The sequence below is a fragment of the Phyllobates terribilis genome, unplaced genomic scaffold, assembly GCF_046119375.1.
Source record: "Phyllobates terribilis strain yellow unplaced genomic scaffold, ASM4611937v1 Scaffold_5__5_contigs__length_657084704, whole genome shotgun sequence".
Classification (NCBI taxonomy): Eukaryota; Metazoa; Chordata; class Amphibia; order Anura; family Dendrobatidae; genus Phyllobates; species Phyllobates terribilis.
The window spans coordinates 3411186-3483274 of NW_027362765.1; the positions used below are offsets into that span (position 1 = coordinate 3411186).

At 45.4% G+C, this 72089-nt stretch overlaps 1 protein-coding gene across 4 annotated transcripts; it reads left to right on the forward strand.

The window, feature by feature from the left end:
• Positions 1 to 28970: 28970 nt before the first annotated feature.
• On the forward strand, positions 28971 to 45089 carry LOC141271707 (uncharacterized). Of its 4 annotated transcripts, none has more exons than XM_073681787.1 (7): positions 28971 to 29055; positions 37475 to 37614; positions 37744 to 37848; positions 37931 to 38054; positions 38138 to 38235; positions 38432 to 38522; positions 41685 to 45089. In XM_073681787.1, the coding sequence occupies exons 2-7, from the start codon at positions 37546 to 37548 to the stop codon at positions 43400 to 43402; spliced, it is 2205 nt and encodes a 734-aa protein (XP_073537888.1). In that variant the 5' UTR covers positions 28971 to 29055; positions 37475 to 37545; the 3' UTR covers positions 43403 to 45089. The 4 variants fall into 4 exon arrangements, with proteins under 4 accessions (XP_073537888.1, XP_073537891.1, XP_073537889.1 ...); XM_073681790.1 differs by having other exon boundaries at positions 41688 to 45089; XM_073681788.1 differs by lacking the exon at positions 28971 to 29055 and adding an exon at positions 29874 to 30351.
• The last annotated feature ends 27000 nt before the right edge of the window (positions 45090 to 72089 follow it).

Sequence of the window (72089 nt, forward strand, 5' to 3'; positions counted from 1 at the left end):
AGAGGGCGAGCGGCCATATGACTGCAAGTGTGTGATTACAATACTTCCAATGGTGTCGGCACTGTGTCTCCCAGTGATTGCGTCACAGTGTAACGTTATGTGAACCCTGTGGCCGGTCATTGGCCCCTTCACTGTCTTCACCTTAGTAAAAATCGCTTACATCTGGAGGAAGAGGAAACGCAGGAGCTCTCACATCCTACAGATATAAGTGGTTGGTCAGAAGGTGGGAGAGTGAAGCGGCCACTGATTGGCCACAGAGTGACTGCTGACTTGTACTTGATGACCACTCAACCCTTTTAATGCATGGTCTGGTTCAGCACGTTTTGTATAAAAACTTTTCTAAAGCAAGTTATTTTTGTTTTTGTACTAAATATATTATGTTTAATTAAAAATATTGTTAATTAATAAAAAATTTTTTACACTTAACACTACTTCTACGGTGAATATTTTCATAACCTTGTATAATTAAAATGTCCAGTCATGTACAAAAACATATTTTGTATTTATTTTAACATAAGTTACAATAAAAACTGGAACATATAGTTTAAATAGTAGAAACATTAATTCAATTTTTAAATTATTAATCATTAAACACGAATAAAAAAAAGTTACAGAAAGTACACATGCTACATAACTGCTAATAAATTTGGGACACTCAACTATCCAATACATATGAAACAGCCTCGTTCAGACGAATGTAAAATACTTGCAGTCACAGACCTAAACTATTGTCAGTCACCGACCTCGTACAATATGCAGTCTGTGAATTAAAGCTTAATCGAAGCAAAAAATTAATATTATTAAAATTTTATATGTGTGGGTAGGGGACCTGTGGATGTTGGGGACGCCACGCAACACCAGTGTCCTCCCCTTCAGGGTCAGGATATTTATCTCTTATTGTATTAACTGCACATGAAGGAATGGGCACACGATGGGGTTCTCCCAAAAAACCATATCTCATGCTGGTGAGACTTCTGTACGCCGATAGTCACAGATACCTGGGTGTTAGAAAAATAAAATATAGTTTATTTACACTTTATTTGACCTTGTATAGCGTATAGATGTAAAGAAGGTTGTAATTATTTTGATTCGAGGGAACAAGTCTATAAACACTATTTTCCTGCAGATATAGTGGTGATCTGCAGATAATTAGCATTAGGGCTCTCACCACCTTATAAATCACAAGCGCTATCGGATGGTTTATTGGATAACACTGACATTTTCTCTGTGAAAAAAAATTGCAGCCTGCTGTGATCTGACTCTGAAATGACATGCCACTCACACATTCAAGTCTATGGATGCAGAAAAAAAATCGGATGACTTACAGAGCCACAGGTTGGCATGTGATTTTTACAAATACAGGGCATCAGCCACTAAGTAGTGGACAACTCCTTTAAGGTAACAAGTTATATATCCTATCAAAAATCAATTTATTTGGCCCTTTGTTTATCATGGAAAAATATATTGATGACCTAGCCTATTGGTCGTTTGATTAAGATCATTGGCGGTTGAACACAATGACCCACGCTGTGATTCACAACCTGAACTTGCTTATGCAAATTTGGATTAGGCAGATAAATCCGGTCAGGATGTATAGCGGCCAAGGCAGGATGTATAGCGGCCGAGGCAGGATGTATAGCGGCCGAGGCAGGATGTATAATGTCCAGGGCAGGATGTATAGCGGTCAGGGCAGGATGTATAGCGGTCGGGGTGGGATGTATAGCGGCCAGGGCAGGATGTATAGCGGTCGGGGCAGGATATATAATGTCCGGGGCAGGATGTATAGTTGTTAGTCCACGCCGGATTCCTGCTCTGACTGGAAGAGTCTCCGGCGTGTCACTTCACTCACCAGCACTGCAGTTGAGGCTTCCCTCCCTTGTGCTGTGTCTGCTTCCAGCAAGGCTTCCAGTCATGTGCTTAGGGCATGCGCGCTTGCTCCCATCCTCTTACAGGGCCAGAGCGTGCACTTGCTATTCCGTCCCCAGCCAATGACTGTGGGACATTACATATATATTGCTTCCTCCCCACTAGGGCGGTGCCTGAGCAACCTTCCTGTTTCACAGTCGAAGTTGTTAAGGTTGCATACCAGTCCTGTCTACTGCACTCTGGTGCGAATCCTGTCTGCTGCACTCTGGTGCGAATCCTGCCTGCTGCACTCTGGTGCGAATCCTGTCTGCTGCTCCATCCAGCCTGTCCTACTGGGTCCAGCTGCTGTGCGTCCGTTGGTCTGTACTGGAGTGGCACCTGGCGTTCATTGGGAGCCAAGACCATGTAACAAGACCTCTGCTGACAAAGCGTGCAGGAAAAGTTGTCAATGCAGTTGCAGTCCCTGACTACCAAGTTGGAGACCTTAAACATCTCTCCAGTGTCCCCTCATGTTCAAGCAGCCATGTCTTCTCCGGAAACTTCTCAGACTGTTTGCTTAGCTCGAGGTCCAGGCCCCTGACTCGCAGCTCCACCACACTTTGACGGCAATCCAAAGCTCTACCGCAGGTTCATCAATCAGTGCCAGCTACACTTTGAACTTCTTCCTCACCACTTCCTGTTGGACCGAGCAAAGGTAGCATTCCTTATGTTGCACCTTGGAGACGAGGCCCTGGCGTGGTTGAACCCATTATGGGAGAGAGAGGATCTGATCATCTCCAATTTGCCAGTATTCTTGAAGGCTTTACGCAAAGTATTGAATGAACACAGGCGAACCACCTCTTCAGCTTCCGCTCTTCTCCGCTTAGGTCAGTCCAATTCATCTGTGGGACAATATGCGGTACGCTTCCGCACTCTGGCGTCTGAACTCAGATGGAATAACAGAGCTTTGGTGACGACATTCTGGGAGGGGCTTTCTGGAAACAATAAGGATGAGCTAGCTGGTCGAGACCTACCAACTACCTTCGACGACCTGATTCCCCCCCCATCCATATAGACCTTCGTTTCCGAGAGCGTGCCCGTGAGGTGGCAGGTGAAAGAGGATCATGGTGCCTGGCTTTGTCCTTTCAAAGGCCGCTTTTTCCTTCGCCCTCCCCTGTCGAGGCTTCACCTGAACCCATGCAGATCGACTGCTTTGCCGTTGCCAGTCAGCGACAGAAGGAACGCCGCACTAAAAGCCAGTGCCTGTATTGTGGAGACATGGGCTACTCCATTCGAGCCTGTCCGGTGAAGCCGGAGAAACTCCAGTGGCTAGGGTCGGTAGGAGAGGCCTCCCTAGACGGAAAAGACACCTCTCTACCCCTGACTATTACTGTGGCTGTGACAACCGGTGTATCCCAGTTTATTGAGACGGCGTATTTGGATTCTGGGGCAGGAGGCAATGTTATCCTCCAGGCAGTAGTGGATCACTTCCAAATACCAGTTCGTCCACACCTAAACCCTCTGGCTATAACATCTGTCGATGGGAGAACTCTTCGGGAGACTGTTCTTCTGGCTACTGAGCCGCTTGAGGTCCGTATTGGAATGCTTCATACTGAGAAGATAGTGTTCTATGTCCTTTCCCACATGACTCACGCCTTTCTCTTAGGCCTACCATGGCTACGACAGCATGAACCTGTGTTGGACTGGAGGACTAGAGAGGTGCTCCGCTGGGGACATTCCTGTCATGAGAATTGTCTGGCCTGTGTGTCCGGCTAAGGCCCCGTCTTCTCCAGCATTGCTCACCGGTTCGCCATCTGCCTATTGGCTCTTTGCCGATGTATTCGACAAAAAGGTAGCAGAGAATTTGCCGCCTCACAGGCTGTATGAGTGCCCTATCAACTTGATTCCTGGATCTACACCCCCTAGAGGCCGAATTTACCCCCTGTCTCCAGCTGAGACAGAAGCTATGTCGGACTACTTTCAGGAGAATCTGGCCAGGTGGTTCATTCAGAAGTCCTCTTCTCTCCTGCTGGGGCCGGATTTTTCTTCATGAAAAAGAAGGACGGATCACTCCGACCCTGTATAGACTATCGGGGTCTCAACCAGATCATGGTGAAAAATAAATACCCTATCCCACTGATCCCTGAGTTGTTTGACCGATTAAGGGGTGCCAGGATCTTCACCAAATTAGATTTAAGAGGCGCCTACAATCTAATCCGCATTCGCCAGGGAGACGAGTGGAAGACGGCCTTCAACACCAGGGACGGACATTATGAATACCGAGTGATGCCCTTTGGTCTCAGTAATGCACCGGCAGTTTTTCAAGAGTTTGTCAATGATATCTTCCTGGATCTGCTTTATTCCTGCGTTGTTGTGTATCTGGACGATATTTTGGTATTTTCCCCTGATCTGGCATCCCACAGACGAGCAGTTCGGCAAGTTCTTCAGCGTCTTAGGGAGAATCGACTCTACGCCAAGTATGAGAAATGCGTTTTTGAACAGTCCGCCATTCCCTTCTTGGGTTACATTATCTCAGATACCAGATTCAGGATGGATCCTGAAAAAGCCTCTTCCATCCTTAAATGGCCGCTGCCCATTGGAGTCAAGGCAATACAGAGATTTCTTGGCTTTGCTATTATTGACTATTCATTCCTCACTTCTCCACTCTGATCGCTCCCATCTCTGCCTTGACCAGAAAAGGAGCCGATCCAAAGAACTGGTCCTCTGAGGCTAAAGAAGCCTTCCGCTCTCTTAAATGGTCCTTCTCCACCTCTCCCATTCTGCATCGTCCGGATTTGAACAAACAGTTCTTCCTAGAGGTGGATGCATCCTCGTTAGGGGCTGTGCTCACTCAGAAATATTCCTCGAGTCGCCGAGTGTCCTGCGGTTTCTTCTCCAAGGCCTTCTCTGCTCCACAGCGTAACTACTCCATTGGTGACTTGGAGTTACTCGCCAATAATATGGCTTTGGAGGAGTGGCAATACCTGCTGGAGGGCGCAGTCTATCCAGTGGTCATCTACACAGACCATAAGAACCTGGCGTATCTCCAGTCCGGCCAGAGACTTAATCCACACCAGGCCAGGTGGTCTTTGTTTTGTTACATTTCAGGTCTGGAGACAAGAATGTCAGAGCTGAAGCCCTCTCTTGCTCATTTCTGTCCGAGGACCAAGAGAAGGATCCTCAATTTATCATCGAACCATCCAAGATGGCTACTGTCACTCCAGTCAGCCTGTCACGAATTCCCCCAGGAAAAACCCTTGTGGCTGAATCCGAGAAAGAGCGAGTTTTGTCATGGGGCCACTAGTCCAATGTGGCTCGCCACGCGGGACAAAGGAAGACGCTACAATTGATTTCTCGCCACTACTGGTGGCCATCTATGAGGAGGGAGATCTATGCTTACGTGGCTGCCTGTCCGATTTATGCCCACAATAAAGTCCCTAGACGACTTCCTACCGGTTCTCTCCTGCCATTACCCATGCCATCTGGTCCATGGCAGCACATAGCAATGGACTTCATTACAGATTAGCCAGTATCCGAGGGTTTCACTGTCATCTGGGTAGTTGTGGACCGCTTCTCCAAAATGGTGCATTTTACCCCATTGTCTGCTCTTCTGTCTGCTCCTGAACTGGCCGACAGTTTCATCAAACATATTTTCCGCCTGCATGGATTTCCTCGTCACATTGTGTCCAATCAAGGTTCGCAGTTCACTTCCAGATTCTGGCGAGCTCTCTGTAAACATCTGGATATCGTCTTGGACTTCTCCTCGGCCTATCACCCTCAGTCCAGTGGGCAGTTGGAGCATGTGTTAGAACCTTGCTGTTAGTTTTTTTTTCCTTTGCTGGTCACATGACCTTGTTGGCCTATTTAATCCTGCTCCGCCCTTCTGGCTTTGCTGGACTTCATTGTATATCTACTTTCTAGCTAGCCTGTGCTCTGTATCTAACTCTGTTAGTTTGCTTGGTCTACGGACCTCTATGTTCTATCTATTTTGTTTGTTCGTCTGTCTGCTACTATTTCTGTTAGGAGGTGTCCCATATTCCTCCCAGTCCTTAGTACTTGTAGGGATTCCCTCCCCACATCTATAGGTCTTCGTACAGACTAGATTAGGACTTTAGCAGGTCTGATCGCAGGATCAGGTTCCCTGTTACATCGTAGGGATTCAGCTGAGTTCTATCGTAGGGACAGATCTCCTCTCTTTCCTTAGCTCTGGTAGCAGAACATAACAGTAAGTCCAGCCAGCAAATTCTCTAAGGAAAGATTTTTCTGTTCCATCATGGTGTCGGTTCAGGATTTGGCTCATCGCCTGCAGGGACTCTCTCTGGAGGTGGCCGAGCTCCGTCAGCACGTGAGTAACTGTCCTGGAGCACATTTCTTGGAGCCTAAGGTATGTTTGCCGGATTTGTTTTTTGGTGAACACCGAGAATTTTTTTCATTTAAAAATGCTTGCTTATTGTATTTTCGTTTGAGACCTAAGTCCTCTGGGGATGAATCCCAGCGCGTAGGGTTCATAATGTCACTTTTGCGCAAAGAGCCTCAGGAGTGGGCCTTTTCTTTGCAACCTAGTGATACATGCTTTAGATCAGTGGATAGTTTTTTTTCTGCTTTGGGACTATTATATGATGATCCTGACCGTGTCGCATCAGCTGAGACTGAGTTGAGACGTCTAAAACAAGGATCGGGTAATGTGGAAAAATATTGTACACATTTTCGTCGTTGGTCCACTCAAACAGGGTGGAACGATTCTGCTCTGAAAAGTCTATTTCTTGCTGGGCTCAGTGAAAGGGTTAAAGACCTGCTAATTGCTTATCCTACACCTGAAGATTTGCAACAGGCTATGCAATTAGCTATACGGGTGGATAGGAGACTGCGTGCAAGGGTTAATGAGAGCAAATCCTCTGCTATGTCAGTTTCTGGTTATGATAATGTGTGTACTAACAGTGGTGAACCGATGGAGATTGGATCGGTGGCACCTCGCTCTCAAGAAAAAGACCGTCGTTTTTCGCAGGGCTTGTGTTTCTATTGCGGAAAATCTGGTCATTTGATTAAAGGCTGTGAGCTTCGTATGAAGAAAGAAAAAAAAATGGTCAGTCACGCCCGTATTGCCTGTTTAAATTCCAAGGGTATATTTTTAGCTGCTTCCACGATTGCTCAGGAAAAATTAATGGAATTTCGGGTGTTTGTTGATTGCGGGTCTACACTGAATGTAATTGATGGGGGATTCGTGGAAAAACTCAATTTAAAACCTGAACCTTTGTCATCCCCCATTGCTGTGGTTTCTGTGGATGGTTCCCCTTTGAAGAATATTACTCTCAAGGTCAGTGAATTTCCTCTCACTATTAATGGTGTTCACCATGAGAAATTGGATTTGGTGGTGTTGAATAACTTGCCTTCTCCAGTAATATTGGGTTTGCCCTGGTTAAAATTTCACAATCCTGTACTGGATTGGTCTACCAGTGAAATTAAATCCTGGAGCCATAAATGTTATGACAAGTGTTGTAACGGGTGTATTGCAGCTTTGGATAGGGGAGAATTGCCTGTTCCTATTCAGGATTTTTGGAGAGTTTTTTCTGAGAAGGAATCGCAGGTTTTGCCTCCCCATAGAGACTATGATTGTTCTATTGAATTAGTCCCTGGAGCGACTCTTTCTAAGAGTCGTTTATTTAACCTTACTATTCCTGAGAGGAAGGCTTTGGAGGAATACATACAGACAAGCTTGGCCGCCGGTCACATTAGGCCCTCTAAGTCTCCTGTGGCGGTTGGATTTTTTTTTGTAAAAAAAAAGGACGGCGGTTTACGTCCTTGTCTGGATTTTCGTGAGATTAACAAAATTACGGTACGCAATCCTTACCCACTGCCATTGATTCCTGATCTGTTTAACCAGTTATTGGGGGCCAAGTGGTTCTCTAAAATTGACCTTAAGGGGGCATACAATCTGTTGCGCATGAAGGAGGGTGATGAATGGAAGACTGCTTTTAACACTCCTGTGGGTCATTTTGAGAATCTGGTTATGCCTTTTGGTCTTACCAATGCTCCTGCATTTTTTCAGAATCTGATTAATGACATCCTTAGACCTTTGATCGGTAAAAATGTGGTTGTGTATTTGGATGACATTTTGATTTATTCGCCAGATCTGGAGTCTCATTGGCGGAGCGTGCGTGAGGTATTACAGTTATTAATGGACAATTCGCTTTTTGCTAAGCTGGAGAAATGTGAGTTCGCTGTACAGAGAATTAGTTTTTTGGGCTACATTATCTCCAGCAAAGGTTTTGAGATGGATCCGGTTAAGGTTCAGGCTGTGCAGGAATGGCCTAGGCCTATTGGTTTGAAATCGATACAGAGGTTTTTGGGTTTCGCCAATTACTATAGAAAGTTCATAAAAAATTTTTCTAGTATTGTCAAACCTCTGACTGATCTCACCAGGAAAGGTGCTGATGCGGTTCAGTGGTCTTCTGAGGCCATTGAAGCTTTTGTGTATCTCAAGGAGAGGTTCACCTCTGCTCCCATCCTTATGCAGCCTGATGTTACTAGGCCGTTTTTGGTTGAGGTTGATGCTTCCTCTGTGGGGGTTGGCGCAGTATTGTCTCAGGATAACGGGGATGGATTACATCCCTGTGCCTTTTTTTCAAAAAAATTTTCGGAGACTGAACTGAATTACGATATTGGTAATCGGGAATTATTGGCTATTAAACTCGCATTTGAACACTGGCGCCACTTCTTGGAAGGTGCGGAATTTCCCGTTCAGGTTCTTACGGATCATAAAAATCTGATATATCTTGATGCTGCCAAGCGCCTGAATGCCCGTCAGGCTAGGTGGGCACTGTTTTTCTCGCGGTTTAATTTCTCCGTTACTTACATCCCTGGTACTAAGAATGTTAAGGCGGATGCCTTGTCTCGCAGTTTTTCTCCCATAGTCGGTGCTGAGAAAGAGGAAAACATTTTACAAGAAGGTGTTGTGATAGCTGCTTTAGACTCCGTTTTGGAAGATGAGATTCTTAAAGCTCAGGAGAATGCCCCATCTAACACTCCTCATGGGAGGTTGTTTGTGCCTGAGACCTTTAGGAGAGATTTGTTTGTTGAGTGTCACGAATCTCGGTTGGCAGGTCATCCCGGAATCTCTGAGACCAAGAGACTGGTGGGTCGCAGTTTTTGGTGGCCTGGATGGCAGAAGGAAGTCATTAAGTGGGTGCGCCAATGTACTATATGTGCTAGATCTAAATCCTCACATACTCCTGCTGCGGGGTTGCTTTGTCCTTTGGAGGTCCCCAGTGCTCCTTGGACACATTTGGCTATGGACTTTATAACTGACCTTCCCCCCTCTGAGGGTTTTACTGTCATCTGGGTGGTCGTGGACCGTTTTAGCAAGATGTGTCACTTGGTTCCCTTCGTCAAACTGCCCTGCGCTAAAACTCTCGCTAAGGCCTTTGTCAAGGAAATTGTCAGACTTCATGGCGTTCCTACTGACATTGTTTCTGATAGGGGTCCTCAGTTCGTGGCTCGTTTTTGGCGTGCCTTTTGTGACAGGTTGGGAATTCATTTGTCGTTTTCGTCCGGATATCATCCTGAATCTAATGGCCAGACAGAAAGGAAAAACCAGGATGTTGAGCAGTTCTTGCGTTGTTTTGTGGCAGACAATCAAGAGGGGTGGTCTGAGTTTCTGCCACTTGCCGAATTTGCTCTGAACAATCATACATCTTCTTCTGCTGGTTGTTCGCCTTTTTTTTGTTGTTCTGGGAGACATCCGTCGTTTGGGTCGTTCTCCAAGTTGGGATCTGCCGTGCCTGAGGAGGAGAATTTTTCCGGTGATTTGGAAAGAGTTTGGACGGATGTGCGTGGTAATCTTCAGGAGGCCAACAGAAAATCTAAAGACTACTTTGATAGGAAACGACAGGAGGTTTTGTTCGCTGTTGGTGACATGGTTTGGTTGTCCTCTAGGAATCTGCGGTTGAGGATTCCTTCTAAGAAATTGGGTCCCAAGTTTGTAGGGCCCTTTAAGGTGCTTCAGGTTGTCAACCAATCTGCTGTTAGGTTGGAGGTTCCTACCTCCTGGAGAATTAATCCGGTCTTTCATGTCTCTCTGTTAAAAAAAGCTGTTGTGTCGGATGGTGACGCCTCTGCCTCTGTTCCTCCGGTGGTGGAGGACGGGGAATATGAAATTTCTCGCATCCTTGACTCTAGACGGTATAGAGGTAGTTTGCAGTATCTTGTGGCCTGGAAAGGTTTCGGACCCGAGGATAACTCTTGGGTGAGGTCAGATGATGTTTCCGCGTCCAGACTTATCAGAGCGTTTCACAGGAGATTTCCTGATAAGCCTGGTCCTAGGGGATCCGGAGGATCCTCTTAGAAGGGGGGGTACTGTTAGAACCTTGCTGTTAGTTTTTTTTTCCTTTGCTGGTCACATGACCTTGTTGGCCTATTTAATCCTGCTCCGCCCTTCTGGCTTTGCTGGACTTCATTGTATATCTACTTTCTAGCTAGCCTGTGCTCTGTATCTAACTCTGTTAGTTTGCTTGGTCTACGGACCTCTATGTTCTATCTATTTTGTTTGTTCGTCTGTCTGCTACTATTTCTGTTAGGAGGTGTCCCATATTCCTCCCAGTCCTTAGTACTTGTAGGGATTCCCTCCCCACATCTATAGGTCTTCGTACAGACTAGATTAGGACTTTAGCAGGTCTGATCGCAGGATCAGGTTCCCTGTTACATCGTAGGGATTCAGCTGAGTTCTATCGTAGGGACAGATCTCCTCTCTTTCCTTAGCTCTGGTAGCAGAACATAACAGCATGTCAACCAGGTCCTGGGCAACTACCTGCGACACTTTGTCAATGCCCACCACAATGATTGGGTGAAATTACTTCCCTGGGCTGAGTTCTCGTACAACAATCACGTTGGTGAAGCCTCGGGAGAGTCTCCTTTCTACATTGTGTTCAGTTGGCAACCCGAGGTTCCCCTCATAGGTGACGGTTCCTTCTGATGTTCCTGCGGCAGATGTCCTCTCCAAGGATTTTGTAAAGTTATGGGAGAACACCAAAGCCACTCTAGAAGCATCCTCCACCCGTATGAAGAGACATGCAGACTAAAGGCGCCTGGACCCTCCGTGCTTCCGCCCTGGCAACAAGGTATGGCTTTCGTCAAGGTACGTCCGGCTGAAGGTTCCCTCTTACAAGTTGGGTCCTCGTTTTATCGAGTCTTTCGAAGTGCTGAAGCGGATCAACAAGGTCTCCTATAAATTGAAGTTGCCTCCTTCATTACAGATTTCAAATTCTTTCCATGTATCTCTACTGAAGCAACCTTCCTGTTTCATAGTCGAAGTTGTTAAGGTTGCATACCAGTCCTGTCTGCTGAACTCTGGTTCAAATCCTACCTGCTGCACTCTGGTGCAAATCCTGCCCGCTGCACTCTGGTGCAAATCCTGCCCGCTGCATTCTGATGCAAACCCAGCGTGCTGCTCCATCCAGTGTGTCCTACTGGGTCCAGGTGCTGCGCGTCCGTTGGTCTGTCCTGAAGTGGCATCTGGCGTTCATCGGGAGATAAGTCTAACCTTACCATCAGAGGCTCTAGTGAACAGTCAGGTGCTCACCTAGTCGAGCCCCTCCAGGCTCTGCGCGGTCCATGGTACAGTGGTTCCACAAACCACGTCCGTGACAATAGTGTCCAGGGCAGGATGTATAGTGGCCGAAGCAGGATGTATAGTGGCCTGCGGGCAGGGTATATAGTGGTCGGGAGGCAGGGTGTATAGTGTTTGGGAGGCAGGGTGTATAGTCGTCGGGAGGCAGGGTGTATAGTCGTCAGGAGGCAGGGTGTATAGTCGTCGGGAGGCAGGGCGTATAGTTGTCGGGAGGCAGGGTGTATAGCGGCCGAGGCAGGATGTATAGCGGCCGGACAAGGAAGAATAGCGGCCGGACAAGGATGTATAGCGGCCGGACAAGGATGTATAGTGGCTGTGGCAGGGTGTATAGCGGTCGGAGCAGGATGTATAATGGCCGTGGCAGGGTGTATAGCGGTCGGAGCAGGATGTATAGTGGTCAGGACAAGTATTCAATCAAGAGCACAGTGTTTTATGTATGTGATAAACTGGCCTTTGATATTTAGAGAACATTTTAATGATTATTACTTATGAATTCTCATGTTGATTACATTGTCTTTCTGTCAGTTGACGGCCAGACTGGATAATTCGGATTTGAAAGTCTCTTGACAGAATCTCTGTGTTGAGCTGGCGATCGTCCGTCACACATTGGTGAGTTTCTAAAATATGTGACATAGATTGATACTCATGGCTGCAGACGCCTTCTTCTACTGTTGGCATTGCAGAGAATTATCTGTGCTCAACAATCTTCCATGTGGATCTGGTGTTTGAGTTGGACGTTCCTCCCTGTGGATCATTTTGGAAACACCATGGGTTAAGTCAGTTTTCATCATTAACACGACTCTGCAGTCTGTCTAGCAAGACTTGCAATCCCTTAAAAAGAACAATTAACTCATATTATGGTACAGACTGGTGAGCTGCACTTCAAAAATGTTTTCTTAATTTTGGTTAACATTATAAGTTAAAAACATGAATGGATTAAAAAATTACACACAGTATATGTTTATACCCTTTGATAGAGGTTTTGTTTTTTAGGATAGGACATCAATACATATTAGATTGCAGTGGGATGTAGCAGCCAAGATAAACTATTTATTTCAACTTTGTACTTTAGAAGTAAAAGTGTACAATGCAGAACAGCGTTGCGCACCAGTACACTTCAAAAAAATATAACATGAGAAGATTTGCAGCATCCGGCACCACCACTTACTAAACTGTGATGGAGCAGCGGTGTCAGCACCATAGACTTTGCTCCAGGTGACCCCGAACTGTGATCTAATCAATTAATTTATCAATGAACAATTAGAAATCAATGTAATCCCAAGGTTATGTGCTAACTAATATACCTACAGAGTTAGAGCCTTGAGGGAGGTGAGTTGAAGTTGGTCTGACTTTGTGATCATCATCACCATCATCCTCTGTTTCTTCCTGCAAATATAAAATACAAATTAGCATAATAATAATGCAACTAAATAGACCTTAGAATGAAAATGTAGAATTATACTTAACAAATTGTTACCTCGGAAGCTGGATCAATGTCTGACTCTGATTCATAATCAATTAGTTCAGCAGCAAAAGTTCACAGGACTGTTGGTAAACACAACATGTAAAAGTAGATTATTTTAGTGTTAAAAAACAACAACAATAATATTAAACATTAATATTAGCACTATGCATATTCCATTTACAGTATACTGTATTTAATGGGATTGTCCAGTAATTTACATTGATGGCTTAGCCTAAGTATAGGTGATAAATATAAAATCAGCAGTTATTGGCATCAGCGGCCAGACGTCAACAGCAATGTCAACTACCTGGTGGACATGGCCGGGTAATGCACATCTGCCCTAATGGAAATGAACAAGGTTAGATCTGTAGCACCACACTGTGGCTGCCGTACAGTGGGAGCGAGGTAGCTCCACTACTGAGCAGATCTCTCCGCTGTTGGAGCCAATAACAGCTGATTGGTGAGGGTGCTGGATGTCGTATCGCCACCCCAGTGATGACCTATCAGAAGGAGAGGCCATACATATAAAGTAATGCACAAGTACTGAACAATCCCTTTGATATATGATACATAAACTGTTTGTGATCTGTAAGATGTACAGAGTATGTTCCATTCACTATGTAACCAGCGTTATACCCATGACAGCAGTCTGTGCATCAGGGTGCATGAGAACGAGTTGCCATCCATCATCTCATGCCTAGTCACCCTGCTAACAGACTAATTTGAAGGGGTTGTCCATCATTAGACTACAAGTCAGTAGTCACTCAGGGTGAATGGAGACTTGTAATTCCTCACATCACACACACACAGGGAGTGAGCATCATGTGAGTGCAAGTATGTGATTTCAATACTTCCAATGGTGTTGGCACTGTGTGTCTACCGGCAATTGTGTCACAGTGTGACATTATGTGAACCTTGTGGCCGGTCAGGGGCCACTTCACTGTCTTCGCCTTAGTAAAAATCGCTTGCATCTGGAGGAAGAGAAAAAGCAGCATCAGTGCTCACGTTCTACAGATAGAAGTGGTTGGTCAGAAGGTGGGAAGAGTGAAGCGACCACTGATTGACCACAGGGTTCGAGTGAGGTTGTAATGACCGGTGGTCCGAGAGAGATCCAGTGAGTCACAAACTGAGACAGAGACAGAAATAAACAACACTTTCTTTACTAAAACAGAGATTAGACTAAAATTCAGTATTGGATGAATCAGTCTCAGGTTCTGCCTGGGACACTGTCTCTACTAACTACACACAATCAGCAAGAGCTGAAATCAATGGCCAATCTCAAGGTTTCCAGCTCATGTAAATTATTCTAAAGATCTGGAGCAATTTTACCTAAACACAGTGTCAGACTAGTGAAGGCGGTATATGGGGACCCCCTGAGATGGCACACTGCATACAATCCTACCACTATAAACAATAATAATGCATGAAACTATATCAATTGCTCTTATTATTAGGATATCCGGATATCTTAAAGTTATGGTACCGTTAACCTCGGATGCAATCTATCACAGGGCTGTGAATCGCGGTGGCTGCAGCTAGTCCCGGAAAACTTTGGCGCCAAAACAAAAACAGAGTTCACAAAACAGCAAAAATTCCTTGTCTTGTCGGCCGATGCCGAGCCCACACGCCGGGGACTTAAGTCCTGTAGCCTCAGATTAAGGTCTGGGAAGATCTCTTCACAAAGTCTTGTCAATATCCTCTCAGTGGAAATAGCACCAGAAATCGTCTTTCCTCCCGAAGTCTCTCACTGTTATCCAGTACACCATACACGTGTTCAGTCACAGAGATGGATTGCTCAGCCTCTTCATCACCCGACAGTGACTCCCCAAGCACAAAGTCTATAATCCACTCAGCATGGACTTTCACAAAACTCCACAGAGCCACACAGCTTCCCCAGCTCAGCACTTGTCCTTAAACAGGGATAGGGGTCAGCAAACTCCACACAGAAGAGAGTAAAGACAGCGTCTTCTTGCAGCTCCTTCTCTCAGACTTCCTGTCTAGACTCACACATCAGACGCTCTCAAAATACACAGTTTCTAGCCCTGCCCCTCCTCTGAGCCCAGCCATGCAAAAGTCACAGGGTCCTAGAGCTCTCCAGCTGTTGTCACATTTCAGACTCTCACATGCCACCCCAATAGAGGTTGGCGTCCTCGACACACCTCCCCACTCAAAGTCGTCTTGTGCATAGCGTCGTGGTGGTATACCGCCGTAGCTCGAGTAGTTCTCCTGAGACCCACCCCAACAGGCTCAGCTCCCGAGGGAGCAGATGTCTCTTCAACGGGAGCCAATGAGGCTGCTCCCTCCTGAGGTGTGGCGCCCTGTGCCACACCAGACGGATCAGGTAACTGACCTGAGTCCCCGTTCTCTGTAGGACATACCACATTCTCAATACTCTCTCCACACGGGGACAGATCGGTTGCAGGAGGCGAGTAAGCAGGGGCGGAGACAGACTCACCATCAAATTCGAGAGTATTAGGGATGCCCACCCCTCGGGACACAGCCGGTGGTTCCGGGGAAACGGGGACAGCATCTTTAAACCAGCACCGTTGTAGCATGTTACGATGAAGATTACGGGATGGTCCCCCTGTCCCCACTGGTTCAACCTCGTAGACTGGAGTCTCAGGGCTCAGTCGTTTTTTTACCAGGTACGGAGTCGCCTCCCACCGTTCACTCAGCTTTCCGAACCGTCGTTTGATTCTCACCAACACTCTATGCCCCGGGGAGAAAGGCTCGGTTTGCACAGGGCGCGTGTCCTTATGGGTCACCTGACTGAGTCGATCACCCACCACCTGATACACCACCCTCAATCGGCGTCGGTGTTCCCGAACCCATTCTGACGCGGTCCGAGGGGGATTGGAGGAGGGATCTGGCATGCTCAAATCCTCAATGTCCTGCCCTGGCCTCCCGAACATCAACATGTGTGGTGAGTAGCCAGTAGTGCTGTGCACTCTATTATTGTAGGCCCACATCAATTCGGGAAGATACTCAGGCCAGCGTACCTGTTGCTTACCCTCCAACGTCCTCAACATCTGCAACAGAGTCCGATTAAAGCGCTCACAAGCTCCGTTACCTTGGGGGTGGTAAGGTGTCGTTCTCGACTGTGCGACACCATACAGCTGGTACAGCTCCTTCATCAATGCCCCCTGAAAACATGCCCCTTGATCTGAGTGTATTCTTTGCGGACACCCAAACACCTGAATGAAATATCGACACACGGCTTCAGCCGCCGACTCCGAAGTCTGATCTCTTGTCGGCACTGCTACAGCATGCTTGGTGAAGTGGTCTGTCATTACCAAGCAATAGGAATGCCCAGACGTTGAGTATCCTATCAGGACATAGTCAATCATGAGCAGCTCTAAAGGAGCGGAAGTCTTAATAGATTGCGTGGGCGCCCGCTGCTCAGGGCTCTTACTGAGACCACAGACCCGACACTGCCGACACGCCTCTGTCACCATCTCCCCCAATTCAGGACAATAGAGGACTCGCTGCAGCCACTGGAGTGTCTTTTCACTCCCAAAGTGGGCCCCCTTCTCATGCGCCTCGCGAGCGACTACCGGACCCATCACCATAGGAATTACTAGCTGGTACCGGTGCTGCAGCTCAGATGGCAGGTACACCTTACGGTACAAGAGGCCCTGTTCCACGCACAACTTATCCCACTGTCGCAGTAGTTTCACTCCTTCCACGGACAGCTGGGCCTTTTCCTCTGCACGCAGCCAGACCCCTTTTTGTACCCAACTGCGCACTAGTGCAATGTCAGAGCAATCGTTCTGGTCCTTTGCCCAATCCGAGGGTGTTTTCCCCAGAACACACGGCATCCCTGATGCCACCCCACTTGAATGTACCACACTTCGGAAGATAGGTACCTGCCCCAAGTCAGGGGTTTCAGTGTCCTCCAGCTGGTCATCAACATTTTTCCCCGAGGACCCAAGGGGCACCCTTGAGAGTGCATCCGCATTTCCGTTTTCCCGCCCAGATCGAAACTTAATTCGATAGTTAAACTTAGCAAGGCGAGCAACCCACCGCTGCTCCAACGCTCCCAGCTTTGCGTTTTCTAGGTGAGCCAGAGGGTTATTATCAGTCATGACCAGCACCTCAGCTCCCGTTAAATACTCGGCAAAGCGTTCCGTCATCGCCCACACCAGGGCCAGTAGCTCTAGGCAAAACGAACTGTAGTTAGCTGGGTTGCATTCAGTGTCTTTCAAAGACCTGCTACCATAGGCGATTACTCGCTCCTGACCATCCTGCACTTGTGCTAGTACCGCCCCCAGCCCATGCAGACTGCCATCGGTATATAGCAGGAAAGGGGAATCGAACCGGGCATACGCTAACAACGGAGCACTTGTTAGGGCGGCCTTCACCTCCTCAAATGCCTTTCGCTGCTGGGGTCCCCATGGGATGGGGCGATTTTGGGGGCCTTGAGCAGTCCCTCTTAAGAGCTCATTCAGGGGACTCACTACTTGTGAAAACTTAGGCACAAATCGCCGATAGTACCCCGCTAAACCTAAGAAGGCCCGAACCTCTCGCAGGGTACGGGGGGGGTGGCCACTCCTGCACAACCATGACCTTACTGGTCGCGGGCAGAACCCCGTCCGGAGTCACCACATGACCTAGATACTCAATCTGACTCTGTAACAGTTGGCACTTCTTTGGTTTAATTTTTAGGCCATAACAACTGAGCCGTCGGAGAACTTGACGTAACTTCTCAAGATGGTCTTCAAATGAGGCCCCGAACACCACAATGTCATCTAGGTATATCAGGACTGATTCAAAATTCAGGTCACCTAAGCAATGTTCCATCAGGCGCTGAAAAGTTCCCGGGGCGTTAGTGAGCCCGAAGGGCATCCGGTTGAATTCAAAGAGCCCCATTGGTAGGACAAACGCAGTCTTGGCTCGGTCTTTTTCGGCCATTGGTACCTGCCAATAGCCACTTGCTAAATCCAACGTCGAGAAATATTTGGCCCGACCCAATGCCAACAGAGACTCTTCTATGCGAGGTAATGGATATGCGTCCCTCACCGTGTGAGCATTCAATTTGCGATAGTCCACACAAAACCGAAGGGTCCCATCCTTCTTCCGCACCAAGACCACAGGGGCCGCCCAGGGGCTCTGGCTTTCTCGGATCACTTGGTTGTCAAGCATACTGGCCACCATGCGCTTCACCTCTTGATAGAGTGTTGGGGGGATTTGACGATAACGTTCCCTAATAGGAGGAGTATCCCCTGTGGGAATCTCATGCTCAATCGTCCGGGAACAACCGAAATCCTCCGCATGTCGCGAAAAGGTCTCTTGATGTTCCCACAAGACCCTCTCCAGCTGCTCCAATTGCACGGGGGTCAGTTTCTCCCGATCCACTCCCATCTGGTCCATGATCACACGACCATTCCATTCTTCGGTAGGAGATTCGGTCTGGCCTACTTCAACCGCAAATGTCCAGGAAGACTGTTCATCTGAGCGAAGTTCAAACACTGTCTTATCAGGCACCTTCCCTGCTGGCATGAACAATTCAGCCAGAATGGTCCCAGCAGGAATTGTAACAGCCTCATCTAAAACGTTGATACATCTGACTGGCACCCATCCATTCTTCACAATCGTCAGAGACCAGGCCACATGCGCCTTCGCGAACGAGGACTTCTCTGGGGCTGGCTCGATGAGTACTTCAAGCCCATTTAGTCTCTGCGCAGCCCCCACCGGTAACATTAAGAGTTCTTCATGCCGGGGCGCTAGCGAGATCGTGGTCCGCGATGGCACTCGGACCAGGCCCACCCGACCCCCAGGGACCGCACTCTTCAGGAGATCGCAACTCAGCACTAGACGATGTAACATTCTCTGGGTTGGTCGATGGTGGGTAGCACTTGCCCAGTATCTGGGTCCCTCTCTGGCATACATCTGATGATTTAAATCTCGCAGAACGTTCATTCCGAGCGTCACCTCCATCCCTCTTCTGGGAGGGTGGTCCACCAGCACTATCCCTTTCTGACCCAGCTCTTGACCAAACATTTTCAGTTGCATCCACACGATCCCCTTCACTGACAGTTGGCCATTGTTAGCGGCTGTAAGCCTTATCACTCGGCCGTCCTCGGGAACCACGAGTTGACTGAAATGCCTTTTGTACACCTCTAAGGGCATTATGGTACATTCAGATCCTGTGTTGACCAAGCATCTCATCTTCCGCCCTTCAAACTCTGCTTCCAGCACTGGACTGCATGCGAACAAATCTTGTTCTTCCCGTCGAGGGCTTTGTGTGGGGTGGGCCGCTGCTGCTCGCTCTCTCATGGCAGCGGCTGGGAGTTTAACGACGGTGAAGGAGGCTCCGGGGTTGCAGACATACGGCAGTACCGGGAGATGTATCCCCGACGCCCACACCTCCAGCAGGTGACTGCTCCTCGTGGATGAGAACTTGGATCATTCGAGGGGGGCGACCTGGCAGACTGTGGAACCACCATTCCAGAGGACGGGGCGGGTGGCCCTTCCGTAGGAGTAGGGACCGGCCCAGCTCTGAGTTTAGACACCTCCAGCTTTAACTCCTTCAGTTCGGCACGCAGAGCCTGTACAACGTTTACCAGTCCACCCCCTCCTGAAAATGGCGCCAAACCTCCCTCCAGCTGTGCACTGTCCACTGCCCCCACGGCCACCAGAGTAGACTCCTCCCTTTCCACCGCGGCCCGATAAATCTGCCAGAAGGATAATTCCGGGGTAGCTCGGGACATCTCCATCAGTTTGTCTCGAAGGAGTCTATTGGCTAACCCCATTATGAATTGATCCCGGAGTAAGCGGTCTACCTCTCGGAATGCCCCCATGGCCCCTGGGTCTAGTCGCTGCACCTCATTCAACGTTTCCTGTAAAGTGTTCGAGTACTGCATCAAAGTCTCACATTCCCTTTGGGACGATTGAAAAACAAGGAACGAAGCTGGGCCACACGAGCCCGGCCTCCTGAACTCCCCTCTAACAGCTCCAAGATTTTCTCTAACGTGCTCCTCTCTGACTCTGGACGTACCATCACCATCCGCCTAGCGTCGCCCTCTAGTGCAATTAATGCCAACTCTGCCCGTAATGCGGGGGCCAGATTACACATCCGCAGCACACTCCGAACCCTCTCAGCCCAATCCTGCAAAGGCATGTTACGCCCGTCGTATTTTGGCATGTGCTGGAGTAAAGCTCCTACCGGCACATATCCTCCCACAGTCGTCGCGGCTGCCAGGGGTTCCGCTACCAGCGGGGGGGCTGCTGGTGCGGGAGAGTCATTTCTTCCCTCGTCTCCGTCCATGACAAGCACTGGATCCTGCCGACTACGCCAAAAATGTAATGACCGGTGGTCCGAGAGAGATCCAGTGAGTCACAAACTGAGACAGAGACAGAAATAAACAACACTTTCTTTACTAAAACAGAGATTAGACTAAAATTCAGTATTGGATGAATCAGTCTCAGGTTCTGCCTGGGACACTGTCTCTAGTAACTACACACAATCAGCAAGAGCTGAAATCAATGTGCCAATCTCAAGGTTTCCAGCTCATGTAAATTATTCTAAAGATCTGGAGCAATTTTACCTAAACACAGTGTCAGACTAGTGAGGGCGGTATATGGGGACCCCCTGAGATGGCACACTGCATACAATCCTACCACTATAAACAATAATAATGCATGAAACTATATCAATTGCTCTTATTATTAGGATATCCGGATATCTTAAAGTTATGGTACCGTTAACCTCGGATGCAATCTATCACAGGGCTGTGAATCGCGGTGGCTGCAGCTAGTCCCGGGAAACTTTGGCGCCAAAACAAAAACAGAGTTCACAAAACAGCAAAAATTCCTTGTCTTGTCGGCCAATGCCGAGCCCACACGCCGGGGACTTAAGTCCTGTAGCCTCAGATTAAGGTCTGGGAAGATCTCTTCACAAAGTCTTGTCAATATCCTCTCAGTGGAAATAGCACCAGAAATCGTCTTTCCTCCCGAAGTCTCTCACTGTTATCCAGTACACCATACACGTGTTCAGTCACAGAGATGGATTGCTCAGCCTCTTCATCACCCGACAGTGACTCCCCAAGCACAAAGTCTATAATCCACTCAGCATGGACTTTCACAAAACTCCACAGAGCCACACAGCTTCCCCAGCTCAGCACTTGTCCTTAAACAGGGATAGGGGTCAGCAAACTCCACACAGAAGAGAGTAAAGACAGCGTCTTCTTGCAGCTCCTTCTCTCAGACTTCCTGTCTAGACTCACACATCAGACGCTCTCAAAATACACACAGTTTCTAGCCCTGCCCCTCCTCTGAGCCCAGCCATGCAAAAGTCACAGGGTCCTAGAGCTCTCCAGCTGTTGTCACATTTCACACAGTGGCCACTTCACTGTCTTCGCCTTAGTAAAAATCGCTTGCATCTGGAGGAAGAGAAAAAGCAGCATCAGCGCTCACGTTCTACAGATAGAAGTGGTTGGTCAGAAGGTGGGAAGAGTGAAGCGACCACTGATTGACCACAGGGTTCGAGTGAGGTCACACTGTGACGCAATCGCTGGGAGAGACACAGTGCCGACACCATTGGAACGTACAGGCACTGGAATTGAGTAAACTTACAGACTAAGAAGGGGCTGTTAGAATAGTGGACAAACCCTTCAAAGTTCATATATAGTTTTATATATATTGTCATAGAAAATATTAAGAAAATATCTCTCTCCTCCCTCCACTGTACTATTTGTCAAAACAGCTATAACCAGTTGCTCATATGCAAATAACAGAAGCCACCAAGTGTTCAGGCTAATTAACACATCAAATGGAAAGACAGAGTTGATGAATAGACACCTTGGTGAGGAGGATACAGCTCCTTTGAGCTTCAAAGGAATTCTTTCACACTTCACACAATAGCAGGGTCACCCTTATTTGGAAAGTCTTTTTGCTCAACAGAAATCTGCAATCTCGCGGGCACCGACATGAAATATAGAATATGGAATACCCCCCCAAGGTTCAGTTCTAGGACCCCTGCTCTTCTCCATCTACACCTTAGGCCTGGGACAGCTCATAGAGTCTCATGGCTTTCGTTATCACCTCTATGCTGATGACACACAGATCTACCTCTCTGGACCCGATATCACCTCCTTACTAACCAAAATCCCACAATGTCTGTCTGCTATTTCATCCCTCTTCTCTGCTAGATTTCTAAAACTTAACATGGACAAAACAGAATTCATCATCTTTCCACCATCTCATTCAACCCCCCCAACTAACCTATCTATCAACGTCAATGGATGCCCACTCTCCCCAGTCCCTCAGGCTTGCTGCCTTGGGGTAACCCTGGACTCTGAACTCTCCTTCAAACCACATATCCAAGCCCTTTCCACTTCCTGCTGACTCCAACTCAAAAATATCTCCCGGATTCGCACATTCCTCAACCATGAATCTGCAAAAACACTAGTGCACGCCCTCATCATCTCCCGCCTTGACTACTGCAACCTCCTGCCCTCTTGCCTCCCTTCCAACACTCTCGCACCCCTCCAATCCATCCTAAACTCGGCTGCCCGACTAATCCACCTGCCCCCCGCTATTCCCTGGCCTCTCCTCTCTGTCAATCTCTTCACTGGCTCCCCATTGCCCAGAGACTCCAGTTCAAAACCCTAACCATGACATACAAAGCCATTCACAACCTGTCTCCTCCATATATCTCTGACCTAGTCTCCCGCTACATACCCGCACGCAACCTCCGATCCTCACAAGATCTCCTTCTCTACTCCCCTCTTATCTCCTCCTCCCACAATCGCATACAAGATTTCTCCCGCGCTTCCCCCCTACTCTGGAACTCTCTACCCCAACACATCAGACTCTCGTTGACCGTGGAAACCTTCAAAAAGAGCCTGAAGACCCACCTCTTCAGACAAGCCTACAACCTGCAGTAACCACCACTCCACCAATACCGCTGCACGACCAGCTCTACCCTCACCTACTGTATCCTCACCCATCCCTTGTAGACTGTGAGCCCTCACGGGCAGAGTCCTCGCTCCTCCTGTACCAGTCGCCGTCACATTGTGTTCAAGATTATTGTAATTGTTCTTGTATGTATACCCCTTTTTCACATGTAAAGTGCCATGGAATAAATGGCGCTATAATAATAAATAAAATAATAATAATAATATCGGGGCTTCTATAATACCAATTGCAATGGGACACATTTTTAGCGGTGGGGTTAGCTAAGGAACAATACGCATATATTTCAGTATCTGCACGCCCCGCTGGTGAGCTATAAGGCAAACGTACAAAAATAACAGTCACAGATATGCCATGTGTAGTCTCTAAAGAAAGGTAAATTCATAATAAAAAATATGGCATCACTTGCTAACTTCGGCGATCAACCATCGAGGAGTTATCGCAGAAATTAGATATTTTAATAAAACCATGAAGGCTAGAGCCAAGCCCACGTGAGGTCATCACAGGGGAGTGTGTGGGCAAGTCCCCCCTTCGGCATAACAGATCCAGCGAAAGATGGATCAATACTCATGCAGGAAATTACATAATTTCATGTAGCACGGGTCCGGTTACATAATGGCCAGAATTGGGGTGCTTCCCTCCAGCTAAACTGAATTGTCTCTGCAATCTGTATAGTAAGTTTCTGATATTAATCCCATTTATTTTTGTGTAACTGCATATTATGTACTGTATTGTCTCTCTTTGTAAAACCTTTTGTATATTTTTCATAAACACTGCCTCCCTTTTGGATTAAATATAAGATTGAATAGTCCTATTTCTTTTGATCTGTAATCGTTCCTCCCCCGAAGCCATACACTACCAGAAAGCAGGCGTCCGATCAGGCCTGTATTTCAAACTTGATAGGTGGTAGCAGCGAAATAATATTAATTGGGTTATCGTGAAGCTGGCAGTGATCGTATGGGGCATATACACATATTCCATGCATTGGAATTCGGAGGTGTATATGCCATACGCTCACTGTGCGCTTGCCAATACCTCTGTAGTGAGTAATTGGGATCACGTGTGCGCGAATCCCTGACAATCCTGACAAAGTGATGGCAGCAGTGGGATATTGTATGATCCCCCCGGTGTCGTCCCTGACATATATATATAGACATATCTGACTCTGCATCAAAATATTCAAGTGTATAATATATGTACATGGATAACTATTTTTTTACTTACATACATACACATAAAAATATATATATATGTGTGTGTATATCAGGGTTGACATAACACTGGTGCAATTTGTGCAGCCAAGAGGCAAGGGGGGTCATTTCTACCTTCAGAGAAGGTGCAATTGTGCATTATGATGAGCTGTAAGGGTATGTGCAACCATCCGTACTGTCAGTGCTTTGAACGCACTTTATGCTGTGTCCAAAGCGCTGCACGTAGGTGAATCTGCATTTGTTCATTGAACCATGCGGATTCACTGCATCCACTACATTGTAGTGATAGAATTTCTCTTTCGGAGACTAGTGGCTCCGCAAGAGAAATTGTAATGCTGCGGTCTGGAAAGACACGCCGCATGTCCGTGTCCGCAGGTGAGCTGCAGTTGCACGGGGATGCATAGTGGGCATAAGATTTCTTGAAATCCCATCCACTATGCTGTAACATCTGGCCGCTGCAGATTGCACACAGCGAATACTGATAGGGTGCACATACCCTTGTACTGCAAAGGGCCCATATACCGTTTCTGAAACAGGTGTCTCTCCTGTCTATGAGCCCTTATGGTGTAAAATACACACACATATAATATGCACACAAGTATATGTAGATGGACATATATACCCACACATGTAGTGTGCATTTACTTATATGAGACATATGTACAGTGAGATCTCTCTATATCATACAGTACAGACCAAAAGTTTGGACACACCTTCTCATTTAAAGATTTTTCTGTATTTTCATGACTATGAAAATTGTACGTTCACACTGAAGGCATCAAAACTATGAATTAACACATGTGGAATTATATACTTAACAAAAAAGTGTGAAACAACTAAAAATATGTCTTATATTCTAGGTTCTTCAAAGTAGCCACCTTTTGCTTTGATGACTGCTTTGCACACTCTTGGCATTCTCTTGATGAGCTTCAAGAGGTAGTCAGAGGAAATGGTTTTCACTTCACAGGTGTGCCCTGTCAGGTTTAATAAGTGGGATTTGTTGCCTTATAAATGGGGTTGGGACCATCAGTTGTGTTGTGCAGAAGTCAGGTGGATACACAGCTGATAGTCCTACTGAATAGACTGTTAGAATTTGTATTATGGCAAGAAAAAAGCAGCTAAGTAAAGAAAAACGAGTGGCCATCATTACTTTAAGAAATGAAGGTCAGTCAGTGCGAAAAATTGGGCAAACTTTGAAAGTGTCCCCAAGTCAAGTTGCAAAAACCATCAAGCGCTACAAAGAAACTGGCTCACATGAGGACCACCCCAGGAAAAGAGGACCAAGAGTCACCTCTGCTTCTGAGGATAAGATTATCCGAGTCACCAGCCTCAGAAATCGCAGGTTAACAGCAGCTCAGATTAGAGACCAGGTCAATGCCACACAGAGTGCTAGCAGCAGACACATCTCTTCAACAACTGTTAAGAGGAGACTTTGTGCAGCAGGCCTTCATGGTAAAATAGCTGCTAGGAAACCACTGCTAAGGACAGGCAACAAGCAGAAGAGACTTGTTTGGGCTAAAGAACACAAGGAATGGACATTAGACCAGTGGAAATCTGTGCTTTGGTCTGATGAGTCCAAATTTGAGATCTTTGGTTCCAACCACCGTGTCTTTGTGCGACGCAGAAAAGGTGAACGGATGGACTCTACATGCCTGGTTAACACCGTGAAGCATGCAGGAGGAGGTGTGATGGTGTGGGGGTGCTTTGCTGGTGACACTGTTGGGGATTTATTCAAAATTGAAGGTATACTGAACCAGCATGGCTACCACAGCATCTTGCAGAGGCATGCTATTCCATCCGGTTTGCATTTAGTTGGACCATCATTTATTTTTCAACAGGACAATGACCCCAAACACACCTCCAGGCTGTGTAAGGGCTATTTGACCAAGAAGGAGAGTGATGGGGTGCTACGCCAGATGACCTGGCCTCCACAGTCACCAGACCTGAACCCAATCAAGATGGTTTGGGGTGAGCTGGACCGCAGAGTGAATGCAAAAGGGCCAGCAAGTGCTAAGCATCTCTGGGAACTCCTTCAAGATTGTTGGAAGACCATTTCCGGTGACTACCCCTTGAAGCTCATCAAGAGAATGCCAAGAGTGTGCAAAGCAGTCATCAAAGCAAAAGGTGGCTACTTTGAAGAACCTAGAATATAAGACATATTTTCAGTTGTTTCACACTTTTTTGTTAAGTATATAATTCCACATGTGTTAATTCATAGTTTTGATGCCTTCAGTGTGAATGTACAATTTTCAAAGTCATGAAAATACAGAAAAATCTTTAAATGAGAAGGTGTGTCCAAACTTTTGGTCTGTACTGTATATCTATACTAATCTATATATACTATGAAATATATCATAAAGAGCAAAAGATAAAAGCTTTATTACCATGGCTGTGCCATCCTTGGTCCTGGAGCTTGTGACACTGATGTGATGTCTCCTCAGCCATAGGTGCTTGTGTCACAATAAGATGCTACAGATTGAAGATAGAGGAGGGTGGGTGTGCTAGGTGCTGGCTTACAGGCCAGTGCAATGCATGATGGAACTTATAGTATTAGAACACAGGAAGTCAGGAGACAGGAAGTTGTCGATTAACCCCATTAGAGCTGGAGCCAGCACTTCTTTAAATCAGACCTTGAAGGAATCCCCAGTTCTTGAGGAGGCACATCTTCTGGTATCCCTCGCAATTTTACATTGCTTCCTCGAAATCCACTAGTTTAGTTTGTATTGCTTACAATTCATCTGAGAGTTCATTATGTGCAGCTATCAGCTTGTTGTGTGATTTCGCAAAGGCTCCCATTTTATTTTCCATGTGAGATACTCTCTTATCTAGTTCCTTAGTTACAGTTTGTATAGTCAATAGTGATGAGCGAGTATGTTCGGTTAACCCTTTCGCTGAGTATACTCGGCCGAGCACCGAGTATTTATAGCATGCTCGGGCTTTAAGTTTTCGTCGCTCCATGAACATGATTTGCGACTGTTTGACAGATTTAATACATGTGAGGAATGCCTGTTTTTCCAGCATTCCTCATATGTATTAAATCTGTCAAACAGTCGCAAATCATGTTCACAGAGTGACGAAAACTTAAAGCCCGAGCATTCTATAAATACTCAGTACTCGCCCGAGAATACTCGCCGAAAGGGTTAACCGAACATACTCGCTCATCACTTTGTGTGACATCTCTCTGATTTAAGGGTATGAAAATTCAAAGTTTGAAAATTGCTGAATTTTTGCCAAATTTCTGATTTTTTAACAAAGTAACGCAAGTGATATCGAATAAATTTTTACCACTATCATGAAGCACAATATGTCACGAAAAAACAGTCTCAGAATCAGCGGGATCCATTGAAGCGTTCCAGAGTAATTACCTCATAAAGTGACAGTGGTCAGAATTGTAAAAACTGGCCTGGTCATTAATGTGCAAACCACCTTTGGGGGTAAAGGGGTTAAGGCAAATAAATGGAATATTCTGCAATGGTCGGGTCAGTCACCAGATCTCAACCCCATCGAGCTGCATTTCACAGGCCGTAGACAAAACATAAGGCAGAAAGACCCACAAACAAGCAATAACTGAAGTCACTGCAGTGAAGGAGGCAAAGCCTCACAAAGGAGGAAACCCAGCATTCGGTGACGTCCATGGCTTCCAGACTTCAGGCCATCATTGCTGCAAAGAATTCTCTTCAAAGTATTAAACATGCCTGCCTTTTCTTTGAGCTGGACAATATATTCATGCAGTTTCCCATGGCTGGGTGTCCATTAGCCGGGTCTCGGTACTTCTCAGTCCTTATCCACGTACACTCTACTTGACAAATGGTAAGGTTTTAATATTAGAGTTTAGGACCATTCCGAATAGGGTCACCGAGGTGTGTTGGGATGGCTTTTACATTTTTTTGATCAAAATTATGTTAACTAAGCACCTTATATTATTTTCATGCACTCACTATTGTTGTTCATTTACTGCCAGAGTATTTACTTACTATGTTTTTATCTTGGGTCTTTTAAAGTATTAAACATGAACATTGTATTTATGGTAAAGTTAATTTGTCCAATTACTTTTGAACTGCTGAAATGAGGAGGCTTTGTAGAAAAATGGTTGCAATTCCTAAACGTTTCACATGATATGTTTGTTCAACCCCTTTAATTAAACCTGAAAGTCTCCCGTTCTATTGTATCTCAGTTGTTTCATTTTAAATCCTAATAAGTAGGCTGCAGAGCTGAAATCACAAAGATTCACTGTCCAAATATTTCTGGACCTACCTGTATTCATATATTTACACTATATGCACAAATATTACATCTCTTGCCCCCAAAACAAAACCGAAAATGTTCTCCTGCCCCTTTTCCTAACTCCCAATCCCCAAATAGACAAGGACATTCGGAGTTGCCAATCCTCCCTCTTTTGTAGACTTCTGGAGATAAAGCGTCTTCAGCCTCGGCTCTTTACCTCCTACAGATGACATGGTGGGAAAACTAAACACTTTTTATAATCAGTTATTTTTTATTACTGGTTTTGTTTTTTTTTTAAAGGGAAATTACAATAAAATGTCACCAATCCGCTTTCTCCTTTCTCCCATTCCATAATGCTGGGGTAAGATTATCTCTACAGAGACCCCTGTACAGGAATATTAGGGCTCCAGCGACATCACATCTATTATACAGAGAATAGCGCTATCTCCATAGCTCTGTACACAAGGACATAGAGATCAGACAAGGTCCTCATATTCAGGCAGCTTCTATTTTACTCCAACCCTCTTTATAAGAACAAGATCAGAGTCTCATTATACCGAGCAGAGAAGCTCCAGGGACAAAGACCCCGTCTGCTCCTAACACGCCGGGGGCCCGGAGTATCCAGCCAGCACCATGACAACCACCACAGCAGAATCCTGCAGCAACTGAGGCCCCTGATCATGTGACCCCTGACTCCTCCCCTCCTGTGACCTCATCACAGGTCCTGTGCGCACAGAACAACCATATATGTGGTGGCGGCTCTGCCGGTGGAGGTATGTGGAGACCCCATTACTGGGCGCAGGGGGCATTAACCCCTTCAGCACCGAGACTCTTTTGGGGTCTTGTGTTGCCTGTTTATAAGAATCATAAGGTTTTTGTTCTGTTTCCTGTAATAGATATATACGACCCAACTATGGAGACAGGAAGGGAGGAAACGTATTGTTCTCATAGTACAGGACCCCTTTTCTGCCCCACAGTGTAATGCCCCCATTATGCCCCTTATGCATGATGTATGGTGCCCCCCACAGTGTAATGCCCCCATTATGCCCCTTATACAGTATGTATGATGCCCCCCACAGTGCAATGCCCCCATTATGCCCCTTATGCAGTATGTATGATGTCCCCACACAGTGTAATGCCCCCATTATGCCCCTTATGCAGTATGTATGATGCCCCCACACAGTGTAATGCCCCCATTATGCCCCTTATGCAGTATGTATGATGCCCCCCCACAGTGTAATGCCCCCATTATGCCCCTTATGCAGGATGTATGATGCCCCCCCACAGTGTAATGCTCCCATTATGCCCCTTATGCAGGATGTATGATACCCCCACACAGTATAATGTTCCCTGAGGTCCTGCAGTTGGAATAAGTCCTGAGGTCCTGCAGTTGGAATAAGTCCTGAGGTCCTGTAGTTGGAATAATCCCTCTGGAGTTGGTTTTCCCTTTGCCTGCTCCCCTCCATGTATAGCCTCGAGCATGTATACATGCATGTAGTGGAGCAGGCATTACTAGATATCGAGGCTTTGTACAGTAATATACCGCATGAGGACGGTATCAGAGGAGTAAGACATTTCTTGAAATCGAGATCAATAGAGTGTAGCAGACATAATGACTTCATGGAGGATCTTCTAAAATTCACTCTTACTCATAACTTCTTTCTTTTTGACATGAAGTACTTCCCCCAGCTCAGGGGTACTGCGATGGGGAGCCCCTGGGCTCTCTCGTATGCTAACCTATTCCTGGGCTGGTGGGAGGAATCCACAATATTCAGGGATGATCATAAGTGATGACATCCATATATTGGGGTATGATACAAATATACTGACTACATTTTTATCATCTGATCAGGGACGAGTGAACAATGTTTTGAATTTGTCAGGGAACTCAATATCTATAGAGTCGGCCTGAGATTTTTATCAGTCTCCTGGTCTTGTACCTCTATGGACTGTTGGCTTCTTAAGCTTGTCGCTACCTTCTCTCTGTGGGGGCCCGCCAGAAGCAGGGGGCCAGTGGTGGAGGTAGTCGGCCCTGGAAGACTTCCAAAGTCGCAGCTGTTCTGTCCCAGGTAGGTGGAGAAGGAAGTGTGGGACTGTAATGTTGTACAATCTTGGGTATTTGCTGGGACTGTTCTGTGTGTTTATTGTCCACTTTGTGGTTCAATAAAGTATTGCCACGCTGTTTTACCCTCACCCTGTGTTGTTTGAGTAGCGTTACGCCCACGAAAGACCCCTAGTCTTAACAGTCCCTGACCAGGGCGGTTCCATGCGGTGATCTTCAGACAAGGTGCATTGAATAAACAGTGAGCTGACCTCCCTCTCCATTTTACCATTATATGCATGTTTTCCCTATAGCGACAAATATTTATTTTTGCTAAAACTGTGATATTTTCACTTTAAAACTTTTTTTAAACTTTTTTATAAACTTTAAACAACTCTCATTAATGCGATCATATAACACAGAAGCCTCTGATTGCTCAGGTGATGCACTGTACTACTGTAGTACCGTGTATTATCACTGCCTGTCAGTGTAATACTAACGGCCCCATACACATGAGATATGTGTTGGCTGAACGGTCATTTGGTAGATGGCTATCTCTCCAGACTCCCCCATACACAAATATTCCAGCTTTCCTGTGATTTGTATGACTGCCTGCATAGTCGACCAAAATCAGTGCTTCCATGCAACTTTAGTCTAATGTTTATGGAGGCATTAAAAGGTAACTTATGGAACGCTGCCTCTGGCCCGGCCTAATAGACTTTTGTACATTGCAGGCCCAAACACCATAATTAGGCATTTAAGTATTGTAGGAACTAGTCAGCCCCTGTCACGGGTGTGTCGCCACGAAGATCGTCACGATTACACAGCCTGACTTCTCACAGCTGACTTTTTGGTGCTTGGTGTTTTCGGCAGTGAGGGAGTTAATTCTCTCTCTCTCTGTGCTAGACGAGGTCCAGCCTCGCCCAGCTGCAATCAATGTTGCTGTAATGAGACTCCTTCATATGCCTGCTGGTCTGTTTGGGAAGTGTCGGTGAAAGCATTTCACACAGACTTACAGAGCGGATCGTTGTATTTGGAGTTTCTGAGATAAGTGTATTTGGAGTGTTTTTTCCCTTCCTCGCTTTATCATTTATCTCCTTTCCCGTTGGAGTTCCCTCTGTTGTAGTGGTGTAGTTTTTGTATGCAAGGTGGTTTTGGTTTTTCCCTTGTACTGTCTCGTTCGTCTAAGTACTGTGTGTGGGCATATTATTACTTGTCCTCTTTTGTTGTGATCGGGGTCCTTCTCAGGACTAGATTACTTAGGTGCAGGGATCCTCAGGAGGTAGGGGTTACGCTGGCGGCCTGGACCTCTGTACCTTTAACAGTACCTCCAGGTTGAGGGATTAGTCAGGGCCCCAGCTTAGGGTCAGCTTAGGCTCCCTACCTCCAGTATACAGAGACAGCGTGACATTTTCACCGACCCACTTAGTTTTTCTCCAGCTACCATGGATCCAGTAGCCGGTCTAGCTCGGCAGTTGCAGAGTTTGTCCATGGAGCTGGCGGACGTTAGGTCCAAGGTTTTGCATCCTCTGGAGCAAGCCGGACCAGAACCTAAAGTAGCTCTCCCTGACAGGTTCACTGGGGGGCGGGACAAGTTTTTTGTTTTCCGGGAGGCATGCAAGTTGTACTTTCGGCTGCGGCCTCGGTCATCGGGGAGTGAAGAACAAAGGGTGGGAATTGTCATCTCGCTCCTACAAGGGGACCCACAATCTTGGGCGTTCTCTCTTCCCCCGGGCTCCCCGGCTCTCCAGTCAGTGGATAGGTTTTTCGCTGCTCTGGGACTCGTATATGATGACCCAGATCGGATCTCCCTTGCTGAGTCTAAGTTACGTAGGATCCAGCAGGGAGATCGTCCGGCGGAGGAATTCTGTTCGGAGTTCCGTAGGTGGGCCACGGACACCCAGTGGAATGACCCGGCTCTTAGGAGCCAGTTTTGTCAAGGTTTATCCGACAAATTACAGGATGTGTTGGCACAGTATGACTCTCCCGCGTCACTGGAAGCCGCTATGGCCCTGGCTATTCACGTTGACAGACGGCTTCGGGAGAGGTGCGGGATAACTCGACCCCCTGTGATGACTCCACCTCCTACAAGGTCCCCTCATATGGTGGTTCCCCTGGTCAGTCCAGAGGAGCCTATGCAATTAGGAGGGACATCTTTTCGGGGGAGGGGACCGGTGGTGCGCCATAAGACAGGAAGGTGTTTCTTCTGCGGGAGAAAGGGACATTTTATTGGGGGGTGTCCATCCCGTCCCTTGCAGAGTGAAGAGTCGTCGGAAAACTGTTGATCCCAGGTTGTGTGGTGGACGGCAATCTGGGAGTAGGTATTTCGTCCCTAGGTTCGTCTCAGTTTCTCGTACCGGCGGAGGTGGTGGTGGGTACGAGAACTGAGAGGATATCTGTTCTTCTGGATAGTGGGGCCGGGGCTAATCTGGTTGATGCTCGGTTTGCCCGGGTTCAAGGTATGCGATTGAGTGAGTTGGCTAAACCCATCCCCATATTCTCGATCGATGCCAGGCCTCTCGGTCAGGGAAGTTTTTTGCAAGCTGTGCATGACGTAAAACTTCAAATGGGGGCGATACATAAAGAACTGTTGTCTTGCTACGTGTTGGAGGGTCTTCCCGCTCCTATAGTGTTGGGCCTTCCTTGGTTAACTAAGCATAACCCGGTTATTAATTGGCAAACCAGAGAGATAAGCCAATGGAGTAAATTCTGTAATATAAACTGCATGAACACGGTCATCGGTGCGGTTACTCCTTGGGTCTTACCTCCATTTCTGGCGGACTTTGAGGATGTATTCTCGGAGAAAGGGTGTCAGGAACTACCTCCTCATCGCGAGTATGACTGTTCTGTAAAACTGCTCCCTGAGGCCAAGTTACCTAAAGCTAGGTTGTATAACCTTTCTGGTCCTGAGAGGCAGGCCATGAAGGATTATATTTCAGAAAGTCTGGCTAAGGGGCATATTAGACCTTCATCTTCACCGGTGGCTGCGGGGTTCTTCTTTGTTAAGAAGAAAGATGGAGGCCTACGCCCTTGCCTGGATTTCCGTGAACTTAATCGGATTACGGTCCGAGATCCGTATCCACTCCCACTTATTCCCGATCTCTTTAATCAGATCGTGGACGCCAAATGGTTCTCTAAGTTGGATCTCAGGGGGGCGTACAATCTGATTAGGATGAAGGAGGGGGATGAGTGGAAGACGGCGTTTAACACTCCGGAGGGGCATTATGAGAACCTTGTCATGCCATTCGGTCTGACTAATGCCCCGGCGGTGTTCCAACACTTTGTTAATGACATTTTTCGCCGCCTGGTGGGACAGTTTGTTGTCATATATCTGGATGATATCTTAATTTACTCGCCGGATCTGGTGTCTCATCAGGAGCACGTTAGGCAGGTGTTACAGATCTTGCGGGATAATAAACTGTATGCCAAATGGGAAAAGTGTGTGTTCGCCGTACAGGAACTCCAGTTTTTAGGCTTCCTGGTTTCAGTGTCCGGTTTTCGTATGGACCCTGGGAAAGTGCGGGCAGTTCTTGAGTGGGATCGGCCAGAGAATCTTAAGGCACTACAACGTTTCCTGGGGTTTGCTAATTATTACCGGAAGTTCATTCGTAATTTCTCGTCCATGGTTAAGCCTCTCACAGACATGACTAAAAAGGGGACGGATTTTTCTAGGTGGTCTGACAAGGCTTGTCAAGCATTCTCCTCCTTGAAAAAATGTTTTGCCTCGGCACCCATACTCATTCAACCTGATGCGTCACAGCCATTCATTGTAGAGGTAGACGCTTCCGAGGTAGGGGTGGGAGCAGTATTGTCACAAGGTTCGTCCCCTGGTAAGTGGCATCCGTGCGCCTTTTTCTCTAAAAAATTGTCGTCCGCTGAGAGGAATTACGATGTCGGCAATAGGGAACTCTTGGCCATTAAGTTAGCTTTTGAGGAGTGGCGCCATTTTTTGGAGGGGGCAGTCCATCCGGTCACCGTCATCACCGATCACAAGAACCTGCTATATCTGGAGTCCGCGAAACGTCTGAATCCCAGACAAGCTAGGTGGTCATTGTTTTTTACCAGGTTTAATTTTGTCGTTACATATCATCCTGGGTCAAAAAATGTAAAGGCGGATGCCTTATCTCGTAGTTTCCCTGGGGCCGGGAATACGGACGACCCGATTCCTATCCTTCAGGAGGGGGTGGTGGTTTCGGCAGTATGCTCTGAGCTGGAGGAGGAGGTATTGGAGGCTCAGGGGGACGCCCCTGTTGGACCTCCGGGGAGACTGTTTGTTTCAGATCAGTTGCGACAAAAGGTGATCGAGGCACACCATAACTCAGTTTTGGCAGGACACCCGGGGAGTAAAGCAACTGTGGATCTCCTCTCGCGTCGGTTTTGGTGGCCTAACTTACATAAGGAGGTGGTAACTTTTGTCGCGTCCTGTGGGGTTTGTGCGCGCTCTAAGACCTCACATACCCGTCCGTCTGGTGCCCTCTTACCTTTGAAGATCCCGGAGCGTCCTTGGACTCATCTGTCTATGGACTTTATTACGGACCTCCCTCCGTCTTCGGGTAAAACGGTCATACTCGTTGTAGTGGACAGGTTCAGCAAGATGGCACATTTTATCGCTCTTCCGGCTCTCCCTAATGCTAAAACTCTTGCGCAGGTGTTCATTGGGGAGATTGTGAGGCTTCACGGGGTACCCTCCGATGTGGTGTCTGATCGGGGGTCTCAGTTTGTGTCCAAGTTCTGGAAGGCGTTTTGTGCACGGCGGGGGATGCATTTGTCATTTTCATCGGCTTTTCACCCTCAGACCAATGGTCAGACGGAACGTATGAACCAGAGCTTGGAGACATATCTCCGGTGTTTTGTGTCAGAGAACCAGGAGGACTGGGCTTCTTTCTTACCTCTGGCAGAGTTTGCTCTTAATAATAGGCGGAGCGAGTCCACTGGTAAGTCCCCGTTTTTTGGGGCATATGGTTTTCACCCCCAGTTTTGTACTTTCAGTAGGGGGGGCTCTTCGGGGGTTCCTGAGGAGGAACGATTTTCCTCATCACTCGCTTCAGTATGGAGAGGGGTGCTGAAGAATCTGAATACTATGGGGAACCGATACAAACGTATGGCTGATAGGAGGAGAGTGTCTGGTCCGGACCTAAGTGTGAACGATCGGGTATGGTTGTCTACCAGGAATATTAAACTTAAGGTTCCCTCCTGGAAACTGGGTCCCAGGTTCATCGGGCCGTACAGAATCAGTTCTATTATTAATCCGGTGGCATTCCGTCTTGACCTCCCCCCTACGTTTAAAATTCACAACGTGTTCCACAGATCGTTGCTTAAGAGGTATGTGGCGCCGGTGGTACCGTCACCTTTACCTCCCCCCCCAGTGGTGGTCAATGGTAACTTGGAGTTCCAGGTATCAAGGGTCATCGATTCACGTTTTAATCGCCGGTCCCTTCAGTACCTGGTTCATTGGAAAGGGTATGGTCCTGAGGAGAGGATGTGGGTTCCTGCATCGGATATTAACGCAGACCGATTAGTTCGGGCCTTCCACACGACTCACCCGGATAAACCTGGCCCTGAGGGTCCGGAGGCCCCTCGTAGAAGGGGGGGTACTGTCACGGGTGTGTCGCCACGAAGATCGTCACGATTACACAGCCTGACTTCTCGCAGCTGACTTTTTGGTGCTTGGTGTTTTCGGCAGTGAGGGAGTTAATTCTCTCTCTCTCTGTGCTAGACGAGGTCCAGCCTCGCCCAGCTGCAATCAATGTTGCTGTAATGAGACTCCTTCATATGCCTGCTGGTCTGTTTGGGAAGTGTCGGTGAAAGCATTTCACACAGACTTACAGAGCGGATTGTTGTATTTGGAGTTTCTGAGATAAGTGTATTTGGAGTGTTTTTTCCCTTCCTCGCTTTATCATTTATCTCCTTTCCCGTTGGAGTTCCCTCTGTTGTAGTGGTGTAGTTTTTGTATGCAAGGTGGTTTTGGTTTTTCCCTTGTACTGTCTCGTTCGTCTAAGTACTGTGTGTGGGCATATTATTACTTGTCCTCTTTTGTTGTGATCGGGGTCCTTCTCAGGACTAGATTACTTAGGTGCAGGGATCCTCAGGAGGTAGGGGTTACGCTGGCGGCCTGGACCTCTGTACCTTTAACAGTACCTCCAGGTTGAGGGATTAGTCAGGGCCCCAGCTTAGGGTCAGCTTAGGCTCCCTACCTCCAGTATACAGAGACAGCGTGACAGCCCCATACTATCGAGTACTTGGGGAGGAAGGGCATTCAGCCTAACTCTGTCACACCTTCTTAGATGCCATGTTTGCTTTTTGCAGGAGCAAGTGGTTAAACTGCCAGGGATTTTATTGCAGCCACACCTGTGCCATCCCTGCGGTGCACATCTATGTTCTGGTGCCCAAAAGAGTTCATATAGAAACAAAAACAAATGTTTAACGTGTTAAAAAATGACAAAATGTGTCTTCTGCTTTTTGCATGTTTTTTCTTTTTACAAGAATTGTTGGTGACAATTTTCTTTTGAAACATTTTAATATCTGCTCTTTTTTTCTGGGGTTTTTCTTATAATATGGGAAAGCCTAAGGCCAGAAATAAACCCCATAATACACTATACATGTAGACTTTAGTATCAAATCATTTCTGTCTGCGGTGTTTGTGCAAACAAAACAGCTTTTATAAAAGCCTCAAACTTCTGTGTGTGAATCAGACATGAGATCTAACTTGATGGAAGATTACAGTTCGGGGAAGACGGGAAACATTCATATAGACGGCCGGTGGAGATGTAGTCAGTGAAGCACTCTGGCCAAATATGGTTTTAGATCCGTAGTGGAAGATGTTGCCTCATCATGAAGTAGTTATTTCTCATGTCACGTGAAATAAATTTCTCCTGCAGTATTGCTAATTCCAATTCCAGTGTCGGAAAGTGAGACGAGAATTAGCTTTATGGAAGGTGAGTCTATGAGAAACGTATTCAGCTGCAGACTCCGAGGAAGAAATTGCTTGTTGTCTGTGGCCTAAAATATAAAGGTTTTATTACTAGATGTAAAGAAAAAACTAAATACTGTAAAATAATAAATCTCATATGTTTCCCCTTAGTATCTCCAGTAATTGTATTATTACACAGGATTTTTATGATGTTCCATCAGCTTATCTTTTTCTCATTCAGATCTCTAAAATACCGGATCCTCTCAGTGAAGATCGTCTATATAAGAAAATTTTCCTGATTTATCCAGGAAAATGATGGACAAGATGGCGGAGAGGATATTACACCTCACCCTAGAGATCCTCTTCCGGCTTACTGGAGAGGTGAGAGATTCTGATGACATCACATTACATCATTCTTATCTATGGGAATAACAGATGGACAGAACTGGAGAGGTGAGGACTCTGGAAATGTCTGCAGTGAGATTTATTAATGTGTCTCTCCATAACCAGAGATTAATCATGGGGCCTCCATCTTACCCCCTGATACATGAGGACATCAATGACCAGAAGATCCTAGAACTTGCCTACAAGATGATTGAGCTGCTGACTGGAGAGGTGACACTGCTGGGAATGATGTGACATGATACAGTAATGCTATGAAGGGATTGGGGGATGACTGTATCATTGTATGTGTCAGGTTCCTATAAGGTGTCAGGATGTCGCCGTCTATTTCTCCATGGAGGAGTGGGAGTATTTAGAAAGACGCAAAGATCTGTACAGGGACATCATGATGGAGATTCACCAGCCCCACATATCACCAGGTAATAGACAGGACTAAATACACACGCCCCATAATCATCTGTATGTAAAAAATGAATTCAGTCCCTGTATGTGTTTCCTGCAGATCTGTCCAGTAAGAGGACAACACCAGAGAGATGTCCCCGTCCTCTTCTTCCACAGGACTGTAAACAAGAAGATCCCAATGTTCCTCAGGATCATCAGGTAGATAGAGAGAAGGTGTCATGAGATCTCCCCTATGCTGTGTAGACGGCTGTAAAGGTGTTGTCTTCAGTCTTGTTTTATCCACCATTATTATGTTTTATATTTGTGCTATGAGAACGGTGGAGATGGCAGGATTAGAGCTGATCATAGATGGGACTTCTCCATCTGTTTGTGACTTTTATAATATTTGTTTCAGGGTGAAGATCAGACCCATATTAATACTACAGAGACATATATGAGGGGTGATGAGTGGTGTAAAGAGGAGACTCCTACATATGACTACACAGGTGAGTAGTAACCACTAAATGCAGAGAAGTCACAGATTCTTCTCAGTCACCGGCTGTGGCTGCTTTATCAGTGGTGTAGTCCAGCCGTATCACAATCGTGTAATCACCATTTTGCCGCTAGACCACAACATTCTCCTGTGTACGAATTTATTTAAATTACTTTGTGGAATTGTGAAAGCCCTTTTCTATAGAACTTCCAACCTGGAGGATCCACCTACCCCCTGTGATTAGGAGACGTTACCTGCCCAGATCTGTAAACCACAAAGCCAGAAAATTACTTGAAGAAAAATATTATGATGGGACTGTAAGAGAAAGCGGAGGGTAATGATGCTGTTGGCTTCCTAGATCCCTGATATCTTATTGGATGAATCTACCTTCTCTCCCTTCTGTGCTGCTGAATGTGCTCATATGGTCCCTACAAGACCAGGTCCAGTCTTTCTGGCCAAACTTCGCTTTTTTGATCGATAACATTAAATGTGCAGTGAGGGCCAAGTGTGAATTTCTGTACAATAACAGCAGAGTTTCCCTTTATCCTGACTTTACAATTTCTTTTCAAACCAACTAACTTCAAACAGGATTGTGATAAACTATACAGAAAACATTACACCTGTGCCATGATATATCTCTAAGCTGTGCGTGGCTGATGGCTGTAATATACATTTATTCACGCCTGCAGATGTGTTGGCATGGCTCCAGCCTTGGTTTCATGGATTCACTCCACATCATAAATAGTATTGAGCGAATTTGTTCGTCATTTCAAATTCGAGTTCGTGTTCGGGTTTCCGGCTTGTTCGCGCCAAAAAATCGGATGCGCCCGAACATGAACCCGAATTTGAAATTCCGAACAAATTCGCTCAACACTAATCAGAAATTCCATTATGTTTTCAATCCTAAGAAATTCAGATTACTGCACAATCTCTCCTGAAATGGGGGCACTAGTACTTTCTCTACTCTCCTGGTCAGGACTCATAGTAGCTCCAATGGTCCACCATAAATGAGTGTGACTCCGGTTTAGTGTTGGATTTCTCCCTTCATACATACGTTGTTGTTGGGGATGTTACATGTTTTTATATTCTTTCTTTTTTTACAAGTTCATTCTGTATGATAGTTTCATTGTGGTGGGATCGGCCTTCCTCACTTATGTGAGTCTGTAACTCCCTGGTAGTCTTTCAAAAAGATCTCCATTTCCTCTTCCAAATGCCCGAGATCTAAATTTAAGACACCTCAGCTCTGCACTATTATAAAAAGTTCTCTTTCAATGTGTAATATTTCTTCTTGACACTCATCTGCCAGAAAATATTGTCCCTTACGATAGTTTCGATTGCCAAGAGCCACGGAGTCCCATACTCTAATTACCCCGGAGAGGTTTCACCACTAGTTACTCGTTTTTCTCTGATGAAGACTGTTGAGTTTGATCGCTTCAGTAGATGTTTTATTGTCTATAGTCACAGTTTTTTACTTCAGTGATCCTCTGATTTAACCACTTCCCACAGCCAGATTTATGTTTCTAATCAGGCCCCATTTTTCTTATTTGACGTGTGTCACTTTATGTGGTGATAACTTTGGAATTCTTCACAAAAGATAATAGGAAACAAATGGACCTTACTAATTATTTTCCATCTTATTTTGAATCTGACAATCCCCTATATACGGTTGTATACTACTATCTGGGCACATGGCAGGTTAAGAAGGGAAGAAGCGCCATTTAGCTATTAGGAATGCAGATCTTGCTGGAATAGTTCGCAGACACAATGTATTGGGGAAGCTGGTCTTGGTCATCTGGAAGCTTAAAAGATGGCCACCACGAACAGGCTTGTCACTATCTACCCTGTTTACAGATTTCACAAATTACTTTGCTCATCACCCTTTAACCCCTCTACATGGATCTGGACTTACACAGAGACCCCTAGGCTTGGACTACAGTGTTACCTGCTATTCGGTGGAGTGAGATTGGAAGAATAGTCAGGTAGCCGGGGCCGGGTCAGAACCATGAGGGCAGAGAAAATACAAAATCAGAAGACAAAAGAGTAGTCAGTAAACGGGCCGGGGTCACAAGAAACAAATACACAAGCCGGGTGTTAGGGGGACGGTTGCAAACACTTTATTAAATAGGAATGCAACCGACCCCGGGGTCCGCGATGCAGCCTGGTGGACTGCTGCCGAACTCTTCCCGGGTGAGAAGCGAAGACAACCAACTAAAGATAACCCTTCCGTGTTAACTTCACACTGGACAGGGTATAGCGGTACGCTCTATCTCCGTTGACTGCACGGAGGGAGAGCGACCGGCGACGCACCTAACAAAATCTTAGCCCTTCGTGTTAAAGCACACGGAAGGGTAAGACGGTTCGCACAATCTCCAAGAACCGCAGGGAGACGTGCGACCGTGGGAACAGCAGTAGCCCTGTCTTTGATACAGGCGCTACGCTATGGGGATTGGCGCTAAAGCGGTTCACACTATTCTCCAAGAACCGCAAGGAGACGTGTGACCGGACTATGAGCAGTAGCCCTGTCTAGGCTGCAGTGGCCTAGTCTCTCTCCGCAAACCTGTGCTTCATGTTGCTAGGCACAAATACATGAGATACCACTTGTACCTCTCGTGCATTGGCTAGGCGTTGGGACTGACGGCGATGCTGTGCAGCATCAGCCCTGGCTGAACCAGAATAGAAGACCACAGAATCCACTGATGATTCAGAACCCATTTCTGATCCAGCAAGTGCCTGGCGCCTAACACCGGGAGCTGAGCACAGAGGACTGACCCAGAGGAGAACATGGCTGTATCTGGCAGCTTCCAGCAATATGCTTTGAGCTTTAGTAGGGTGTGGTGCTTTCCAAATGGCTGAAATAGGGAGCAGATTACTTCAGCTGGACAGCACACACACCCATACTGCCAGACTGGATGGTACTACTGGTCCCAGCAACCCGAATGTTAGTGGCTGGACAGAAGCTGTACCTTTAACTCCATATTTGGGAGGTAGAATGAACAAACAGTTGGAACACCACACTCCACTGGTTCATCCTATGAGATTTTCTATTAGATGGTCATTGTCCTGGTGAATAAGTGAATATAACTTGCCTTTTTTACAGAAAATTTAAGTAGAAATGTTCAAAAATATAAAATTCAAGGATTTTTTATTAAAAAATAATAATTGGTTTTCTTCTTAGCAGATGACTGTACCAGGAGATCAGAGGAACAGCTGACATCTTCAATTTTTAAATCAGATGATCTTGGGATCCCACAGGATACAATTGAAGTGAATGACATTTCTCCAGATATACCATCATCCCTTCCCAGCAAAGATCTGTCATATGATCCTTTGAAACAGGTCCTGCCTTCTGATTCATTACCGACTACTAAGGAAAATCAAAGTCACAAAATAAGCATTAAAAAACAAACTGCTCCTAATGCAAAGAAGCCATTTTCACATTCAGAATATGGAAATAGTTTTCCCCTCAAGAAGTCTTTTCTTAAACATCAAAAAATTTGCACAGCGAAGAATAGATTTTCTTGCTCCAAGTGTGGGAGATGTTTTAATCAGAAAACAAGTCTTGTTAGGCACCAGAGAACTCACACAGGAGAGAAGCCGTTTTCCTGTTCAGAATGTGGGAAATGCTTTACAGAGAAATCAAATCTTATCAGACATCAGAGAACTCACACAGGGGAGAAGCCTTTTCCATGTTCAGAATGTGGGAAATGTTTTACAGAGAAATCAACTCTTATCAAACATCAGAGAACTCACACAGGAGAGAAGCCATTTTCATGTTCAGAATGTGGGAAATGTTTTGTACATAAATCAAATCTTTTCAAACATCAGAGAACTCACACAGGGGACAAGCCTTTTCCATGTTCAGAATGTGGAAAATGTTTTACAGAGAAATCAACTCTTATCGACCATCAGAGAACTCACACAGGAGAGAAGCCATTTTCATGTTCAGAATGTGGGAAACGTTTTGCAAAGAAATCAAATCTTTTCATACATCAGAGAACTCACACAGGGGACAAGCCTTTTCCATGTTCAGAATGTGGAAAATGTTTTACAGAGAAATCAGCTCTTATCAGCCATCAGAAAACTCACACAGGAGAGAAGCCATTTTCATGTTCAGAATGTGGGAAATATTTTACAGTGAAATCAAATCTTAACAAACATCGCAAAACTCACACAGGGGAGAAGCTTTTTTCATGTTCAGAATGTGGGAAATGTTTTACAGGAAAATCTACCCTTATCAAACATCAGAGAACTCACACAGTGGAGAAGCCTTTTCCATGTTCAAAATGTGGGAAATGTTTTACAGAGAAATCTACTCTTATCAAACATCAGAGAACTCACACAGGGGAGAAGCCTTTTCCATGTTCAGAATGTGGAAAATGTTTTAACAAGAAATCTAGTTTTCTTACACACCAGAGAACTCACACAGGGGAGAAGCCTTTTTCATGTTCAGATTGTGGGAAATGTTTTGTACAGAAATCATGTCTTAATATACATCAGAGAACTCACACAGGGGACAAGCCTTTTCCATGTTCAGAATGTGGAAAATGTTTTACAGAGAAATCAGCTCTTATCAACCATCAGAGAACTCACACAGGAGAGAAGCCATTTTCATGTTCAGAATGTGGGAAATATTTTACAGTGAAATCAAATCTTAACAAACATCACAAAACTCACACAGGGGAGAAGCCTTTTTCATGTTCAGAATGTGGTAAATGTTTTACAGAGAAATCTACCCTTATCAAACATCAGAGAACTCACACAGGGGAGAAGCCTTTTTCATGTTCAGAATGTGGGAAATATTTTACAGCAAAATCAAATCTTATCAAACATCTGAGAACTCACACAGGGGAGAAGCCTTTTCCATGTTCAGAATATGGAAAATGTTTTAACTAGAAATCTGATTTTGATAAGCACCAGAGAATTCACACAGGGAAGAAGCCTTTTTCATGTTCAAAATGTGGGAAATGTTTTAACCAGAAAGCGCATTTTGATAACCACCGGAGAACCCACACTGGGGAGAATGCCGCAACTACACCCAACTAGTCTCTGTGCAGACAAGAAAGGCCCTAACTGCACAACTAAAAACGCCACCACAGACCTAACTCCCTAATAAGTCGTTGAGGAGTTTGTCATACCTCCTGAGGAACCAGAGGGGAGGCTGCAACACACTGTCAACAAGGGGAAAGGAAAGTATGAAGTAACATACGAAAAACCTGAATGAGAATCAAAAACACATTCATATAGGGCAAAGAAGGCAAGCTAAGGAGAACCAAAAATAAAAGGAACAAGTATAATCTCCCAGAAACCTATCATTGTTAGAATGAAAAGGTACTGGGAGGGAAAGCAAACTGACCGGGAGGATAGTTTCACCTTTGTGGTGAAACCTACAAAATTCATCCTCACTAACTGTAAATGTAAAACCCGTCCATTTATAATGACCACGGACAAGATAAAGATTCCCAACTCACATCAGGACCACAAGATCCCAGGTACTTTCAGCTGCATCACAATGAACTTAATTATATGTACCAAATATCCAACTGGGGGTCTGTATGTGGGGGAGACAGGGCAGAAACTTAAAAGAAGGATTAATTCTCATCGCCACACAAAAAAAGAAAAAAGAATAGATCTACTTGTGGCCACACATTTTTACGGCCACAACTGCTTATCCCTTTCCCAAACTGATAGTTCTGCTTCACGTCACTTGTCTTATCTATTGCATTATTCCTGTGCCCTGTTGTGTATAAATATGTGACTCTTCAGATTTTGTGTTATACTATGTCTGATGAAAGACCTGAGCAGTCTCGAAAGCTTACTGACTAATGGCTAACTGAAAAGATGGTATCCTCCACTGAGGACTCTCAAATTTTAATATGTTTCTCCATACAGCAATTTTAAGATCTCTCCACAAGTGTTCAATGGGATTTAGATCCAGACTCATTGCTGGTCAGAACTCTCCAGCACTTTGTTTCCATCCATTTTCTGGGTGTTTGGGGTCATTGTCCTGCTGGAAGACCCATTATCTAGGACGCAAACCCATCTTTCCGACACTAGGCACTACATTGTGACCCAGATTTCATGATGCCTTGCACATAGTCAGAGGCAGCAAAACAACCCCAAAACACCTTTGAACCTCCACCATATTTGACTGTATGGGTTGTAAATTTATTGATTAATCTGCGCACCTTCTACAAAAGAACATACGGATCTCTAAAGATGGACTTATAACCTTGAAATTATTGATATTTTTGAACAATTTTGGTTCTCAAGTCCTCAGGCAGTTCTCTTCTCCTTTTTCTGTTTTCTCCATGCTTAGTGTGGCCCACATATGCACACAATGTAAAGATTGAATCAACTTCTCCCTTTTTTATCTGATTTTAGTTGTGATTTTCATATTGCCCACACCTGTTACTTGCCACAATTGCATTTGAACAAGCTTCACATGCTTGAAACAAAGTTGTTTACACACAATTTTGGCAAGGTGCCAACAATTTTGTCCAGCCTATTTTGTGTGAAATTATGTTCAATTTGCCTTTTTTTCTCTGTTTTCTTGTGTTGTTCCAATACATGCAAAGGAAATAAACGTGTATAACAAAACGTGTAATTTCAATAATTTTCTGGGAGAATGACTTCATTTTCTGGAACAATTTCAAGGGAGCCAGCACCTTGACCATGACTTGTTTTTGTTGCCTTTTTAATATGTTGCAGCATATCATCCTCTACGTGTTCAGCTATATTAGGAGGCTTGTAGCAAAGTCCAATTAGCAGCTTTCCATTATTGCCATTTCCATGTACATTAACCATACTGATTCTACATCAGGGATGTAAAACTCAAAACATGCAGAGGGCCAAAATGAAAAACTTTGACAAAGTCGTGGGCCAACCAGTGTACAGTATAATGGGCCCCACATAGTCCTCCATACAGAATAATGGGCCCCACATAGTCCTCCATACAGTATAATGGGCCCCACATAGTCCTCCATACAGAATAATGGGCCCCACATAGTCCTCCATACATAAGAAACAAGAGGAAAAAACTTCAAGTCAGAGTCCCATATAATAGTGAAAAAATTACAAAATTTTATTAATTATAATTTATACAGGAAAAAAATATGAATCACAGAGACAGTTAATAGTAAAACAATGGAGGAGCAGTAATGAGGAGCATGAGACAAATTAACATGATTCTTTTCTGATGTAAATACATAATTGGGCTGCCAAAAAAATAAGAATATATTGTTAAAATGCAGTGAAGCATTCAATAAAAGTGCAGGTGCTTATGAGGTAGGTCAGAAGTAGTTGCTATATAAGAGGTTAGTCATACCGCTGTCTATATATAGGTACTAATATAGATAACTCATACCAAGGATAGCAGATCTTTATAAGTGGTATCAGTGCCCTGACCCCTTAGGCTACAGGGTAAAAGTACACTGCTCAAAAAAATAAAGGGAACACTCCTATAACACATCCTAGATCTGAATGAATGAAATATTCTCATTGAATACTTTGTTCTGTATAAAGTTGAATGTGCTGACAACAAAATCACACAAAAATCATCAATGGAAATCAAATTTATTAACCAATGGAGGCCTGGATTTGGAGTCACCCCCAAAATTAAAGTGGAAAACACACTACAGGCTGATCCAACTTTGATGTAATGTCCTTAAAACAAGTCAAAATGAGGTTCAGTATTGTGTGTGGCCTCCACGTGCCTGTATGACCTCCCTACAACGCCTGGGCATGCTCCTGATGAGGTTGCGGATGGTCTCCTGTGCGATCTCCTCCCAGACCTGAACTAAAGCATCCGCCAACTCCTGGACAGTCTGTGGTGCAACGTGACGTTGGTGGATGGAGCGAGACATGATGTCCCAGATGTGCTCAATCGGATTCAGGTATGGGGAACGGGCGGGACAGTCCATAGCTTCAATGCCTTCATCTTGCAGGACCTGCTGATACACTCCAGCCACATGAGGTCCGGCATTGTCCTGCATTAGGAGGAACCCAGGGCAAACCGCACCAGCATATGGTCTCACAAGGGGTCTGAGGATCTCATCTCGGTACCTAATGGCAGTCAGGCTACCTCTGGTGAGTACATAGAGGGCTGTGAAGCCCTCCAAAGAAATGCCACCCCACACCATTACTGACCCACTGCCAAACCGTTCATGCTGAAGGATGTTGCAGGCAGCAGATCGCTCTCCACGGCGTCTCCAGACTCTGTCACATGTGCTCAGTGTGAACCTGCTTTCATCTGTGAAGAGCACAGGGCGCCAGTGGCGACTTTACCAATCCTGGTGTTCTGTGGCAAATGCCAAGCGTCCTGCACGGTGTTGGGCTGTGAGCACAACCCCCATCTATGGATGTCGGACCCTCATGGAGTCAGTTTCTAACAGTTTGTGCAGACACATGCACATTTGTGGCCTGCTGGTGGTCATTTTGCAGGATTCTGGAAGTGCTCCTCCTGTTCCTCCTTGCACAAAGGCGGAGGTAGCAGTTCTGCTGCTGGGTTGTTGCCCTCCTATGGCCCCTTCCACTTCTCCTGGTGTACTGCCCTGTCTCCTGGTAGTGCCTCCAGCCTCTGATGTGCCATCCTGGATGAGCTGCACTATCTGAGCAACTTCTGTGGGTTGTAGAGTCTGTCTCATGCTACCACGAGTGTGAAAGCACAACCAACATTCAAAAGTGACTAAAACACCAGCCAGAAAGCATTGGTACTGAGATGTGGTCTGTGGTCCCCACCGGCAGAACCACTCCTTTATTGAGTGTGTCCTGATAATTGCCAATAATTTCCATCTATTGTCTATTCCATTTGCACAACAGCATGTGAAATTGATTGTCAATCAGTGTTGCTTCCTAAGAGGACAGTTTGATTTCACAGAAATTTGATTTACTTGAAGTTATATTCTGTTGTTTAAGTGTTCCCTTTATTTTTTTGAGCAGTGTATATCCTAATACATATTAAAGCCTAGAAAATGCACCTAAGTAGGAAAAAAGATTAAAGAATGGCAGCAAAAAGAGTGTAGCATGAATCCTATAGAATACTTACAGCCACAGTGGATGTGAACACGCTCCTCAAAGGCGCTCACCCTGGTGCGCGTTTGGCACGGCTGCCTTCGTCAGGAGGTGGCGTCAATGAAGGTGGGTAGGGTTTAGAAACCCTTGAGCCAATAGAAAAGGGGGTGTGTAGTCTCCGCCAATGGGTGTGGGGAGGGTGTGGCATGAGACATGGCAATCACCGCTACACCGCCACATCCAAGGCAACCGCGTCATGTTATCCATGATGCCGCAAGCACGTGGGGAACCACGTGACCGCGCGTCATGGAGCACATATTGATACGGTTAGTGAGGACACCACAGAGAACAGTGAAGCCATGCATACCGCCCAGTCCACAGACATATATAGTCAAATACAACCGGAGAGAAAAAGAAACTGGCATAATGGGGTAAACTGTCAATAATAGCACATCCCAAATGTGTATATATATAGATATATATATATCTATATATATGTATATATATATATATATATATATATATATATATATATATATATGTATATACATACAGTACAGACCAAAAGTTTGGACTCACCTCATTTAAAGGTTTTTCTGTATTTTCATGACTATAAAGATTGTACATTCACACTGAAGGCATCAAAACTATGAATTAACACATGTGGAATTATATACTTAACAAAAAAGTGTGAAACAACTGGAAATATGTCTTATATTCTAGGTTCTTCAAAGTAGCCACCTATTGCTTTGATGACTGCTTAGCACACTCTTGGCATTGTCTTGGTGAGCTTCAATAGGTAGTCACCGGAATTGGTCTTCCAACAATCTTGAAGGAGTTCCCAGAGATGCTTAGCACTTGTTGGCCCTTTTGCCCTCACTCTGCGGTCCAGCTCACCCCAAACCATCTCGATTGGGTTCAGGTCTGGTGACTGGAGGCCAGGTCATCTGGCGTAGCACCCCATCACTCTCCTCCTTGGTCAAATAGCCCTTACACAGCCTGGAGGTGTGTTTGGGGTCATTGTCCTGTTGAAAATTAAATGATGGTCCAACTAAACGCAAACCGGATAGAATAGCATGCCACTGCAAGATGCTGTTGTAGCCATGCTGGTTCAGTATGCCTTCAGTTTTGAATAAATCCCCAACAGTGTCACCAGCAAAGCACCCCCACACCATCACACCTCCTCCTCCATGCTTCACGGTGGGACGCAGGTATGTAGAGTCCATCCGTTCACCTTTTCTGTGTAGTACAAAGACACGGTGGTTGGAACCAAAGATCTCACATTTGGACTCATCAAACCAAAGCACAGATTTCCACTGGTCTAATGTCCATTCCTTGTGTTCTTTAGCCCAAAGAAGTCTCTTCTGCTTGTTGCCTGTCCTTAGCAGTGGTTTCCTAGCAGCTATTTTACCATGAAGGCCTGCTGCACAAAGTCTCCTCTTTACAGTTGTTGTAGAGATGTGTCTGCTGCTAGAACTCTGTGTGACATTGACCTGGTCTCTAATCTGATCTGCTGTTAACCTGCGATTTCTGAGGTTGGTGACTCGGATAAACTTATCCTCAGAAGCAGAGGTGACTCTTGGTCTTCCTTTCCTGGGGCAGTCCTCATGTGAGCCAGTTTCTTTGTAGCGCTTGATGGTTTTTGCAACTGCACTTGGGGACACTTTCAAAGTTTGCCCAATTTTTCAGACTGACTGACCTTCATTTCTTAAAGCAATGATGGCCACTCGTTTTTCTTTACTTAGCTGCTTTTTTCTTGCCACAATACAAATTCTAACAGTCTATTCAGTAGGACTATCAGCTGTGTATCCACCTGACTTCAGCACAACACAACTGGTAGTCCCAACCCCATTTATAAGGCAACAAATCCCACTTATTAAACCTGACAGGGCACACCTGTGAAGTGAAAACCATTTCCGGTGACTACCTCTTGAAGCTCATCAAGAGAATGCCAAGAGTGTGCAAAGCAGTCATCAAAGCAAAAGGTGGCTACTTTGAAGAACCTAGAATATAAGACATATTTTCAGTTGTTTCACACTTTTTTGTTAAGTATATAATTCCACATGTGTTAATTCATAGTTTTGATGCCTTCAGTGTGAATGTACAATTTTCATAGTCATGAAAATACAGAAAAATCTTTAAATGAGAAGGTGTGTCCAAACTTTTGGTCTGTACTGTATATCTATGGGGTATAGGCAATAGACAATTATATATAAGTCAGAGAAGTTAATTGGCCATGACAAAACAAATAAAGTATATCTTTAAGAAATGCATGAAGTATAACATAATCATATGAGATCATAGTATAAATGCATAATGAGATCTAAGAAAATATCTCTCAAAATATCGATCTATAAATGCGAAAGATATACAATAATAACTGTATGGACAAAAAATGCGCACACAGAAAATAGTTACAGATCTTGAGAGACAATGCAGCGCCAGCAATTATGTCCATGTTATCAAATAGCAGAATGGAAGTCATCAACGTCATTGACGGATAGAAATGGAGATATCACGTATACAAACATGCCAATCACCATGTAATGCCTTTATGAAAATTTGGTAGAAAAAGACGGCGAACTCTCATGGAGGAACACTAAAGAAATAGAAAAAAGTTAAAATACAAAAAAAACTACCCAACCATACTAGATAAAAAGGTAAGACAAAATAGCTAAAACAATGTGGATACAGGTGAGCAGAGAAATGGGGCATAACTAATATTTTCGTTCAAGCCCAATGGATGGAGTGTTTTTAAAGTCCAAATCCATCTGCTGTCTTTCTGGGCTAATAGTTGGCTCACTCTACCTCCCCTAATATTAGTGGTGATCATGTCAATATCCCGAACTTTAAGTTTAGATGCGTCACACTTATGGTGTATTCTAAAATGCTTGGGAATAGTTTTTAACGTAGAAATATCAGTTTCATTTACCGCCGCTTCAATACCTAGGACTAGTGTTGAGCGATACCTTCCGATATCGGGAAATATCGGATCGGATTGGATCGGACCGATACCGAAAAAATATCGGATATCGCCGATTCCGATACCGGAAACCAATGCAAGTCAATGGGACAGAAATATCGGAATGAAAATAAACCCTTTCTTTCCTTGTAGGTTAATTCTACATGAAGGAAAACAACTAAGAATAATGTAGAATGTATTGGGGTAGGTGGGGGAGACAATAAAGGCATAGAGGTTTAGCCCAATCAAATGGAATAGCAGGAATTCATATTTTTTTTAAGACGTTCTGAGATACGGAAATATTGACTATGTTAAGTATTTTTATATTTTGTCAGATATTTATGTTTCACTACTTCCATGCTCTTCACCTTCTTTTTTACTTCTCCCACACTTTCTCCTTCATCATCCTCAGCATCTTTTTTATCCTCTTCTTCTTCACCTTCTTCATCTTCTTCTTCACCTTCTTCGTATTATTCTTTTTTTCTAGATTCTTCATATTCTACTTCTTCATCTTCTTCATATTCTTCTTCTTCATCATATTCTTATTTGTGACAGGTATTCCTGTAGTTGTTATCTATAAAAGGTTGGACATTACACCTTTCGTTCTGCCCGTCACAAAAGATTTACAACAGGATTTGTCCGCGTTCAGTTTGGCCTGCAGCAGCAGGTCTTTTCCAGGGGCACCACAAGGAGGAACGGACTCACCCCCATACACTGCTTAGTCATCTTCTGCTTATAATTTAGATATTATCTTTTGCTCTGATTTTTAGTCTTATGCTTAATGTTCTTCCGCTTTTTGTTCTGCAGCTTCTTGTATTTCTGCTTCTTGGTTTTCTGTCTCTTGTTCTTCTGTATCTTGGTGCTTGTCTTCTCTTCTTTGTCCTCTTGGTCAACTTCTTCAGGGTCATCTTCTTGGTCTTCTTCGGGGTGGTCTTCAGGGTCGTCGTCTTCGGGGGTCCTCGTCTTCGGGGTCCTCGTCTTCTTCGGGGTGGTCTTCAGGGTCCTCGTCTTCTTTGGGGTGGTCTTCAGGGTCCTCGTCTTCTTCGGGGTGGTCTTCAGGGTCCTCGTCTTCAGGGTCGTCGTCGTCGGGGTCCTCGTCTTCTTAGGGTTGGTCTTCAGGGTCCTGGTCTTCAGGGTCCTCGTCAGGGAGATCTAGAGTGATTACCAAGAACCATTTCAAAAAGCTTGAACTTGGAAATGTAGCAGAAGGTACAAGAAAGCTGAGGAACTACCGAGGACCAGCTGACGGTACTGGAACCCGGATGGGTAGCAGAAGGTACAAGAGCCAATGGAACTGCCGAAGACCAGCTGACGGTACTGGAACTCGGTTACTAAGCAGGAGGTACCTGTGCCAGAAAGCACTACCAAGGACCAGCAGACGTTGGTGGAACTTGGATACCGAGAAGGAGGCACCTAATCCAAAGGCACTGCCGAGAACCAGCTGACGGTACTGGAACCCGGATGGGTAGCAGAAGGTACCCATGTAAAAAAAAGTTCAAGGCCGCGAGCCGGCCGCAGTTACCAAAACCCACAGTCCTACAGGAGGTGCTTGTCCTATTGGCACTATGGAACCAGCCTTCATTGCCAGATCCTGCAGCCCACATAGGAGTCACCTAAACTGCAGGCACCATAGAGTCGGCTAACTCGACCGCAACACGACAGGACAACTCATTGGAGGCAAAGTGACGTTGACACTACCCGGAAACAGCTGGCGTGCTGGAACCAGGCTGGGCAGGAGGGAGTAGCCATGCCAAAGTCACTGCCGAGAACCAGCTGACGGTACTGGAACCCGGATGGGTAGTAGAAGGTACAAGAGCAAATGGAACTACCGAGGACCAGCTGACGGTACTGGAACCCGGATGGATAGCAGAAGGTACAAGAGCCAATGGAACTGCCGAAGACCAGCTGACGGTACTGGAACTCGGTTACTAAGCAGGAGGTACCTGTTCCAGAAAGCACTACCAAGGACCAGCAGACGTTGGTGGAACTTGGATAGCGAGAAGGAGGCACCTAATCCAAAGGCACTGCCGAGAACCAGCTGGCGGTGCTGGAACCCAGGGTGAATACTAAAAACAGAGTGGAGCCAGAGGTGTAATTGGAGCAAGTTTTAAATCAGTAGTACAGTGGATGTGGACAAAGCAGGAGAATTTGCCGGACACACAGCAGGGGAACAGCTGACGTTACTAAACCCCAATAACACTGGAGCAAGCGTTGACTGTGCAGACGGCACTTCTGAGCAGCAACTAGCGGTATTGGAGCCCAGGGTAAATACTAAAAACAGAGGAGCCAGAGGTGTAATTGGAGCAACTTTAAAATCTGTAGTAGTGAGAATGTGGACAGAGCAGGAGAAATTGCCGTCCGCACAGCAGGGGAACAGCTGACGTTACTGAACCCCAATAACATGGCAGCAAGTGTTGACTGTGCAGACGGCACTTTCGAGCGCCAACTGGCGGTGTTGGAGCTCAGGGATAATACTGAAAACAGAGGAGCCAGAGGTGTATTTGGAGGAGGTTTTAAATCAGTAGTACAGTGGATGTGGACAGAGCAGGAGAAATTGCCGTCCGCACAGCAGGGGAACAGCTGACGTTACCGAACCCCAATAACACGGCAGCAAGTGTTGACTGTGCAGACGGCACTTCCGAGCGCCAACTGGCGGTGTTGGAGCTCAGGGATAATACTGAAAACAGAGGAGTCAGAGGTGTATTTGGAGGAGGTTTTAAATCAGTAGTACAGTGGATGTGGACAGAGCAGGAGAAATTGCCGTCCGCACAGCAGGGGAACAGCTGACGTTACTGAACCCCAATGACACGGCAGCAAGTGTTGACTGTGCAGACGGCACTTCCGAGCGCCAACTGGCGGTGTTGGAGCTCAGGGATAATACTGAAAACAGAGGAACCAGAGGTGTAATTGGAGCAACTTTAAAATCTGTAGTAGTGAGAATGTGGACAGAGCAGGAGAAATTGCCGTCCGCACAGCAGGGGAACAGCTGACGTTACTGAACCCCAATGACACGGCAGCAAGTGTTGACTGTGCAGACGGCACTTCCGAGCGCCAACTGGCGGTGTTGGAGCTCAGGGATAATACTGAAAACAGAGGAGCCAGAGGTGTAATTGGAGCAACTTTAAAATCTGTAGTAGTGAGAATGTGGACAGAGCAGGAGAAATTGCCGTCCGCACAGCAGGGGAACAGCTGACGTTACTGAACCCCAATGACACGGCAGCAAGTGTTGACTGTGCAGACGGCACTTCCGAGCGCCAACTGGCGGTGTTGGAGCTCAGGGATAATACTGAAAACAGAGGAGCCAGAGGTGTAATTGGAGCAACTTTAAAATCTGTAGTAGTGAGAAGGTGGACAGAGCAGGAGAAATTGCCGTCCGCACAGCAGGGGAACAGCTGACGTTACTGAACCCCAATGACACGGCAGCAAGTGTTGGCTGTGCAGACGGCACTTCCGAGCGCCAACTGGCGGTGTTGGAGCTCAGGGATAATACTGAAAACAGAGGAGCCAGAGGTGTATTTGGAGGAGGTTTTAAATCAGTAGTACAGTGGATGTGGACAGAGCAGGAGAAATTGCCGTCCGCACAGCAGTGGAACAGCTGACGTTACCGAACCCCAATAACACGGCAGCAAGTGTTGACTGTGCAGACGGCACTTCCGAGCGCCAACTGGCGGTGTTGGAGCTCAGGGATAATACTGAAAACAGAGGAGCCAGAGGTGTAATTGGAGCAACTTTAAAATCTGTAGTAGTGAGAATGTGGACAGAGCAGGAGAAATTGCCGTCCGCACAGCAGGGGAACAGCTGACGTTACTGAACCCCAATGACACGGCAGCAAGTGTTGACTGTGCAGACGGCACTTCCGAGCGCCAACTGGCGGTGTTGGAGCTCAGGGATAATACTGAAAACAGAGGAGCCAGAGGTGTATTTGGAGGAGGTTTTAAATCAGTAGTACAGTGGATGTGGACAGAGCAGGAGAAATTGCCGTCCGCACAGCAGGGGAACAGCTGACGTTACCGAACCCCAATAACACGGCAGCAAGTGTTGACTGTGCAGACGGCACTTCCGAGCGCCAACTGGCGGTGTTGGAGCTCAGGGATAATACTGAAAACAGAGGAGCCAGAGGTGTAATTGGAGCAACTTTAAAATCTGTAGTAGTGAGAATGTGGACAGAGCAGGAGAAATTGCCGTCCGCACAGCAGGGGAACAGCTGACGTTACTGAACCCCAATGACACGGCAGCAAGTGTTGACTGTGCAGACGGCACTTCCGAGCGCCAACTGGCGGTGTTGGAGCTCAGGGATAATACTGAAAACAGAGGAGCCAGAGGTGTATTTGGAGGAGGTTTTAAATCAGTAGTACAGTGGATGTGGACAGAGCAGGAGAAATTGCCGTCCGCACAGCAGGGGAACAGCTGACGTTACCGAACCCCAATAACACGGCAGCAAGTGTTGACTGTGCAGACGGCACTTCCGAGCGCCAACTGGCGGTGTTGGAGCTCAGGGATAATACTGAAAACAGAGGAGCCAGAGGTGTAATTGGAGCAACTTTAAAATCTGTAGCAGTGAGAATGTGGACAGAGCAGGAGAAATTGCCGTCCGCACAGCAGGGGAACAGCTGACGTTACTGAACCCCAATAACACGGCAGCAAGTGTTGACTGTGCAGACGGCACTTCCGAGCGCCAACTGGCGGTGTTGGAGCTCAGGGATTACAGTTCAGGTGGTAGAAACATGAACAGAACAGGAGACCTGGATACTGTTGCCAACCAATTATTTATTCTGGAAGAGGACTGGCAAATTCATGAGAGATCCAGGCCTTGTTCATTTTGAGAAAAGTAAGCCGGTCAACGTTATCGGAGGATAGTCGCATGCGACGGTCTGTTAGTACACCACCTGCGGCACTAAAGACGCGTTCCGTTAATACACTAGCAGTAGGGCAAGCTAGCACCTCCAATGCATACTGACTAAGCTCTGGCCATGTATCCAGCTTACAGACCCAAAACTTGAAGGGAGAAGAGCCGTCTGGTAGTGCACTAAGAGGGCAAGACATGTAGTCTGTCACCATCTGACGGAAACGTTGCCTCCTGCTGACTGGAGCCGTCTGTGATGGTGTAGACATTTGTGGCGGCGGGGACACAAAACTTTGCCACATTTCGGCCATACTGGTCTTGCCTTGTGCTGAGGCGCTGCTTCTGCTCCCTCTTTGTGCAGAGCTTCCTCCACTGCCTCGACGCACTGAGCTGCTTTGTAAAGCACTAGCAGCACTGCTCTCGGTTGGAATGGAGAACATGATGGAATGCACCAGTGCGTCTTGGTACTCCCGCATTTTACGCTCCCGGTTCAACAGTGTTATGAGGCTTTGCAAGTTGTCCCGGTAGCGAGGATCTAGGAGGGTGGACACCCAATAATCAGCCGTGTTGAGAATGTGGGCGATGCGGCGGTCGTTTCTCAGGCACTGCAGCATGAAATCAACCATGTGCTGCAGACTGCCAACTGGCCAAGAAACGCTGTCCCCTGCTTGAGGCGTGATCTCTGCCTGCTCTGCATCACCCCACCCTCGCACTAGATACTGACTACTAGAGCATTGTGTACCTCCCTCCTCTGGACAGATGTCTTCCTCATCCATTGACTCCTCCTCATCCTCCTCACAAAGTGTCCCCTGCCTAGGCCTTTGTGAGGAACCACGTTGCGCAGACTGTAGAGAAGCAGATGGCATTTGTGACTCCTCATCCTCCACCTCTTCCAAAACCTCATCCCTTAGTGCTTGCAGTGTTTTTTCAAGCAGGCAGATAAGGGGGATAGTCATGCTGACTAGTGCATCATCTGCACTCGCCATCCTCGTGGAATAATCAAAGGCACGCAAAACGTGGCAAATGTCCTTCATAGAGGCCCACTCAGTGGTGGTGAAGTGTGAACGGCGCGCACTGCGACTTGTTTGCGCCTGCTGCAGCTGGTACTCCATTACTGCTGCCTGCTGCTCACACAACCTCTCCAACATATGTAACGTTGAATTCCACCTGGTGGGTAGGTCACATATGTTGCGATGTTCCGGAAGACGCAATCGGCGCTGCAGAGCTGCAATGCGTGATCTTGCATTGCTGGAACGCCGCAAGTGAGCGCACTCTATGCGGACCTTGTGAAGCAGTGCATCAAGATCTGGATAGTCCCTAAAAAAACTCTGCACGACCAAGTTGAGCACATGTGCCAGACATGGGATGTGAGTGAGGTTGCCTAGGCCCAGAGCTGCCACCAGATGTGTCTGTCTCCACCAGCCTGAATGATAGCATTTCAAGGGCCAGTAGTTTAGCAATGCCAGCATTCAGAGCCTGTGCTCGGGGGTGGTTTGCCGAGTATGGGCGCCTTTTCTCCCATGCCTGTGCTAACGATGGCTGTAGACTGGCCTGGGAGTGTGAGGATGACTGGGAAAGTGGTGCTGTGGGTGGAATTACACTGTGTCTCTGTACAACAGTGCCAGAGATTCTTCCATGGCGATCCTGTGAGGAAGCCGAACCAGCTGTGTGTGAGCTGGAGGAAGAGGCTACAACACGAGCTGAAGAGGTGGTAGGTGGCGCTGTAGGTTGGCCTAGGTCTTCAGTGTGTTTTTGTAACTCCACCACGTGCTTGGTCCGCACATGTTTCCACATATTTGTGGTATTGAGGTTGCTGACACTTTTCCCTCTTTTCACCTTCTGATTACACAGCTTGCATTTGACAAAGCAAATGTCATCTGCAACTGTGTCAAAAAAGGACCAGGCACTGCAAGTCTTGGGAGCGCCCGCTTTGGATTTTGGAAGAGCCATGCTCCTAATGGGTGCCGAAGTGGAGGCTACAGGCAACCAAGTCTGCCCCCTCCCTCTCCCTCCTTTTTGGGCTGTTCGGGGAATCTCTTCCTCAGAGCTGCTCCCACCACCTTCCTCTCCCTCACGCCATGATGGGTCAAGGACCTCATCATCTACACCACCCTCTTCAAACAACTGCTTCTCCTGGGTAGTCTCGACAGCACAGTACGCACCAGAAAGTGGCACCTGAGTCTCATCATCAGATGCGTACTGAGGTGTGCTGCTGACCATAGGCACTGGCCCACCCGCCTCTTCAGATTCAGAGAGACAAAACGGTTGCGCATCACTGCATACTACCTCTTCTTCAAATTCTCGAATTCTGCTTGGCTGGCCCCCTCTTTCCAAGCCAAGAGATTCAGAGAACAGAAGTAGAGATGGCTCCTGTCCAGGGCTCTCTGACTGCCTGGGCAATTTGGCAGGTGGTGAAGAGACAGATGGGTGCTCTTCAGTGCTCAGGACCTGAGAGGATCTGGAACTAATTGAAGTCGATGCGTTAGCTGCCATCCATCCGACAACGGCTTCAATTTGGTCCTCCCGCAACAGTGGGGTACGGCTAGTTCCTACAAAGCTGCGCATAAAGGACTGTTCCCTGGTAAAACTGGGGGATGCTGAGTCACTAGTGCCCGCAGCAGGCACAGAATCCCCACGTCCTCTCCCTGCAGGCACAGAATCCTCACGTCCTCTCCCTGCAGAAACTCCACGCCCACGCCCACGACCACATGCCTTACTCCCTGCCTTCTTCCTCTTGGTAGACTGATAAAGATAGGCAGAAAAGTACTAAGAGCTTAGTGTGCTTATTCCTGAACAGCTGCTAACAGGTATAAGAAACACTAATTTTATAAAGTGTGGACTAGACTTTAATATGAGCTAATGTGGCCTACACAACTGTAAAGTGGAGTGTTTGGTGAACTTTATTTAGGTTTTTTTTGTCACAAAAAGACACTGGATGTGCCTAAAGATGTAATACCGATAGTATCACAAACTTTTTGTAGCTATTACAATGTAGGAAGGTAACCTACAATGCAATAGATGAGGCTGCAAAAAATAGGCTAATACTAATCTGGCTGGGGCTGCAGGGCCCAATGCTGTAGAAAGGCTCCTCTAACTACTCCTATATAGTGTGTTTGGAACCAATTTAGCTGAATACGGATGGAACCACCACACTAATAGGAGAAATCAGGAAAAATTATGAATTGGCAAAAAAGGACAATGTATGAGGCAGTGACACACACTGAGTGCACTACAACCAGACGTGGCTGAAGCACACACTACAGGGTGAGCTGCACTCACACACCAGACCTTGCAGAAAGCGGTGAACAGTACAGATGCAGAGCACTGTGCACTAGTGCTGCAAGACCAAAAAAATTTCTCTATCTACTCCTATATAGTGTGTTTGGAACCAATTTAGCTGAATACGGATGGAACCACCACACTAATAGGAGAAATCAGGAAAAATTATGAATTGGCAAAAAAGGACAATGTATGAGGCAGTGACACACACTGAGTGCACTACAACCAGACGTGGCTGAAGCACACACTACAGGGTGAGCTGCACTCACACACACAGACCTTGCAGAAAGTGGTGAACAGCACAGAGAACTGTGCACTAGCACTGCAAGGCACAGCGATTTATAAAGTAGCTTGGGTAAAGCAGAATAGACCAAATAGGTAGCTAAAACTGTCCCTCAGAACAACAGCGTCCTATCCCTAACTGAATTCACAGCAGAGTGAGCTCAAAATGGCGGCGGCGGCTTTTATAGTGCATCATGACATCATTTCAGCAGCCAATCACAGCCATGCCATTAGTTAAGATGCCTACATGCCTAACAGGATGTGCCCACACTTCTTAGGATCCTCATTGGCTGAATAAAATGAAAATGGCTCATTGCATTATGGGAACTTCTGATTCTGGTATACGATATTGCAAAAGTATCGGAATTAGGTATCGGAATTCCGATACCGCGAATATCGGCCGATACCCGATATTTCAGTATCGGAATGCTCAACACTAATCAAGACCAAAGTCAGCGCAGCCGTCTACCAGGAAATTTTAGAGCACTTCATGCTTCCCTCTGATGACAAGCTTTTTGGAGATGGAAATGTCATTCTCCAGCAGGACTTGGCCCCTGTCCACACGGCCAAAAGTACCAATACCTGGTTTACACACAACAGTATCACTGTGCTTGATTGGCCAGCAAACTCGCCTGACCTTTACCCCATAGAGAATCTATTATAGAGAATCTATGGGGTATTGTCAAGAGGAAGATGAGACCCCAGACCCCACAATACAGATGAGCTGAAGGCTGCTATCAAAGCCACCTGGGCTTCCATAACACCTCAGCAGTGCCACAGGCTGATCGCCTCCATGCCACATTGCCGCATTGATGCAGCAATTGATGCAAAAGGAGCCCCGACCAAGTATTGAGTGCATTTACTGAACATACATTTCAGTAGCCCAACATTTCGGATTTTAAAATCATTTTTTAAGCTGTTATAAAATATTCTAATTTACTGAGATAATGACTTTTGTGTTTTCATTGGCTGTAAGCCATAATCATCAACATTAACAGAAATAAACACTTGAAATAGATCACTGTAATATATATATATGAGTTTCACTTTTTGTATTGAAGAACTGAAATAAATTAACTTTTTGATGATATTCTAATTTTGTGAGAAGCACCTGTATATCTACACTGACCACAAAAAGTTAGGGATATGTGGCTTTCTGGTGAAATGTATGGAAAATGTAAAAAGTTCCCTCTACAGTAATATATTATAATACAAGTAGGGCGTTTAAGTAGAAGCATGTAACGGTGATTTCCTCATCTCAAACCATTTATTGAAACAAATGCCAACAACAGTGGTGGGTATACCCCAACAAAAAATGTCAATGTCTTAATAACTTGTCATGTGGCCTTGAGCAGCATCAATTACAGCTCGACAATGAATTCTCCTGCTGTTCACAAGTGGAGTTATTGTCTGCTGAGGCATGGCATCCCACTCTTCTTGGAGGGTGCAGGGCTGTGGAGTCTGAGTCGGTGTCTATTTTGGTGGAGTCGGTATAAAATGGACCCACTCCGACTCCTAAAATATAGAATAAATTGGGTACAGCAGTACAATACAGGATGTGCTGTAAATGTTTCCAGAAGAATTAGTGAAAGTTATGAAATGTCCTATAAATGTCTGTTCTGTTCCTGATCTAAGGATCTCGGCTTTTAGTTCAGATGAATCTGTGCTGCACTTTATGTACACGCTCAGTAGTGACCAGGGCTGTGGAGTCAGAGTCGGGAGTCGGAAGTTTGGCTTACTGACACCACAGCCCTGGAAAGGGCGGTTCTCAGGTCATTGAGGTTCTGGGGTACAGAGTTACGAGCCTCTACACAGCGACTCAGCTGATCCCATAGGTTTTCTATGGGATTCAGGTCTGGAGAAAATGCAGGCCACTCCATTTGAGGTTCCCCTGTCTCCAGCAGCCATTCCCTAATGATGCAACCTCAATGAGCTGGAGCCTTGTGATCCATGGAGATGAAATTAGGCCTGTGTTGTGAATGCAGAGGGACAATGACAGGATTAATGTTGTTATTCAAGTAGTAGGGGCTGTTTAATACCAATTCTAATTGAACCCCAAATTTTATTGGGCGATACATGGATCAAACACCTGATGTGAATTTTGCCATTAAGCTCCTTGTTAGAGAACAGCAAGTTGTGCAAAAAGTACTGAAACATTGAACAGTTGGACATGTGCATTCAAAAGTATAGAGAAGGTCACATTAAGTTCACCTGAAAAGGTTAGAGGGCATTTTAGGTTCATCCTGAAATTTCACCCAAAAGCCAAATATTCCTAACTTTTTGTGGGTAGTGTATATACACACACATACATATACATGGTGGTAAAAATAGTATTTGATACACTGCCGATTTTGCAAGTTTTCCCACCTACATAGAATGGAGAGGTCTGTAATTTTTATCGTATATCCACTTCAACTGTGAGATACAGAATCTAAAAATAAAAACCAGAAAACCACATTGTTTGATTTTCAAATCATTAAATTGCATTTTATTGCATGGAATTAGTATTTGATTTCCTACCAACCAGCAAGAATTCTGGCTCTTACAGACCTGTTAGTGTTTCTTTAAGAAGCCCTCCTACTCTGCACTCATTACCTTTTATTAATTGCACCATATAAACCTGTATAAAAGACACCTGTCCACATGCTCAATCAATCACACTCCAACCTCTCCACCATGGCCAAGATCAAAGAGCTGTCTAAGGACACCAGGGACAAAATTGCAGACCTGCACAAGGCTGTCATGGGCTACAAGGCAGTAAACAAGGAGCTTGGTGAGAAGTCAACAACTGTTGGCACAATTATTAGAAAATGGAAGAAACACAAGATGACTGTCAATTCTCCTCGGTGTAAGGCTCCATGCAAGATCTCGCCTTGTGGGGTAAGCATGATTCTGAGAAAGGTCAGGAATCAGCCCATCACTACACAGGAAGACCTGGTCAATAACCTGAAGAGAGCTGGGACCACAGTCTCAAACAACAGCAGGCCCATTTCAAGTTTGCCAATGACCATCTGGCATGGGAGAAGGTCTTGTGGTCAGATGAGACCAAAATAGAACTTTTTGGTATCAACTCCACTCGCCGTGAGAAAGAAGGAGGATGAGTACAACCCCAAGAACACTGTCCCAACCGTGAAGCATGGTGAGGAAAATGTCATACTTTGGGGGTGCTTTTCTGCAAAGGGGACAGGATGACTGCACCATATTGAAGGGAGGATGGATGGGGTCATGTATCGCAAGATTTTTTCCAACAACTTCTATCCCTCAGTAAGAGCATTGAAGATGGGACGTGCCTGGGTCTTCCACCATGACAATGACCCGAAACACATAGCCAAGGAAACTAAGGAGTGTCTCTGTTAGAAGCATTTCAAGGTCCTGGAGTAGCCTAACCAGTCTCCAGACCTGAACCCAGTAGAAAATCTTTAGAGGGAGCTGAAACTCCAATGTTGCCCAGCGACAGCCCCGAAACCTGAAAGATCTGGAGAAGATCTGTATGGAGGAGTGGGCCAAAGTCCCTGCTGCGGTGTGTGCAAACTTGGTCAAGAACTACAGGAAACTTCTGACCTCTGTAATTACAAACAAAGGTTTCTGTACCAAATATTACGTTCTGTTTTTCTATTGTATCACATACTTATTTCAATCAATAAAATGCTAATTAATTATGTAAAAATCATAAAATGTGATTTTCTGGATTCTTCTTCTGTCTCTCACAGTTGAAGTATACCTACGATAAAAAAAAAAATACAGACCTCTCCATTCTTTGTAGGTGGGAAAACTTGCAAAATCGGCAGTGTATCAAATACTTATTTTCCCCACTGGATATACACAGCGGGTGAAATACTCACACTTCACCAATTTTCTAAGTAACTATGTTACTAAAGGTGCTATAGGCATGAAATTCTCCCCAGATATCAGTAACAGACCATCCAATCCACATAGGCAAAGAAATCAAACAATAGATGTCCATAAATTAAGTTATGTGTAATAATGAGAAATTACACGGGGAAAAAGTATTGACTATGCTTACTGAAATGTATTTAATACTTTGTACACAAGCCTTTGTTGGTGATGACAGCTTCAAGATTCATCCTGTACGGAGAAACTAGTCGCATGCATTGCTCAGGTGTGATTTTGTCCCATTCTTCCACACAAACACGCTACAAATCCTGAAGATCCCTTGGGCTCCTTCTATGAACTCTGAGCGTCAGTTCCTTCTATAAATATTCTGTTGGATTCAGGTCAGGTGATTGGGTGGGCCATTTTAGCAGCTTTAATTATCTCTCTCTGAAAACAATTGAGCGTTTCCTTGGCTGTGTGTTTGGGATCATTGTCTTGCTGAAATGTCCACCCTTGTTTCATCATCATCCTGGTAGATTGCAGCCGATTTTTATCAAGAATGTCTCGTACATTTATCCATTCCTCCTTCCTTCATTAATATGAAGATTGCCGTATGCTGAAAAACAGCCCAACACCATGATGTTCCCACCTCCAAACTTCACTGTTAGTATGGTGTTTTGGGGGTGATATGCAGTGTCTTTTGGCCTCCAAACATGGTGTGTATTATGACATCCAAAGAGTTCAATTTGACCAGACTATATTCTCCCAGTATTTCACAGGCTTGTCTAAATATTGTTGAGCAAACGTTAAACACGCGTCAACATGCTTTTTGTTCAGCAATGGAGTCTTAAGTGCTAAGCGTGCATACAGGCCATGGAGGTTGAGTGCATCACTTATAGTTTTCTTTGAAACAATTGCTGATTCCTGGTCTTTCTGTAACTCTCCACAGGTGGTCCTTGGTCATGGACAAGTCTTTTGATAATTAATTTCACTCTTCTGTTTGAAATCTTGCGGGGAGCACCAGGTCGTGGCCGGTTTATTATGAAATTATGTTCTTTACATTTCTGGATTATGGCCCCAGCAGTGCTCACTGGAGCCTTCAGTAATTTAGAAATTCTTCTGTAACCAATACCGTCAGTATGTTTTGCAACAATTAGGTTGCGGAGGTCTTGAGACCGCTCACTGGTTTTACCCATCATGAGATGTTTCTTGTGTGGCATCTTGCTAACGAGACACCTTTTTATAGGCCATCAGTTGAACCACCTAATATTATTTTTCACTAAGTGGCAGGATGGGTTTCTAATTACTGATAGATTTCAGCTGGTGTCATGACTTTCCATAGCTTTTTGCCTCTCTCTCTCTTCATGTGTTCAGTACCTTTTTCCTGTGTCATTTCTCATTATTACACATAATTTATGGACATCTATGATTTGATTTCTTTGCCTGTGTGGACTGGATGGGTTGTTACCGACATCTGGTGAGAATTTCATGTCAATAGCACCTTTAGTAATATATTTACTTAGACAATTGGTGACATGTTCAATACTTATTTCATCCTCTGTATGTGTATATTAATACAGAATTTTTTTAAAATTTTTTAATCCAGAAAAGAATCTTCAAATTGAGCCAATTCTGGAGTCAAAGCGACAAGCATTATTAGATAAGGTAAGCCACTGTGGATGGGGCTGACATGGCAGGCGCAGTCTTTACGGCAGGTTTGGTTCATTTGTGGATTGTGCTAAGGAATTCTGACGATCTCACCCTTGCTATATTGAAGTTGGTGAAATTCACATTGATAATCTGCTGTATTTTCACCCCACAATGACATGCCGGGATTTGGAACATCTTTGGCGTTCTCATTTTTCTATATGGGCAATCTTTACAGTTTGCGGATGAGATTTGTAAAGTCTCATCCACTTACCTTATAAACCTGCTCTGATCTGGCCGTAAAAGCTGCAGCAAATGCGGCCCGCGTGAATTCATCCTCATTTCCTTGTGTTTTTCTTCTCTTCCAGTATGAGCTTCTGACTCAAATGAAAACCAGCAAAGACAGCATGAGCTGAGCGAGGTAATGTGGCGGATACGGGGCTAGAGAAGATGGCGCCTGCGGGACAGTGATATCACCTCTTGTGAATGGTGGATTCTAGTGTATATTGATTGTTACCTTTCATTATTATCCTGTCTGTGATGATCATGAGACTGATGCAAAGCCTTGTGAACAGAATAAGAAGTTTGAGTCTAGTATTAGGATTAATGGCCAGTTTGCATTTTTTTTTATCTAGATTGTGTTATGGAAAATCTAAAAAAAACTCAGTAGTTAAAAATAACAAGTAAAGAGAACCTGTCAGCTTTCTCATGCCTCCCGAAGCGCCACCATGGATTTATTCATCTTTTTGTACCCTGTGTAAAGAGCCCATTAATAGTGGCTTACTGATTTCTAACATTTTTATAACTGCGGCCGTGATAATAAGTAGGTGAATATTTGTGGGGGCATTGCAACGCGCCCCACCACTAGTCACCCTCTAATTAGCAAATTGCCACCACAATTATAAAATAGATTTTCGCCAAATGCAGAAATCAGAAAGACACTAAAAGGGGTTTGTTAGGACGGGTATAAAGTGAGAAATAAATACATGGTGACGGTTTGTGATCTCGGGGGAGCTGACAGGTTACCTTTAACATAAAGTCCTGGTCATTTTCTGATGACACATTCCCTTTAATTGCAGAACTGTGCTGTCAGTAGATCTCTTTGATAAGTTACAGGGTAATAAAAGCCCTTTATGTGTCCTGTGGAAACTGGACTTCTAATCTGCAGAAAGCCGCTGAAGCCACAAATGACATTATTGTTCAGTAGAACAAAGGGAACGTTCTGAAAGGTTTACAGTGCGGGGGGATATGGACGGCGTGCACTGTAAGGGGGCCATGCAAGAATTGGCTGAATATTGAAATATTAGTATATGTATGATGTCGCTACTAGTGATGAGCGAGCGTGCTCATTTAACCCTTTAAACGAGCACGCTCGGGTACTCGCCAAGTAGTTTCGGCGTGCTGTGCATATCGGTTGCAGCCGCAGCAGCTGCATGTGTCGCGGCTGTTACACAGCTGTGACACATGCAGAGACTGGCTAACAAACAGGCAATCCCTGCATGTGTCACAGCTGTGTAACAGCCGCGATACATGCAGCCGCCCCGGCTGCAACGGAAATGCTGAACACAACAAAACTACTCAGCGAGTACCCGAGTGTGCTCGTTTAAAGGGTTAAACGAGCACGCTCGCTCATCACTAGTCGCTACATGTTCCCAGATTGCCACTATAGTCCTATACAATGTTTTCAGCATCATCTCGCCCAGCTTTCCATATAATACACATTTTTATATCAGCTGATCTTTTCTACTAGACAGACGATAGGTCCAATTGTCCAGACTTGTATTTAATCCTGATGATTAGTACTGTGAGGTTATAGCGTGTGAATGGTACATGACCAGATGCTTTCACAGCAGCCAACCAGAGCTTGGCTTTCATTTTTTAGGAACAGTTTGAGGAATGAAAGCTGCATTATGATTGGCTGCAATGGACGATCTGTAAATGAGCCCCATTTGCTGGGGAAACCTACTGCCGCTAGTAAAATAGGTGACTCCCTGTGCCATATGGGATGAGGTGTAACGTCCTGCTCCTTCCCCCCTCGCAGAGCTGCAGTCTCAGCGCACTACAGGCCAGGTTAAAAGTCGCTGCCCACCAAGCTGAAGAGGACTCTGACAATTTTGCTGAAAATTTCCTTGAGGGAAAAACAGAAATAGATGATTTTTTAACTCTGTTCATGGAAAAGAGAAGAGTAAGTGCTGTGGTATTGGTTTAATAGTGGTGCGCCTTATACTGGGGAATTGCATGCATAGCAGTTCCCTAAGATATGTCTGTATACAGGGAATTGCTGCCATTAATGATTCAGTATCTGGGCTGGTCAGCCTTGGATCCATAGAGCGAATGTTATCTGCGGTCTGGATCTGGTGGAGCAGCGGACACGGCTTGTACCGATGAGCGGGAAGCCATGGCCTCCACATTGTATGTCCTCCTAGAGAGGAAAGAAGAGGTTAATCCAGCTCCCCTGCTGATTGTGCATACTCCCTCCAGCAGGCAAAATGGCTACAAGAGGGGTGCACCCAGCACCAGGTCCGAAGAAAATCATTGTAAAAACCATTTATTGTACAAAATGTTACAAAGAATTCATCTAATAAAAAAAGCATTTCTCCGAGGCATGCACGACTGCCGCGCTTCACACCATGTGTTCTCCTAGTATGTTCTAGCTCTCCAGCGCTAGGTGGGGGGGAAATAATGAAGGTATAGGGTATCCGGTGCCTCTCCACATCAGCACAATGGTGATGTCAGAAGCCTCGGGGTTAATGCGGCTGAGAAAGTTCCTCCACCCAAGAGAGGAGGCAATGGATCACGTAGTAGAAAACATAGAGGCTTCATGGCTCCTCACATTAAAGATCAGAGAACCAGATGGCATGCATGCTGGAACTGATTTAATGGATATTAACTAAATAAAGAATTGATTGGAGAAACAAATGTCTATATATTCAGTTCAAGAACTAATGATCTGTCTACATCATATCCTCTACCTTCATTATTTAACCACGACCTAGCGCTGGAGAACTACGCCATACTAGGATTAAGAGCGCAGAGTCTGAAGTGCGTCAGTTTTAAAAACTTTTCAATAAATGGTTGTTTTTACAATGATTTTCTTCCGATCTGGTGCTGGATACAGCCCTCTTGTATTGTATGTCCTCCTGTGTTATCTCAGTGTGACTGGCAGTCACTGATGCACCTATAGTGCACCTATACAACGACTGCACGAAGAAGCCTAGGAAAGACAAAGAGAGTGACTGACACTGGCTCCATGGCCCAAGGTGGCATTGTAATTGCTCTCTAGATCATATTGTGCATCTGTGCAGAGCCGAGTCCTGTCATGTTTCACTTATGTCTCTAGAAGCCATTCACATCACTGACGATTTGTCTCCTATCTCTCAGTGCTGCCACAGTAGAGAAGCTGCAACAGTCCATATCCCTGCACAGCCAGGACCATGCACCGCTATAGGTACGATAATATACCGCCATGTTGTCTGCATGTTCATATACACCATCCATACTATGCACCGCTATAGGTACGATAATATACCGCCATGTTGTCTGCATGTTTATATACACCATCCATACTATGCACCGCTATAGGTACGATAATATACCGCCATCTTGTCTGCATGTACATATACACCATCCATACTATGCACCGCTATAGGTACGATAATATACCGCCATGTTGTCTGCATGTTCATATACACCATCCATACTATGCACCGCTATAGGTACGATAATATACTGCCATGTTGTCTGCATGTTCATCTACACCATCCATACTATGCACCGCTATAGGTACGATAATATACCGCCATGTTGTCTGCATGTTCATATACACCATCCATACTATGCACCGCTATAGGTACGATAATATACCGCCATGTTGTCTGCATGTTCATATACACCATCCATACTATGCACCGCTATAGGTATAATAATATACCGCCATGTTGTCTGCATGTTCATATACACCATCCATACTATGCACCGCTATAGGTACGATAATATACCGCCATGTTGTCTGCATGTTCATATACACCATCCATACCATGCACCGCTATAGGTACGATAATATACCGCCATGTTCTCTGCATGTTTATATACACCATCCATACTGTGCACCACTATAGGTAGGATAATATACCGCCATGTTGTCTGCATGTTCATATACACCATCTATACCATGCACCGCTATAGGTACGATAATATACCGCCATGTTGTCTGCATGTTTATATACACCATCCATATCATGCACCGCTATAGGTACAATAATATACCGCCATGTTGTCTGCATGTTCATATACACCATCCATACTATGCACCGCTATAGGTACGATAATATACCGCCATGTTGTCTGCATGTTCATATACACCATCCATACTATGCACCGCTATAGGTATAATAATATACCGCCATGTTGTCTGCATGTTCATATACACCATCCATACTATGCACCGCTATAGGTACGATAATATACCGCCATGTTGTCTGCATGTTCATATACACCATTCATACTATGCACCACTATAGGTACGATAATATACCGCCATGTTGTCTGCATGTTCATATACACCATCCATACCATGCACCGCTATAGGTACGATAATATACCGCCATGTTGTCTGCATGTTCATATACACCATCCATACTATGCACCACTATAGGTATAATAATATACCGCCATGTTGTCTGCATGTTTATATACACCATCCATACTGTGCACCGCTATAGGTACGATAATATACCGCCATGTTGTCTGCATGTTCATATACAACATCCATACTATGCACCACTATAGGTACGATAATATACCGCCATGTTGTCTGCATGTTCATATACACCATCCATACCATGCACCGCTATAGGTACGATAATATACCGCCATGTTGTCTGCATGTTCATATACACCATCCATACTATGCACCACTATAGGTATAATAATATACCGCCATGTTGTCTGCATGTTTATATAGACCATCCATACCATGCACCGCTATAGGAACGATAATATACCGCCATGTTCTCTGCATGTTCATATACACCATCCATACTATGCACCACTATAGGTACGATAATATACCGCCATGTTGTCTGCATGTTCATATACACCATCCATACTATGCACCACTATAAGTATAATAATATACCGCCATGTTGTCTGCATGTTCATATACACCATCCATACCATGCACCGCTATAGGTACGATAATATACCGCCATCTTGTCTGCATGTTTATATACACCATCCATACCATGCACCGCTATAGGTACGATAATATACCGCCATGTTGTCTACATGTTCATATACACCATCCATACTATGCACCACTATAGGTATAATAATATACCGCCATGTTGTCTGCATGTTCATATACACCATCCATACCATGCACCGCTATAGGTACGATAATATACCGCCATGTTGTCTGCATGTTTATATACACCATCCATACCATGCACCGCTATAGGTACGATAATATACCGCCATGTTGTCTGCATGTTCATATACACCATCCATACCATGCACCACTATAGGTACGATAATATACCGCCATGTTGTCTGCATGTTTATATACACCATCCATACCATGCACCGCTATAGGAACGATAATATACCGCCATGTTGTCTGCATGTTCATATACACCGTCCATACCATGCACCGCTATAGGTATAATAATATACCGCCATGTTGTCTGCATGTTTATATACACCATCCATACCATGCACCGCTATAGGTACGATAATATACCGCCATGTTCTCTGCATGTTCATATACACCATCCATACTATGCACCACTATAGGTATAATAATATACCGCCATGTTGTCTGCATGTTTATATACACCATCCATACCATTCACCGCTATAGGTACGATAATATACCGCCATGTTCTCTGCATGTTCATATACACCATCCATACTATGCACCACTATAGGTACGATAATATACCGCCATGTTGTCTGCATGTTCATATACACCATCCATACCATGCACCGCTATAGGTACGATAATATACCGCCATGTTTTCTGCATGTTCATATACACCATCCATACTATGCACCACTATAGGTATAATAATATACCGCCATGTTGTCTGCATGTTTATATACACCATCCATACCATGCACCGCTATAGGTACGATAATATACCGCCATGTTGTCTGCATGTTCATATACACCATCCATACTATGCACCACTATAGGTACGATAATATACCGCCATGTTGTTGCATGTTCATATACACCATCCATACCATGCACCGCTATAGGTACGATAATATACCGCCATGTTGTCTGCATGTTTATATACACCATCCATACCATGCACCGCTATAGGTACGATAATATACCGCCATGTTGTCTGCATGTTTATATACACCATCCATACCATGCACCGCTATAGGTACGATAATATACCGCCATGTTGTCTGCATGTTCATATACACCATCCATACTATGCACCACTATAGGTACGATAATATACCGCCATGTTGTCTGCATGTTCATATACACCATCCATACTATGCACCACTATAGGTATAATAATATACCGCCATGTTGTCTGCATGTTTATATACACCATCCATACAATGCACCGCTATAGGTACGATAATATACCGCCATGTTCTCTGCATGTTCATATACACCATCCATACTATGCACCACTATAGGTACGATAATATACCGCCATGTTGTCTGCATGTTCATATACACCATCCATACTATGCACCACTATAGGTACGATAATATACCGCCATGTTGTCTGCATGTTCATATACACCATCCATACTATGCACCGCTATAGGTATAATAATATACCGCCATGTTGTCTGCATGTTCATATACACCATCCATACCATGCACCGCTATAGGTACGATAATATACCGCCAGGTTGTCTGCATGTTTATATACACCATTCATACCATGCACCGCTATAGGTACGATAATATACCGCCATGTTGTCTGCATGTTCATATACACCATCCATACTATGCACCGCTATAGGTACGATAATATACCGCCATGTTGTCTGCATGTTTATATACACCATCCATACTATGCACCGCTATAGGTATAATAATATACCGCCATGTTGTCTGCATGTTCATATACACCATCCATACTATGCACCGCTATAGGTATAATAATATACCGCCATGTTGTCTGCATGTTCATATACACCATCCATACCATGCACCGCTATAGGTACGATAATATACCGCCAGGTTGTCTGCATGTTTATATACACCATCCATACCATGCACCGCTATAGGTACGATAATATACCGCCATGTTGTCTGCATGTTCATATACACCATCCATACTATGCACCGCTATAGGTACGATAATATACCGCCATGTTGTCTGCATGTTTATATACACCATCCATACTATGCACCGCTATAGGTATAATAATATACCGCCATGTTGTCTGCATGTTCATATACACCATCCATACTATGCACCACTATAGGTATAATAATATACCGCCATGTTGTCTGCATGTTCATATACACCATCCATACCATGCACCGCTATAGGTACGATAATATACCGCCATGTTGTCTGCATGTTCATATACACCATCCATACTATGCACCGCTATAGGTACGATAATATACAGCCATGTTGTCTGCATGTTCATATACACCATCCATACCATGCACCGCTATAGGTACGATAATATACCGCCATGTTCTCTGCATGTTCATATACACCATCCATACTATG

What these genes read in the sequence shown, in the direction of transcription:
- LOC141271707 (XM_073681787.1), top strand. Translation starts at nt 37,546, where the DNA reads ATGATGGACAAGATGGCGGAGAGGATATTACACCTCACCCTAGAGATC. An exon ending in TCTTCCGGCTTACTGGAGAG is followed by an intron (nt 37,615 to 37,743) that starts GTGAGAGATTCT and finishes CTCCATAACCAG; the next exon opens with AGATTAATCATGGGGCCTCC. An exon ending in TCCTACATATGACTACACAG is followed by an intron (nt 38,523 to 41,684) that starts GTGAGTAGTAAC and finishes TTTTCTTCTTAG; the next exon opens with CAGATGACTGTACCAGGAGA.